Source organism: Ambystoma mexicanum, chromosome 11 (assembly GCF_040938575.1).
Source record: "Ambystoma mexicanum isolate Mex_15411 chromosome 11, UKY_AmexF1_1, whole genome shotgun sequence".
Taxonomy (NCBI): Eukaryota; Metazoa; Chordata; class Amphibia; order Caudata; family Ambystomatidae; genus Ambystoma; species Ambystoma mexicanum.
In genome coordinates, this window is record NC_090934.1 from 721,782,447 (window position 1) to 721,854,535 (window position 72,089).

The window sequence follows — 72,089 nt, forward strand, 5'->3', positions numbered from 1 at the left end:
TGCTTGCCTTCCATTTGCCAGAAATTCGTTTAACCTGCTAATCATCCCTGAATCATTGCTAGTGTGAACCTGGACTACTATTAACTAGATACCACTCACCCTGAACTTCTAGAGGGAATTAAAAGCAAATTTAGCATATTTTTCACTCCATTTCCAGCACATTTAAAAGCATTTTGCCTGTGTTTTCAACTTCTGTAGTCTAAGTTGCTGGGTGAACTGAATTACATTTGAATTGCATTTCTGAGAACTGTGTGCTTCCTTCCATTTCCTTGCATTGCATAAAAGGGGGGGTGAATTGCCAGAGAAAAGTGATTACATTGTTTTGTTGAAATCATATTGAGTATTTTCTATACTGCATTTCATTCATTCAACCTTGCATGTCCTTGAACCCTATAAAACATTCTCTTCCACATTATTCTTCTGTCCCTATTTACCAGTGTGCTATCTTATCCATTTCATGTCAACTCCTTAGTGATTATAAAGAAGTGTGCTAGTGCCAGATTCTCTGTTGTTAATCTTTATCATATCAGATTAAGTGTGATATTCAATTATTAATTTATTATAAAGTGTGATAGATATATATTGCTTTACTTCTCAAATAAACCTTTTAATTTGCAAAACAGAACTACTTCTTAGCTCAGTGGGGTCAGGAGGATTCCAAGAGAGGGGTGTTATATAGGGGTAGTCATCCAGAACGCATGAACTGGACATAAAGATATATCAATAAGGGTTTTCATTCAGTATTCTAGACTAGGCGTTGACTTGGCTGTAGTGCTGAATTGAATCCTCTTACAATGGATACCTTCTTGAAGACATAGTTTGACCTCAATAGGCTTTAATTCTCTTCTTTATCACCTGGGGCACTGCATCATTAATTGAAGTGGTCAAGTGGCTCCAAGTACCATTTACATGTCCAGCTAGTTTCCATCAGAATCTAATAAACTCCTATTCTCTCATTGACGGGAAGTACATTAAAGAGTGTTATTATCTCCTGGGATGTTCTTCTGTCAGTAGGGAGCATTTGTAAAAATCTGGGTTCCCAATGATGACTCTGATATCTCTTGATGTTCCAGTTGTTCCATTAATGAAGTCCTGGTACATCTTTTATGTTTCATATGTCATGTTCATTCAATGTCACTCACTCAGCATGCTACTCATTCTGCAAAGACAACATGGAAACCTAAATCACTATAGCATGTCTCTCCTGCAAAGTCATTTCTTATCTCGTGGGACCATTTGCAGCTTTATATCACCCAGAGGAACTGTGTTACATTGCAGAGCAGTTTTAAGCAATGAACCTTACAATCGCTACAGCGGCATTGCTTCATGCCAAAGTTCCTAAAGAGAAGTGTTTCATAGCACTCACTGTGACCTTTCTAGCTTATTTGTAGCTACTCTGGTACCCATTTTTCTAAATCAATATTACGGTAAACTTCAACATTCCTTTTTATCAGGGGGTGACTGTTATTACAGTTCGGAAACACTTTAATTGACTGGGGATGTGCATTCAAACTTTTTCAATTGGCTGTGGGCTGTCTGTCATCTGGCCTGATTTCATAAAGTTGTACTTTTGGAAGATATCATTAGTTTAACATTGCTGATTTTACGTTACCTAAGTTACCATCATCTTTCATCACCCAAACCATACTTGTAAATTATAGGACGTGCTGCCTTTCAGATGCGCAAGCCAATTATGTGATTTGCAAGGCCCTACTTCCAGGTATATGGGGAGTGGCATTAGAGACACAACAGCTTCTTTTCCACTATTTTGGAGGTGAGGGGGTATTGATGCAAGGCGCCCAGGAGAGCAAAGCCCTGACCCATGCCGACACCTGCAAATCTGAGGTCATCAGGAAGGTTAAATCCCTGTTACTGTATACAGTAGCAGACCTCGGTAAAGTCTTGAACGCAGATGAAAGGCTTTCTTTGCATCTGAAATTATCCTTATTTTAGTAATAACACTTTTGCTCCCCAAATGATCAAAGTCTTAGGGCCTCATTATGAATGTGGCGGTAAGGCAACAACGGTGCCGGTAGTTCTACTGGCACTGTTGTTACCATACCGCCACATTACGAGTTCTGCTTGCCGGTGCCGCTCTGCACGCCTCGTCAGACTATAGGGCAGAATGGGGATCGGGAGCCCGCCCACACCGGCACACGCGAATGGGGAATTACCGACCCATTCAACCACCAAACTGGTAATGAGGCCCTCAGTCTCAATTACTTTCCCATATCTCTCTGAGCTCTTTAAACTCTCTCTCTCCACTGGAATCTTCTCTGCCTCCTCCAAATTTGCAACAGTCTTAGTGCTATTGCAGAAACCCTCTTCTGACCCATACTTCCAGGCAAACTATATCCCAGTTTCTCTCCTTCCCGATTCTTCAAAAGTCGTTGAGCAGTGGTTCTTCGAAGCAGATCACTAAGTAGCTTAGGGATAATGGCATTGGAGATCCACTTCAGTCTTGCTTCCTGTAGTAAACACTCCACTGAGACTGCACTCATACATGTCTTTGCCTTTCTCGCTAATGCTCATCACTCCAAACTCTCTTCTATATTTCTCATATTGGCCACTTTTGACTCTGTCAAGCACTCCTCCCTCCTCGTCACTCTCCAAGACCTTGGGTTTTGCAAATATGCTCTTGCCTGGATCACCTCCTACCTTAAAGGTTGATCCTTTCAAATCTCTTGGAACTCAAAAAGCCCTGATCTCATTTCTCTCCCTGTCGACCTCTACTCTTCACCCTCTAAATCTCATTCTTTGGCTTTCACTGTGACCTTTTTTCTGGTGACAACCAAATATTGTTCTCATTTCCCTCCTTCAACCCAGCCATTTCGGAACCGATTATGAACTATCTCTCTGCAATTCCTCACTGGATGGCTCTCAGCTTCCTTATGCTACAATCTTCAAAAATGGAGGTCATCTTTCTCTCAGCGACCAATGACTTTCCCTCCCCCTCCTCTGTCCTTCCTGCCTGACCTTCTTTCTTCCTCGCACAAGGATCACAATCTTGCAATTCTCTCAGAGACCAACAACTGCAACAATTCATCACTACCACTGCCTCTGCTGCTCGTATAAAGTTCCTCAACATTCAGAAAATGTGTCCTTTTCCTACTAACCACTATACAAAACTCTAATATCCACTTTCATGCTCAACAAACTACACTACTGTTCAAGCTTACTGCTTGGCATTCTTAGCTATACTTTCCCCCTCTAGACAAAGTCCTCAAGTGTTCTACCTGCACTCTCTGCAACCTACCCAGATCCTGCCCTGCTTCTTCCTACCAGCAACATGATGGTTGACTCTGCATGCACAACCACTATCTTTTCAAGTTCTTTCTCCTTGTCTACAAAGTACTCAATAGTCTTGCTCCTCAGCATCTGTCTGATTGTATCTCAGTTTAAGCACCCTGTCGCTCCCTTCAATCCTCCTCTGCACTCAATCCTCCCTGTGCCTCCTCTCGCTTCTGCTGTTTCTCCTTAGACGCCCCGCTCCACTGGAACCCATTGGCCACAACAACCAAAGCCAGCCCAACTATGTGTCTCTTCAAAGCTTGTTTAAATGTCACTTACTTGCAAAAGAGGGAGCTGCCCCTGCCCTCTACCTCATCCTTCCTGGCTGACCCCACCATTACTTCCAGTGATGCTTAATAATGTGATTTTAGTTTTAAGCACCTGCTGCCTTAGGTTAATGTTACATTTGTAAGTCACCTGTTTTCATATATATGTATATGTATTTCTTTATGTTTATTTTGTTCAATCCCATGTATATATCCACTTTATTTATACCCTCAAATACAGACTCACCACTTGTTCTCATCTTTGTGTTATTGTATAGGCACAGTTCGCGGGAATGGCTCTGCCATCTCTAAATGTGCTATTGTAAGTAACAGCTGTTGGAAATTGACATCCCTGTTCTTTAAATGTATACAAATACAAATACCTGGTTTCTCAGTCTGCCCTCCTTGTGGGTTTTGTGACACCATTGCGGCCTCGAGACTTAGGTGTTTTATTGCAGGCCAAACACGCGATTTACTGATCAGTTGGCAACTAGGTGCATGCAAGGTGGGAAACCATGAAAACAAAAGCACCAGTGGGTGTGACACAACAGTGTTACATCTTGATTGCACTCAACAGTCAAATTAGAGTGTTTCAACAGTTGCAGATTTCTGAATGTGTTAACACACATGCATTTGCATTCATTATTTTACAACACACTAGATTGCTTACTGCATACTTGCATGGCATGCCCTTCGCTAACATATTACGCTACATTGACTTGGCAGACCCATTGCTGCTACAACATGGGGACACTTACTTTTCGTTTGTTGAAATGCGGGGTCTATTGTTTACTCAAACTGAAGAAATGATGGTGGTCAGCCTGAATAATGTGTGTTGTAAAACACTTCTGTGCTGCACCTTCAATAGCAATGGGGCAATGGCAAACCACTGACAGCGTTGTGCACGAGCATGCCATGGGCACACATACAGACAAGCATTGGCAAAGCCAACAATTGTTTCTTTTATGTGGGCATGAGACGTGCCTTTTCGAGGCACTGCCATAATGGTACTATCTGGTCATAAGATGCCAACAGCTTGTAAATGGTGTTAGCACCTCGGAATATTATGACAAATCCAAACAACTGCCTATCTAATGCCTACACATGAGCAAAAATGATTGGCGTTGCCAGTGCTTGTTAGTAACAGGAATTCAATGCAGGGAACATTTGCAATGACATACATATTGATTAAAAACCAAGTGCCAAAGGCATACCGGAGCTGGTTTAATTAAACCATAACCTTATATTACAGAAGACCTCTTAGAAGTAGCATAGGCTTCCCCTCAAAAGCAAACAGCTGGCATGAAGAGAGCATGGGGAAGTTTTAATTGGAATGCAGAAAACGGCCATCTACACCTTAGAAGCGCTTTTAAAAGTGTCTCTTGCCTTATAAGGTTGGTCACGCTAAGGCCGAGCAGATTGTGTAAATTAGCTAGCATTTTAGGTCTGCTTCAGCTGTGACTCCGCACACTATAAAACCCGAACATAATATTCTATATCCAAAGTCAATTTATGAAGAACGAAGTCGAAAAACAATTCAATAAGGCCACAGACAGCACATTAAGAATGGTGCTGGCAGTCTAAGAATGGCCCAATGTAATTTAATATTAAAGGGGAGCAGATTTTTAGCAACTGTGCACTAAACAGGGAGCGTATTTACTCCACGTGTTGTTACCTCACGAGTCTGGAGTGGGTATTGGGCATCTGCTCCGAGGCTTTGCTGCAGGGCGGGGGGTGGGGGGCTGAAGGGGCTATTGTCCTGGGTCTTTTGGTTGTAGCCCCAGATAGAAGCTGAGGGCTTACAACCAAAAAGGCTAGATAGCCCCTGTCCCGACAGTCCCAAAATGAGCGTAGCACAGGATATTTTCCAGACCTAGCAACACCCCTGTATGATCTGCTATTCGCTGAACCATCAAAACCTATGCTGTAGATGAGCACCCCGTTTGCATGGGGTGACGGGTATGGTAGCGAATGAGTCGGCGTCCACTAGAAAACATAACAACAAGGCTTAGGTACTTTTTGGCCCTAGTTCTAACCACTTTGCCTTTCAGTCTGCACAACCACAATATATTTATTGTTTTGCCAATGCTTAGTTATTTTTTCACTTTACAGTTGCACCAGTCCATTTTTAGTTCATTAAAGGTTTCCCCCCACCACCACTTCTGCAGCCTACAACATAGTAACAGTTCACACAATGGAAGGTTATTGCTACCGTTTTTCCAAGGCTCTTAACCAGATTTATATATAATGCCTATCTTTTGAGTCCCCTGCCAGATATCTGTTCCTTCCTTGCCAACCACAATAGACTTCCCATTGAGGCCCTCATTTGCCAAACCCACCGAACCCTCCTCTCCAATTGCTCCCACCCTGCATACTTTGTGGTGGTTCATTTCGAGGTTAGATGAGAAAATGTGGTATGACCTGAATTAAGTCCCTGCATGGGGTTTTCTTGGTGGTCAGGAGACAAGTGACCCTGACATTCAACCCAACCACGTAGAGAGTGCACCAGAATGCCATATGTATGGGTGGAATAGCCTGGGCTTTTTTGATATGTATTTTTTACATGATGCAGGTAGCTCCGTTTCTGAAAGTGGGGTCTGCTAGTTACAACCCCATTCATGATGGTCCATGCCAGAAAATCACGTGGCACACATGTTTATGTTATTTAAACCATTCGTGTAGCACCTAAACCGTGGGGTATCAGGGTGCTTGATCCACGACGGGTAGAAAAGACAGTAACGGCTCATGATTAGCAGTGCAAACAATGGGATGAATCAGCCATATTTGTTAATTGGCCATGTTTTGAGATTTTTTCTGAATGATGAATAGGAAGGTTTGACTTTGATTGCTGAAAAGAGGGAGTTCGAGAGGGTGGGGGTGTTGACCATGAAGCTTGAGCCTCCTGCTTGTTTGTATTTGAACTTTGGAGCGAGCAGCGAGAAGGTGGAGGTGGAACGTAATGAGCGAGTAAAAGACTTTTTGGAGAGACAATTGTTCAGGTAGGAAGGGGCATCACTGTGGATACATCTGTAAGCAAGTGCCAGGGTTTTGAATTAGATGCAGGCTTTGATTGGAAGCCAATGGGCGCATGGCCGTAATTTTAGGGGGGTCAGGGGCTTTTGCCCCCCCAACTTTCATGGCACACCATTTTATCCCCATTCATTTGGCAGGGCCACCTTTTCTTCAGATGTCATGCCCCCCCCCCCAACATTTTCAGAAAAGATACTCCACTTAATGGGCGTTGTGTCTGGCTTGGGTAATGTGGTCTGTGCTTTGCATGCCCCAAGAAGCTCTGAGAGTGTTGTTTTGTAACAGCTGCATTTTCGCCTATGTTAGCTCTGGCAAGAGTTAGGCAGTTATCCGGGGTTAGGAATTGCCTACTGAGATTAATACATCTAGTTGTGTAGGCAGTTGAGGAGATGGGGGCATTCACGTGTTTGGAGATATTAAGTTCACCATCCAGGTAAACGCCAAGAGTTTTGACTTTTTTGAAATGGGGACAGTGTTGCCGTCCATGGTGAAGACTGTGAAGGCAGGATCAAGATTCTTCAGGTTGTTGGATTATTTCACGATGAGTAACATTTTTTTGTTGTTAAGGCAAGGGTGGTGTGTGGATGACATCGTAGATTTGACTGATGGAAGTAGAGTCATGGGAGTGGTTTCCCATGATGGGGAGAAGTGATGGGGATAAGTACTTGGGTGTCATCGGCATAGTTGATTTAAAACATACCAAGAATGTCTAGATGATCAAATAGAGGTTTGGTGTAAATGTTGTGAAGCTTGGGAGAGACACAAGAGCCTTGGGGAACTCTGTAGTGAACAAGCGTAGGGTCTCCAGCAAGGATTTTTGGGGTAAGGCCAGACAGAAAAGATTTTATCCAGGAGGTAGCCTAATGGGAGAGGTGGACGTTCGGTATGAGGTGCTGGCATAGGATGTCATGGACAACGAGGTTGAAGGCCGCAGGGAGGTCAAGAAAGAGCAGTAATGCTGGGCTAGTCACGTCTCTGATGTTGTCCAGTTTTATTTTGAGGTCGAAGAGGTTTCTGTGCTGTGTTTGTGTCTGAAGCCGGACTGGCGGGAGCCAAGTAGTTGGTGGTGTTCAAGGAAGGACTGGATTTGGGAAAGACTGTGTGGTCCAGGATTTTGAGGAGGAAAGGCGCTGTGGTGATGGGTCAGTAATTGGTAGGGAGTATAGGGTCTAGGATGGGTTTCCTTAGTAGCGGCATGACCCCAGCTTGTTTAATGCACGTAAGGATGGTCCCTGTGCTGAAGGAGGTGTTTATAAAGTCAGTGATGATGGGGCGAGGGTCACAGCGTAAAGTTTGATAATATGTGCCTGGTAGACATCGCGTTTTCAGTTAGATGGTTTTGATTACATCAGTCGGGGTGACTGCTGAGAAGTGGAAGGCGGGTGGTGGGCAGAGTGTAGGGGGAACAGGTGTTTTATAGGTCTAAGGGGGTTTTGGTGGAGGGGGGGTTTGGTGATCGTTTTTTCTCTCAGTTTATTAGTTTTGTCCATAAGGGCTTCTTGAATGGTTGTGTGCCATTCTTATTTTTCAGGAATTGGAAGGGGTGGACTGGATTCTGTAGTTCTCTGAGGATTTAGAAATGTTCTTTAGTGTTGCCCTCAGTGATTCTATTATTGTATATGTTAGCTTTGGTAAGTATGAGTGCTGATTCGTAGTCTTTGGCAGCAATGGTGAAGGAAGCATTATTTGTAAGAGTATGGTGCATTTTCCAGAGATGTTCGAGAGTGTGTTTGAGTCTGCAACAGGACTGAAGATCTTCAGAGATCCAATTGTTATTGCCCCGTTTGTGTTTAAGGACCATGGATTTCAGGGATGCGTGTAGGTCCAGTGCTTTTAAGAGCGTGGTTTGTAATGACTGACAAGTGTTTATGGGTCATGATGGTAGGTGTGTATTGTGAGTAATTGGGATACTGTGGGCAGCGGTGAGTCTGTGGTGAGCTTGTTGGTGTTACGGGCAAGGATAGTCAAGGGGATGGCAGTCTGAGTGTTGTGAGCATGCGTATGTGTAAAGCAGAATTCCATCAGGGAGTGATCAGTCCACGGGAGAGAGATGTTGGCAGTTATGGTGAGGTTAGTGATGTGGTTGACAAGCCAGTCGAGAAAGTGGCCTCTGTGATGGGTGGATGTACTGACCATTTGGGTGAGGTTCATCTCAGAGAGAATGGTGGATAGGGTTGTAGTTTTTTTTTTAATCTCAGGTGTCATTGTATCCCAGGTAAAGTGTCAGAGAATGATGAGTTTGGTATTCGGGTTGAGGATGGGTGACATACGAAGGGGTAAGTCAGATTCTGGAGTGTTAGTGTTATTGGGGTGCGTGTGGGCTGTCTACTGACACATCTCAGCAGCTGCCCTGGGTTTGCAACATGGCATTCACAAAGTGACATTTGAATTCCTGCCACCAACTATTGGAACTAAAGGTCCAGCATTTAAGGTTCTGCCGTTAACAGAAGGCCATACTGAGCCGAAATGCAATTATATAATTGTAGGCTGCAAGATCTGGTGGCAGATGGCACATTTATATATATTTCATGCATCATCATGACATGTCATCTCTCGGATGCCACAACTATATTGGTCAAAACCTATTGATGTACTTTTATTAACAACTTGCTTTAAAGTGACTCTTCTGGTCAGGGCCTCCTGTGCATTCACTGTCTGGGACTCAGTTACACCAAAAACAAACCTTTTGGGCTTTCTCCCAGCAAAAACCTTTGTATCCCATGGGGAAGAGTTGATAGAAACTGCCTTCACGGGGAAGGAAGAGGCGCAGAGCTTCCAAGAGCATGCTCTGCCAGGTCAAAGAAAGATTCACCGGGGTGTTAAGTAACATAGACCCTTTGATGTTGGCAGAAAGAGGAAGGGGCGAATTATAGTTGCCCAGGAGATGACATTACAGTTAGAGAGATGTTCCGCCATCTTGGATTTTACTAGGGCTCCCATCCCAATCTCCTGCAAAAAGGACACTCTGTGTACAACCTCACCAGTGAAGAATATTTTGAAATAGCAGTCATGATTGGACCCTTTGCAGAAGTCTAGAAGTGAACCAATCCACTGTGGGTCCTCCCCTTAGTTGATTCATCTCTGGACACTAGAAGACAAAGAAGAATCAATCCGGAAACTGGTTGGGAGTATAGTCTGCTCCAAAGTCCTCTGTCATAGAGGTGAACCCCCAGCTCCACGAGGAAGAGGCAATCTCTTCCCCCTAACCATTGCTATGGAATAGTTTGGGTGATCAGCTCACTGGACAAGGCCTACTACAGCTGAGACCACTGGTACCCAGGACATGCTGACTGGAGATGTCAGAACCCTGCCAGCATTCTGTAAAAACATTCCTTTTTGGGAAGTACAGAAGAAAGGACTTACCTTACTCTGGAGACCCTGGTTGTGGTCCCACCAGGACCCAGAAGTCAAGCATAAACCCTGAACCCCATTTTCCAGATTCAATCAATTTTTAAGATGACTCGACCACTTTGAACCAGTTTCTGAACCACTGCAAGCACTCTTGAGCGATTTTTGACAATCAGTGCTTTTTTGATCCAGTGTTCATCCATCAAGCCATTGACTCGAGCCATTGCCTGCCGCTGCTCCAGCAACATCAAGATGATCAGCAATTGCGAACAACATTGTGCTGTTGGAACTCTTTGAGCTGACTTGACCGATTCGAGCCATCGATACTTGGTTGTACCTGATTTAAGCTGATCACCACTCCAGGAATGTGCCGATTTGTTGGGCTGTCTCGATGCCCATGATCCAGTGAAAATCAATGAGTCAAAACATCTAAATGTCCACTCCACCCACTTAGAGTACATAGATGTCTGGCTTGACACTATTGAGCCCCAATGACAAGCATCTAAAGGTATTTGAAGTGGTCTTGATCCCCTGATCCACCTTAAGGGGCCGTATTGTTTTTATAAGACCCCACTCTCTACCTTTTCAACAACAACTTCAGTAACTTTGACAGTTGCTGCTGAAATCACTGCCTGCACAACCCTGTCTTCAAAGTAGACTCTGTGTTTTCCCTTACAAGGCTGGGTCAGTAGTGTTTTTATTAGCTGTGTGTATTTTTAGTTTAATCTTTGTTTGGACTTTCTATTATTTTGCTACCCCAATACTATTGTTGTACCTAGAGACCCAAGCTACTCCTCACTGATGAGGCCCAACAAGACCGAAACATGTTTGGGGATGCTTGTGGTCTCGTGCAGAAGGTATGTGACCTAGCAGTTCGGGCTGGACTGCCCCTTTTGGGGTGGGACCAAGCCTGATTTGCATATGGTCTTTCCCCTTCTGCAATGGCTTGGCAGACGAAGAACGATGGTATGGAGTGTTGCCCAGAGCAATGCCCGTGGTTAAGATTCATTCTAAACCTTCCAGCCATCACCTCTTTGTTTTTCTTTTGATTCTGTGTCTTCTCCCATCCTCTCTAAAGTGCAAAGTAAACTTGCCCTCAGTCTGTGCTGCCCTAAACAGGTAAAGACAGTATACATGTTGGGCTGTCTCTGTGCACCCTCATGATTGGGATAACTGCTGGTTTAAAGGAGGTGTGGGCTGAGAGGAGTTTATTTCTATTCATGCCTGTACTCTTGCAGAGGAGAAGTCATTTAATCAGAGGAGAGATACTGTGCAATAATAAGGACTAGTCTCATAGACTAGGTCAGCACAGCACCAACGAATGGAGGCAACGAGCCTGTTCATCTCATGGCTGCAAATGTCGAAATGAGAGGTTGATGTGAGCGGAAAATAATGGGAATTGAGTTACACTGCATTTATTATGTCTGTAGTTTCTATACCATGTTCACAATTCAGCACTGTTTTTGGTGTTTAATGCATGACTATTAATTTCCTAAAAAGGCTGTTAGAAACTAATCACTTCCATTGGGTTCTTCTTGAGCTGGGAACCAGAAATGGTGCTTTCTAGCTCTGGTCTGGATGGGCAGTGAAGTGCACAAAGTGTGCGCAGTGATTATCGCGAATCCCAAAATAACTAATAGATTAATAACAAATCCAAAATCACGAATTCCAGAATACCGAATTTGGAGAAAAAAAAGCAAAAAAGGGGTTGGGAGTGGAAATAGTGGTTTTGGGGGTGGGTTAAAAGTATTAGCAACAAAAAAAGTGGGGGGACTTTGAAACAACGAAAAGGGAATGTGTTATTTTGGAATTCGTTATTTTGATATTAATTATAATGGGATTAGTTATTTTGGATTCGTGAAAATCACATGTAGCTGCACGAAGTCCTTGCTCTACTTAAATAAATAAACCTTTGGAAGCATGCTATGCAAATGTAGACATTCATATTCATCACATCATGAATATATGTTTCTTCTAAAAGTCTTGGCAGAATCTTACTGACAAAAGCAAATGGCTTATCTTTTGGATCTGTTCTTGACTCCAACGCTACATTTCACATTCTACTCCTGTCCCTGCAAAGCTGTTCTTTGTGACCATATCCATGTGCACTCTCTTCCTCCAGCCTGGCTGAGTATTCTGTAACATGCTCCTTTCCATTCAGCAAGGTCTCTGTGTGTGTGGTTTCTCACTTCTGTCTGCCAATGGCAATGAACAGCATCAGGACAGAAGCTACAGGTCAGCATTAGCTATTGCAAGAAGTGAAAAAAGGGGCGGGGGGGCAAAAGTAAAAAGGGCTGATTTGCCATAGGCACACATGAGGGGTGATTACGAGGTCGAAGGTAACCATGCCACTATTTGCGTCATGGCTATCCCATTACCGGGTACTGGGTCCGGGTTCCTTGAATGGGGAATAACCGGGCCATTCCGACCTTGGAGAGCCCGTTAATCCTCATTCAAGGAACCCATCCCCATTCGAGCCCCCTAGGGCTCAATGGGAATGGGCAGGGTGCTAACAACAGGCCCTTGATAACAGGCCCGTTGTTAGCACCCTTGTCTGCTCGAGGGACCCGCTAAGGACGGCTGGTTTTACCAGGCGGCCTTAGCAGGTCCCACGAGCAGAACTCGTAATGAGGCAGTAAGGGGTTGATGGCTCCGGCACCTTTACCGGCGCCATTAACTCCTTACTGCCTACCTCGTAATGACCCCAATGGTGGATTTACCTCCTCCAATCATAAGGTTATGCTGAAATTATCCAATTGAGCACAAAACCAAGAAGCAGTGTACCAACTACATTGATTCTGTGACGGCACTCAGCGCTAAAGAGGAGGAGGACACCACAGGTGAGATGGCCAAGTTGGAAAAAGAGGAAAATTGATCAAGTCAAAGGCTAGATGCAATAAACCAATTAGAATTACTTTGTGCATTACAGAGCAGCTGGTAGACCCCAGAGTCCTTCTATAAATTCGTATACAGTATGCTTGGGAGGGAGTCTAAACTATATTTAGTCAAATCTAAACATGAGATAAAAATGTTTGATTAACAGAATTTCCTGCAAACAGTAAAATTAGTGTATTTCACTTTTTTTCTGCAAGAATTCAGATATGCACTTTGTAGTTATACTCTGAAACAACAGTAAAAATAAAGCCTGAATTTCTTAAAATATCTAGCTCAGTGGTTCATTTAAAAAAAAAAAAATGTTTATTGATATAGGTGAATAAATCACCTTTTCAATGTTGGTTCATTTACAATTTCTACTGGGGTGCAGAGAAAGGGTTGTCAAGGAGCAATGAAGCAATGGAGTGCCTCGAGAAACAGCATTAATGGGCCTCATTGCAAGTACGGTGGTGTGGGTAACAACAGCTGTGATGCAGTAGCAATACCATTACCACCTCATTACCGTAAATTTGGTGGTAAGGTGGAGGATTTACCGCCAGCAAAAAGCTACAGGTAAATCCTCCACCTTACTGCCAAAAATCAGTAAAATCTGCGGAATTACCGTTGACTCAATTACCGATCGTGGTAATTCCACTGAAATCCTCATGGATTCCTCTGGACTCTGAAAATGGGGTTAAACACCACTGCTTCTAATATGCTGTAAATCCACTGGACCAAATTGCAGTAACGGTAATCGTGTTTGGCAGTAAATTGGTAGATTTGCCACCAAATTACCCCCAAATTCATAATGAGGCCCATTCTCCACTATACAGAGTAGTTAAGACCAGAATATGGAAAACCAGAAACAGCGTTCTTTCTTATAGAGGGTATTTCAAGACCAAAACATCCAAGTTGCGTTGCGATGATGTAATGGGTGTGATGGCTGTGTGTGTGTCTGTGTGTGTGTGGTAGTGTGTCTGGGTGTGGGCGCGTGCATGTGTCTACACCCCTTTACAAGAATTCCAAAACTATAAATGAATTTTTTTCCATGTTTTCAAATTCCCTTCGGAAATGCTTAATCACAGTTTTCAGAGGTCTCCTTGACCACGTGAAGGTCGTAGTTCAAACCTAAAGAACGGGCTTTGTCTCCTAGCGGCAGTGGTTTCCTTTGTTATTCTGTAAAAGATATCCATTTCTGGGACATTAGTGCACGACAGATCGAATGAAAGAACTGCCTCACACAGGGCGGGATTTGTGCAAGATTGCTTTGCACATCTGGCGGGGAGCCCGTTAACACGCAGCCCGACATCTGGAAGCCATCGCGCCTGCACCCGGGAGCGAGCCTTTCTGCCTCGAGAAAGAACGAATCCTTCCGAGTTCCAGGGGGTTCATGGCCTGATTAAAACTACAGCGAGGAAAGACATTCCAGGGCTGGCCATTGAAAGCACAGGGGTGCAGGGCGATGCTGACGTGTGTAATGTGTGTGTGCGCGGCGGTCTTGTTCTAGATGTTCGCAGCCCGGGTCCAGTGCGATTTGCCTGAAAGCATCAAGATACGATGGAGCTTTTCCGTTCAGCTTTTTTCGTGGTCTTCGCCTTTGGCCTCGTAGGACCAACCCCAGCCTTATCCCAAGATGAAGACATGATCCACTACATCGAAAGACGCTTTCTATCTCTAGAGGTAGGTGCTGCCATGATACTGGTGCTCTAGCTGCACAATGCACTGGCTTCCACTTGCCCAACGCAAGGCATGCACTGCTATGCGTTGCACTGTTGAACTTGAGCTGTATAAACCATAAGAACGTGTGTCTAATAAGTGTACAATCCGTGCACTTAGCTGAGTAGTTTCTTCAAAAGGAGTACGTTAAGTTAAACTCTTAAAATTGCGAACAACCACCTGATATTTTATGTTAACACGTAAAGTAATGTCTAATAATTTTCATAGTATCACATACCATAAATAGTCTACTTCAATTTGCTTGGGTTCGGCTCTTTGCCATGCTGTGTGCAGGAAGTGTAAGTATGCAACACGGCAACACGGCGTGCAAAGGAATGGGAGTGGCAGTGCGTGCTGACTGAACCAAAGGCCAGTATGTGGCAAGAGAGGAAAGGTCTTTCAGCAGGAGCCGCCATCCGTGTTTCCACAGTGCGCTTCAGTTGATAACGCCACAAGAAGGCCTGTCCGAGGATGCACGCAGCAGATACTGTCATGTCCTAGCCACAGCGCAGAGCCAGGTTTTTGTTCCCGGGGGAGGTGGGTGTTGTGTGTTGGTCTAGTTGTTTGGGTTGTGTGGTGCATGAGGGTCATGACTATGTCATCACGCTCCTTTAATAAAAGGGGCTCTGCTGGCACACGGAGGGCAGTGCAGCAGAGACCCAGGAAGCGGCAACTCTTTGTCTGTGTCCGTTATTGAGAACTGGTGATCGCCACGTGATCATGGCCTACTCCGGGTGGCCCGGCCTGAGTGTCCCCGAGGCCGAGCCCCTCCAGCGCTGGGTGCACCCAGGTGGGACCAGTGGCCCAGTGATCCGGGACACACGTGGTGCTCCCCGCGTGCAATACACCTTGTGATTGCGGCATCCAGAGGCCGTGTTGGGTCGCCCTGACACAATTCGTGGCCCGCCCGGTGATCCGGGGCGGGCCCATCACAGTGGGTAGATCCGGGGGGGACTGGCATTCCAAACAATTCAATGTCAGTAGATGCTTGTGAACATTTTCAGTGGAGGGGCTTTCATATCTTCACCATATCAGTGTGAGGGATTGAACGTAGCAGGGGACCCCTACATAACGCAGGGAATCCACCTGCGATTTTTTTTTTTTTAAATAATGGGTTCATACAGTGCATTTCCCGGCACCGTTTTGAAGAACAATTGAGTCAAAAGCCATACAATGTACAATTGATTCAGTTGGGTCACAAATGAAAAAAATCCAATAGATATCAGGTTGCCAACAATACACATGAGCATTTTACAACATGTTTGTGATGCCTTTACACACAATATATTTTAGCATTGCTACTGTAAAACACAATTCTGTTGTTGCACCCACAATATATGCTTCTATGCAGAATACACAACATTCATAATGCTGCACCCACAACAAATGCCAACATTTCCATTATAGAACTTTCATGATGCACCCGCAATATATGCATTATGTTGTCCATCTGAAACCAGAAAAGTTGTTACAAATATATGGATTTATTCATGATACTTACAGAAGTTGATGTAAAATACATTGTTTTACACATAACAAATAACTGATACCAAACCGGAACTGCACTGGCTACCTGGACACCCTCTGATCTCGGGCCCAGGTCCCCCCCCCCAGCGTCACACACCTGCACTGCCCACCTGGCAACCCCCGCACTTGGGGACTGTTTCTGTATCCCATTAGTCCTCCACCAGCTCTTGACACCTGAAGTCTTCACTTACCCCTGCACTTGCCACATGTTGGCCGTTACTTACTTACTGTTATTATCTATTCCCATGTACTGCACTGTCCCAGCCCCCTTACCACGCACGTGCTCGATCTGAATGACACCTGGCCTAGCAGGATCGTTGTCCGTCCCCCCTTTGTTTCCCCTCCCTTGCCTGGTCGCTCCTTGAAACACTTGTGCATAGGTGTGTTATAAATGCCATATCATATCAAATGTCATTAATACCGACATAACACTTCATATAAAAAACGTTTTGTGTCTTAGGGTTAGTAAAACGATGTGGACCGATTGCTTATTACACATCCACTTTTTCAATACAGTGCTTCTTTTCAAGCTGTCTACCCGCTCCACCTGGGTGTCCTGTGTAAAAAACGCAGATACACTGTCCCTTTATATGTATTTAGTTAAATAAAATATGCAAAAACAGAAACAAAAGAAAGGGTGTCTAAAAGCAATCGGTGCACATCGTTTTACTAAACCTAAGACACAAAACGTTTTTTATATGAAGTGTTAATGTCGGTGTGAATGAAATTTAGGATCAATGATTTGTTATGGGTAAAACAATGCATTTTACATGAACTTCTGCAAGTATCATGAATACATTCATATATTTGTAACAACTTTTCTGGTTTCAGATGGACAAAATAATGCTAAAACTGAACATAGCATAAACAGTGTTACCACTAATAGGTGTGTAGGTAAGGGAGGGGTAACCAGTTGCCTTGTATTTTAAAAAAGAAAAAGAAAAAAGAATGTACAATGCCTTAGATACACATAAATGAAAGTGACAGTGAAACACGTTTGATTGCAATGTATGTTTATATAATTAACTTTGAAAAAGAATTATTGAATTGAATGGAAAACTGTTGTACTGAGAAACTGTTGATGAAACAGAAACGAGTCAAATACATGGACGCCAAACATCTCTAGATGGCCCCATGAATCTATTGCCTAATATTTTGATAGGAAATGTAGAGTGCGAGTAGATTCTAGTACTTAACAATCACCAAGGTTTTGTGTCATTGAATACGGCGTGCTTTTATTTAGTTATGGAGTTGTTCAGGAGTAGTAGAGTTTTAAATAAAAGTGTAAATAAGTAGACTCAATTAAACCAAAGTATTCAAATAAGACAATGCTACCACTTTGTCGAGATATAGTAATAAACTATAAACCATGTGGGTACAGGAAACCCTGTAAAAAAGTAATAGAAATAAAATGCACAGTAAATGTATCCATATTGAAGTCAAAGAAAGGATTTAATTTGCTTTAACTTGAAGTGGACACATAACATTTGAATTTAAGTTAGTGCAACAATGTTCTCTCATCACTCACGTCAATAACTTTCTCATATTTAGGGGAAATAGAAGCCAGAGCAGTGGACTGTCCTCGTAAAAATGCCGTTTTCAAATCAGTCTTTATATTGCCAAAAATGTCTTCAAACTTTGAAATCTTACTATTTGCTCACTGATGACATGATGAAATTGTAGAACCTCGTAAGAAACAATCAAGTGCTTTACATGTTGGGTTTATTTGTACTGTTTGGGCTTCTACAGGCAAAACAGGCCGTTCTCCTTAACGAAATCAGTTTGATATGTTCTTTTTATTCTGAACCAAGGGCCGCCTTGATAAATGTGACCAAGACTTACGACAGTTTGTGCAAGAGTTCAGAGTTCTTTCAAGAAGGATTTCGTCTCGCCTGATGGACCTGAGCATCATCTCCACAACTCATAAAACTGAGCTGGAGGACTTAGCTGCAAGGGTTGACCGAGCCGAATGGGACATCGACTACGTGGAATCTGTTACGTCTTCCAAACCATGCATAGAAATGGATCAGAAATTAGTAGAGCAGCGTCTGGAGGAGGAAGCAGAGGAAAGAAGGGACCTTGAACGCAAGCTGAATTCAAGTGAGTTTTCAGTATTCTCAAAACATTCTATAGATGTCATGTAATCGAGGCATGCAGCACAATTAGTTATAAGCAATACAGTTGATACAAATACTGGAAAAAGCAATTTCCACACTACTGCACACACTAACATCCACATTACATTTAAGGAGACCTAAATCATGAAGAAGGTCAGAAGTTAAAATGCAATCACCATAAAAAAGCTGGTTTGTGTCACACTGCTAAAAATCAAAAATAACAATTGATGGAAATGGTTGAGCACGAGTGAGAGTGATTGCTTCTTAACAACTCATAGTTCCTCTGTCTACAAAGCGCATATCTGCCGTTACACTTGAGTAAAAACCATATCCAAATAAGACCTGCCCCCAGAAAGAGCAGTCCAGTCTGAACTGTTATGTCATGACTCTTCTATTTTCAAATTCTCCCTGAAAAGCAGATTGGTGTGGAAAGAGGCCATATGGATCAAAACACAGGAAACTCACATGATAGAATGCCACTGTGTTCCTAAACTTAATGCTTAGCCTGGAACCCCTACTGACACACTCAAAGGCAAGGGTCATAAAGGGTTGCATGACAATTACAAACAAATAAATCTAAACAGGGCTGGTGTAAGCACTAGGCAAAGGGGGTGGTTGTCTAAGGCACTGGCCAACAAGGGCACACACTGCAGGATTTCCTTCTATTATCATGAATTGAAAAAGCGATATAAACTAATATAGCAGGAGCTACATAAAGCCCTCCTGCTATCAGGGGGTGTAATGTTGAAAGCCAGTGCCGACTGGTATTTTAAGTGGAGGGATGTCAATATTTCCCCCAAATATGCCCTAGCGACCGAGCATAGTGAGGGATCCCAAACCTATGAAGAGTAGTTTGGGGGGTTATCCCCCAAGAAATTCTTTAAAATTATGGGTAAAAATGGTGCATTTTACAGAACACCTGCTTGAACAATTAGGCAAAATGACAGTTTGCAATTCGTTTTGTAGGATAACTCAGGAAAGAAATCCAATAGATGAAACTCACCGTCAGTTTGCAGGAACATTTCTCCAACACATTTTCATGATGCCTTTGCCCACAGTATGTGCCAGTACACAAACATGTGCATTCTGGCTGTGCCCTTATGTTTTCATGCGGGCTGCACCAATATATGCCAGTATTCCCATATAAGAACGTACTCATGTTTGCTTTGTGCATAATGCCAGTAATGATACTATAAGAAACCATGTCCATGCTTACTCTGCCAATATATGGTAGTATCCCCAAATAAGGTCATACTCCAGTTGGCTTTACCATTAAAAATGCATGCCACAGTAGGAAAACCTGTCCAAACTGGATGCACCAAAATACCAGTAGAACTACATAATAACTTATCATGCTTGCTTTATCAAAGATGCCCAATCCAAAATGTCATACAACAAGAAATGGCTAGAATGGCTGCACCAAAATTCCAGTCCAGCCATGTAATAACAGTTATCATGCAAGCTTTATCAAAGGATGCCCAATACAAAAGTAAGAAAGGGCTAGACTAGCTGCACCAAAATGCCAGTCTATACAGGCAATAACACTTATCATGCTTGCTTTATGATAGATGTCCAATACAAAATGTCATGCCGCAATAAGAAATGGCTAGACTAGCTGCACCAAAAGGGCAGCCTAGTGATGCAATACCACTTATCATGCTTGCTTTATCATAGAGGGCCAGTAAAAAAAATGACATGCCAACCCTCTGGTCCCACCAGCGCTACACACACACACACACAATTATTTGTATTTTTTCATTTTATTGTTCATGTATAACGCACTTAATACCAGTGAGTGGTTTCTAAGTGCGGAATCCGGATCAGAACCTGTGTTGCACCGCATTGTCTTGCTTCCAAGACAAACACACTGCACCTGAGCTAGCCTTCCTCCCTCACAATCAATGTATTTATGTGTGTATGCATGGCACTGGTGGGCCCAGCGGGTAAGCATGGTATTTTTTACTGGGCATCTATAGTAGATGCCTAGTAGAGATGCCTCTCCTCCCACATAGAAACATGCAGTTCCCCAGCCTGCATTCCCAATGGGCTATGCAAGGCTGGGGAAGCAAAATGCTCGACCTTGCACGGCTCATTAGGCATGTGCGGCTGGGGAACAGAACTGTCAAAGGGAAACCCCATTTCCCTTTCACAGTTCAAGCCAGCCCAGGAGCACTCCCAAGCTTCAAACAGCACTGGCCTGGCTTCTGGCTCCTCTATAATGGTTGGGAGTGCCAGCACCCCCTAGCCCATGATGGAGGAGCCGCTGCTGCTCATCCACCACAAGTAGTTTCTTAGCGCTAACCCTTATGAAAACAAATCACAACTAGTGACACAGAGCATGACGGTAAGGAGAGGTAAGGGCGGGGTGGGGAGAAGGGAGAGGGTAAGGAAGGAAAGACAAGGAAAATTAAAGTGAGGATAAGCGACAAGGCCACATATCACAACCATCCCCTCACCCACCATTGTCTTTAGCAGAGTCTGGAAAAAAGAAGTTGTGCTACACAAGACCAGATTACATAACATTATGTTGCAAATACCCAGAATGTCAATCTTGGGCCTCCCAGCTAAGTGCAAACCAAGCCTGGGGTAGTGCCTAGTGGTGACACAGGTTTGGTTCAGAAAGGGCATAGACCCACAACTCTTGTTCTGCAGCTCACATTTTAACCAAAATCTGCCTTGCTTTATTAGAACTATATTTTCATTATGGGACCCACACACACGCTACTCCTGACACTGTAACAACACACATTTCATTAAAACCCTCCAATCAATATGCCTTCTTCACGCCCATGAAAACCCATGATACTGTCCCACCATAGGCACACAATCATGTGCACTTGCGCACACACACATGCATGCAGGCACACATGCACACTTTCATGTCTATGCTTATGAACATACACTGTACTGCAGGCAATGTAGCTGATATTGCAGAACTCAACCTTTCCTTATCACTGACCACCGAATCTACAATCATATACTGTCAGGCGCAATACCCCCTCCAAGACAAATACTGAAGAATGTTAATTAGCAGGCCTCAGGGAAGGCCTGGGTACAGGAAGTGGCAATGGAGACCAGACGCCAACACCTCTTTGTAATGCAATGTGTCAACTTGGCACTAACACCCCTCCTTGGTATGAAAGGGCAGTGAATGTCCTGTCTGGAACCACTCCTTTCAGAGCAGGGAAGTATGTGACTTGTTGGAGACAAAAGTCTGCCTGCAACCCCCTACTTCAAAGGAGGCACATTTTGTTATCAAGCGCTGCATAGGGCTCAGTTAATTAGGGAATCACTTTGATCTAAAGCAGACAGGAAGATGGGTGGGACTTAAATGTATATGTTGTCATCCTTCCCCTGTCTGTTGCCAAGCACTCTGATTCTTACCTGAAGCATCACTGAAGATTATTGGTGGAGATACAGGATTGGCTCATTTAATTTAGGCTTGGCCTACACCAATCCCTGGGCCTTGTTTGGCTTTAAAAGAGGGCTGAGCCCCTCACTGATCAGAGCATCTGAAGACTTTACTAGGAGTAAGCAGAAGGACTCATTTGGACCTGAGCTGAAGGTACAGTCTACCTTAGATATTCTGCCAGTGAAGGAAGGCCAGGAGTTCCAAGAGGGAAGCAAGATCCCTCCCCTAAACATCTCCCAGGGAACAGAGGGAGATACCAGACTCAGAGGACCCATCCAGAAGCTCCAGAATAGGTATACAGCCAGCGCACAGCATGCTCTGCTAGGTTCTGACAGCATGCTTCCTAGGTGGGAAGTGCTGGAGAGTTTCTGGACAAAGGATATGGCCATTGCCTGCTAACACCTTCCTGAGCTTTGGACCATCCGCCTTGAGCGGACACAAGCCCTGCGAAAAAAAGCTAGGAGGAGTGCCACAGAAGCATCAGCCAGCGTCCATCTTTTAAAGACATTTTCAAGACAGTCGAGTACTCAAACCACATCCGGCTGCACCGCGGACTGTTGTCCTGACGCAGTCACAACAGCCGTGCAAGCTGCCTTGACCAGCATTCCAGATCCAACAACAAGCAGAGACAAAGATTCTTGGCCCTGAGCCGTCACGCTGGACAGCCTGCAGACATCTCTCCAGCCTTGCTTGCCGAACTGCCTGCTGTTTGGTATCCAAAGCTGTCTCCCACCACTAACTCTGTCTCAAGGGCTGCGAAGAGCCCTGGAACCACCTCAACGCTTTTGAGCACCAAGAACGTCTTCAGCACCAGGTACATTGTGGTTCTGTCCCCCTGTGTAAGTGATTTCAATCCGGCACACACCCAAGTCAAGCCCAGCATGTAGTGCACAATTGGAATCCTTATTTATATTTGTCTATAAATTCAATATTCTGAACAATATACCATTCATTTCACACCCTTCTCCTGAGACCCCCCCGGTCACATTGAACCAGGAATCAGGCTAGTTTGCAAAGGTAAATATTTATTTATGTATTTAAAATGTAATCACAATATGTTTTAACAGTTAACAACAATCACCAATGGGGTGACAGAACACAGAATAATATCTTTAATACACTATGGATCAAGTGATGAGCACCAAAAACATTTGCAGCACAGAAAAGAATACTTTAGTGTTGGTTTGGACAGATGGCACTATGGTTAGAGGTTCCCCCCTGCCACACCCCTCAAGCCCCCCAATAGGCAATTAAATAGATGTGAGGAGAGAGCAGGTATTCAGGAATAGCACAAATCAAACAGAACATCAGTCCCACCTTCCCCCTTCAAACACAAGAGGAAAACGGAATTGACTTTTCAGCTGTCAGGATGGCTTTTGAACTGTCTTTAGAATTGACTGAGCAAAAACACCAAATGTGATCAAAAACACTTCAATTGTTATAAATTCCTACGGGAGCCGCTTTGAACAGTTGCACATAATCACAAATAATGATTTAGTCCAAAGAAAACATTTGAAATTTCAAAGTCCGAGTAAGAAACAATTTAAAGCTATTTCACACGTGTAGAATTCTTTGAGAATTGTGATTCATGGCAAACCTTTCCTTGCGAGATATTCGCGATAACGGGAGAATCGCACTGTTTTGCAATGCGGTTTTGGGTTCTATGGATAGCTACGGATGTTAGGTACAAGTAGGAGTTGAAATTTCATTTCTATCATAAAAACCTGAGGGAGTTATAGAGGTTTTAATAAAGGTAATTTTTGTAAATTAGGCGCGAGAATGGAAAACAGAAATGCACTTTGAAAATGAAAGATGGGTTTGCTTACACTATATTATGACTATGAAAAAGAGAATGTCACACGTGAATTTCCACAGTTACGTGGCCAGCGTAACCCTTCACGTGTAATACTCTAGTTTCCATTCTGGGATTTACTTTTCTTACTCAAAATCACTAATGACATATGATTTTATAAAGCAAATGAGAAAAATCAGCGCAGGAAAGGTTCTGACAAGACTATGATTCTGAATTAAAAGATAGGATGGGTTGAGATTGGTACAAGGCAATGCAAAGATACTAGAGGTCACCTTTTTTCCTATTAATACTCACAAAATAAGTTATTAAAATGGACTGTCAGTTCTGGTCATGGATTGGATCTGGTCTAGGAAGAACAGCACTTCCGGGACGGGATTGGATCAGCTAGGCTGGTCACTGGTTTTGCACAGGATCTGTCCTTCTTGTTTGTGGATATTTCAATCAGCATGATAGCAAGTTCCTCAGGCAAGCCTAGTGGTGGCAAGCCAGAGAATTTCAGGATACTGGTTCAAAAGGCCTCCTCACACCACACAGTGTTTCACTGTGTGAAGAGAATAAATTGGAGAATGTGGCCCTTGCAGGAATCAATAGCTCTCTATTGCTGGCAAGAGTCTTGGAATTTGGATCTGGAAGGATGTTAAAGCTGTATGTAGAATGCTGGATCAGAGTGCTTCGCCGGAATCAGGAAAGTGAGTGGATCTGTGTGTCCCTATGTGTTGTCAGATGTCTCTATTTATGCTTTAAAATGACATCACAAAGTGGGTGTATGGGCCGGCTTAGCTGAGCTTGCCCCTGTGAGTTGGGATTGGGTCAAAACTTCATCTCCACCTTGCATTTAAGTGATTGGATCAATGCCAGATGATGTCACATTTTATGGTTTGCTTTACAGTTCTCAGAGACCTCCTTTTAGCCACTGGTCTCAAAATCGGGTTTTATACTAAATACCCATTTCTACATAGGTCATCTTTATACAAATCACACACAAAGATGCCCTATTTTATGTAACATTTGTTCCTCCAAATCCCGCAGCGGTGGGATCTTGTTTCAACCTTTTACAGAATGTGTTCCTTTTCGCTATGAACACAATTTTCAAACTGTATGCAAATTTCCACAAATGTGTGGGTTTAACATAGGGATGTGCGTGTACATTTTCACAATTCTAACATTAATACATTTCACATAAAACCACATATATTGCCATTCCTGTCCAGAACCTGTTACACAGTTCTGCTGCCTCTTCAAATGTGTAGCCAAGAATTAAACTAACAGATATGCCCTTGCTATATTTTTCACCACTTTGAATCACCAGTTATGAGTCTTTAAAAATTGTTCATTGTTCATGTTTAGCAACAGATGGTCTGCCCCTTTTTGTCTCCCTGCAGTCCAGGAGCATCTCCTTCCTTGTTTGTTCCTTCCAGGAGCCATTTACGACCACCTTCACACCTCTGTTTCCTGGGCTGAAGCTCTGTCATTGTTCCTTCTCTTTCTATAGACAAAAGTCTGGGCTAACCCGCAATTAACATCTCCCAGCGAGTTTCTGCTGAGAGGAAGACCCTCCCCCTGGGATAAACCTGCTTTTCCAGTTCTTGCAGCTCAGCCAGGCTAATTAACTTCTTAAATCGAGCAAAACCCAAACTTGTTGCATCAAGCATAAATACATGACTTTCTGGCCTTTGCAGCTGGGGGATCGAAACACAGCTAATATCTGTATTCCTTTTAACATAAATCCTTTTCATTTTTGCTAATCCAGCAGACTTTTTAGTTTTGGATCACTTTAAAGATTCATCAGTAACTCATCTGACAGCTGTCATTTGGGTAGCCCAGGGTACTGCACCCAGATTTTGACAGAGGCTGTCAGTTTACAGACAATCCAGTTTGTGTGACGAATGTGTTGCTCTTCACATTAGGACTTATTAGTATGTTCACAATGCTTCATTAGATACATGAATTTTAGCACCAGGCAAGATTTTGAATGTTGAGAAGTGTTGTGTTATAGGCATTTAGGAGTTTTTTTCAACAAAGAAAATGTCATTTGTAGGCACATTTGGGGTTTCACTTGCAAAGTGCTGCTTCTCTCTTTGCTGGTCATGGAGCCCACTGGCACATTTTCTGCACTGTGCTCTATCCCACCACATATGTGCCATGGGTGGCAGGTTGTGCATCCCTCTTTTTGTGTGCTGAAGCACATGGTTTTTGTAGGTTTTTGGCGCGCACAAGGGTTTTGCTGACATTGTTGCAGTTTCTTTCGCCATAACTGGCATGGTGATGCCGCATAGCATAGCGGAGTGGGTCAATACATACCACACCTGGTTCTTCTCCGAAGGCCCCTAGAGACAGTTACGACCCTTTGCACTCTTGGTGCTGTAACCTAATAACCTTGAACAGCAAGATTACTTTACCAACTGCCTTCCTGTCAGTATCCAGAGTGCATCCCTTTCCTTCGTGAAACTGTCTGCAATCTGTGTTCCTTTACAGGGTGGTCGTATTTGTAGTTTTCTAGAACTGTCAGTTGTAGTAATAATAAGTTAGATATTTTATACAACCTTGACTAGACAGTCCCTTTTATCATTGGGTAATGATTGTAATTTTGCTGTGTTGCAACTAACCAACGATCCACAACCTTGCGGAGATAAGACTGCAGTTCCGTCCACGTTACTAAAATTGGATAAGGAGGTCTTATAATTCACTTGTATTCCAATATGTTTGTATCCCTTCTGGTGTACTGGAGGTGTGGGGCTGATTGATGGTTTAGAAAGTTGATCTGTCACACTACACTGTTCTTATTTTACACAGAGCTCTCAATCAGGCCTTCTTAGACACATACACAGCATCCACATGAGCAGCCATGCACTCATACAGCCTCTCATCATCAATCATACACACACCACTCACCAGAGCACTTAATTCACGCAAATATAGTAATTCACGCACTCATTCAGACAGATACCATTTATTTTTTAACACTTAACTTTGCATGCTGCAGCTGCAATGATCTTCTCTGTAGGTACAGGCTTTTCCCCTCTTCCTCCAACATCATCATCAGCCACTCAAGATTCCCCCAGGGCTGTTTCTGACTGCACCCTTGAAGAATCTTGAATGGCTGATGTCACCCATGGTCTTCCGATGCCTTTCACTTTATTTGCGGCCCTTCACCCATGTAAATTGCTCCATGGGGCATAAGGGACACCACCAGTCTTTGCTTTTGTAAAGAATTTTAATGTTTACGATTATTTGCAAATTCAAATACACTAAATATGCATTGTTGTGGAGCGAGTTAAAATCACTCACTCCAAAAAAACAATTTTGTTTTCTCAAAAAAACATGTTTTTGCTTTTTTTATTTACAGGACCTGGAGGGTCCTGAAAATGTGGGGGTGGTGGCAGGGGTGGACGCCACCTAGTGTCCCCTATGGCTGAGCTTCCACTGCTAAAGCCACAATGCTCACATGTGTAAGGTCACTAACTTGGTAGTGAAAGCAGGGATGCTGCATATTGACACCTATTTTTGGGCTGGCCGGGACATGGGCTGGCTCAAATAAAAACAAGCAGACCTAGAAGCAAAACGTGTTGATGAAATTATGTGGTGTGGCCAAGTCACTCACCTCAGGAAGGTCAGAGTCATGGCAGATCCCCCCTGGAATTTCTGGAGGCAGAGAAATGGCCAGACAATTTAGACAACTTCCATGTAGGAGCACAGTGGAGATAGGGTGGCAACCCGTGCCGCATGCAGGTTCAGTACGAAGGAGTGTAATGCCCTTTCCATACAATTACAGAACAGGTCAAAGTGCACTTTGTTTGGAGCAAATATTTTCTATACATACTATTTGGCATCAACAATCTATTAGATATGGGCTGCATCTGAGAACTGACTCCATAATTGATTGATGCAGATTTTGCTCTCAAGAGTTAGTATGTGTATTCATGCAACTTTAAATCTATTGCATGATAAAAATGTGAGCACACACACTACCTAAGAGATGTCATTCTTTGTACCTGGTTGAATTCAAAGCTGCAAGCATTATCTTGATCTTATAATTTCTTGGAAAGTTAACAAAAAACGATTTGCAATTTTCCCTTTTTCAAAACAATGCTGAATCGCACTGGTCAGGATCCTGTGTTCTAGTGTATGTTTACCCAAGGCCAGGTTGTAAGACTAGGTAATCACGTTGACTGAGAATATGTGCATGTTGAGGGTAAATGCATAGCACTCAACCTATCAACATTTCATGTGGGTCGTCCGATTTTAAAATACTGCTCAAACATGAAACGTACAGTGAAAGGCGTTAAACTAATTCAACATTTTGGAAGGTGATTGCAGAATACTGGAAATTTGATGATGGAAAGGTTCTGTCCAACTAAATTGATATCACCCAAAAGTAGGAACATAAGAGCTAAATGGCCACAGGAAGTGGCACTGATCATAGTGATGGTGTTTACTCTGTAGTGCATTTGCACTTCAAAGGAGCACATAGCCTCCAGACAAGCTGCACTGCCTGTAGTCTTAAGCTCCCCCTTCTAGGACAGGCTGATATTTGCTGTCAGGCACACTGGGTGGACGGTGGAGTGGAGCCTTTTTTTTCCTTTTGGCAATGGCCAAGGGTCCCCCTTTAGCAGGTGAACATGTTAGCAAGACACCCCCTCACCAGGCCAACACATGGTCTCTGGTAAGAGCTGCTGTTTGGGAGAGAGAATTAGGTGAAAACAGAACTTTATATATGGATGGGAAGTAGCAAGCTGCATAGTCAACACTCATGCCGAATCGGTTTTATTCAAACAAAAGTTGTGCTGCCACTGTAAATGGTGTGCCAGTTGTGCTATACCAGTACCTGTTTTGGGGGATTTGCACTGACCCTACCCATGTTGTACCTGTTTGTGAGTGAAGCCTCAACTGTTCCTGCTTGCGCTGTGCATGAAAACATTTCTTATGGAAACGTGTATTAGCCTTGTGCAAACTGAACTTTCACCCACTTGTGAGGGAAATATGTATTTGGCAGGTCCTGTCTACACATGTACCTGCGCCTGTGTGTGTGGGAAGCATGCATTAACATTTTCTTGTGAGGGTACGTACACTTGTCCATGCTGAACTATTTGTGTTAGAAGCTGTCTCTTGTCTTGTGCATGTTGCATCTGTTTGAGAGGAAAACCTGGACTAGCCTTCTCCATGCTGTATGTGTGCATGTTTGTTAGAGAAACTTCAATGTACCCTGCACATTTTGCACTTGCTCGTGAGTTAAGCTTCCACTGGCACTACCCATAAGGTGCATGGTAGACATTTAGGAAAGTTTGCACTAGCCGAGTCCAGGTTTCACCTGTTTAAGGAAAACTTGCACAGGCCCCGTCTATGCTGTGAAATAAGTTGGCATTGCTGCTACCCATGTTGTTCCTGCTTGCAGTGTGATAGTATATACAGGAGGGTCCCTACTGCTGTCAAGTATAATTACAATGATTCTAGTCAAAAATAATTTGGAAATTGTACCGGAAACGGTATCACACAATTTGTTGGGATTCTCTGAAAACAAAAAGGGCAAGTTTCTCAAGAAAAAATGGGTGTTTATTTTACACAAAGAAATTAAAGTGGTTTACATGTGGAAATTGTGTCGATAGTGAAAAGCATAAGAAGCATAAAAAGCATGAAAAACGTTAGAAAACGTGGTGCAATAAGCAAATAGCTGCATACATAAATAGTTTCAAAGTTCGGAGTTATTCATCAAGAAAACACAAAGGGAACAAAAACACACAACAATTCAATTATGCAGTTTGGTTAACTAAAAACAGAAAGAAATCAGTTATCACATTTGATTGCAAAAAGATGGAATACTCATAGAAACTAGATTCATGGACTGAGATTAAAGGGGGAATAGCCTAATTGTCGATCAACAAATTGGGTCTTTGGAATTTCCTTTTCCTCTAATTGGGCAAGTCCAAGAATACTCTGTTTCCTGTATTTCAATGACAGGTCTGCCTACGTGTACGTGTCACAAAAAATAATAGGATAATAAGGTTCAGATTGACATCATCAAAACAACGTTTCGGCAAGAGTGCCACCTGTCTGGCCATAAGTTCATAACATAGTAGAGAAAATGCCTTCCTCAGGGCGAGATACCTCACAGCAACTTGACCCTCTGGGGAAGCAGACATAAAAAGATGAATTAGAACATGATAGGGGCAATCCCCAATTCATCAAGTAAAATTGCCCTTGCTGTTTTAAAAGAGAAAAAACAGCAAAAGAAACTACCTAGTTAGTGGGCTGTGGGTAAGATGAAGTAGAACAGGCGTAATGAGGGCTCGGGAGCCCAATGATGAACGCTTGAAGGGTGGATCCGGCGAAAATCCACGGGGGAAGCTGCTTCGAGTTTAGGGTCACATTGGAACAAACACTCACTGGGAATGGAAAAGGGATAATGTCAAAAGTGGGTTTTAGTGAGAGAGCAGCATATGGGAAAGGAACGCTATCTTAGGTATAGGAATACTCACAATCGAGTATCCAAGGCAGTTGGGCCTTCACAGTGGCATAAAGAGTGGTTGGTAGGGTCCGTGAACTATCATCAAACCATCAAACAGAGTGGCTGGTCTCAGGCACGATGACCGGAAGGGTGCCAGCCAAAAAAAAACCTTTAATCTTGAATACCGGTGAAGACCTCTGTGAAGATCACCTCAGCATTAGCATTGTGAAAAATAGAAAAAATGCTGGGTACTGCCGCTGAGAAAAGAAAAGAAAAATGGAGGCGTAAGGAAATCTGTGAATGCATTGGGCCGCAGAAATGCAGCTAACTTGTCAGCAGTTGTAGTTTGCTGTAAAACACATTGTCGTGGCTCACGGAATCTTACCTGATTAGCACTTGAAAAGCGAATGTGCGAAACCCTGCAGCTCCTGTTGCTCTGCCTGCTGCAGGGACTCTTAAGAGGTTGCTATGAAAGTGCGCGGGCGCGCTATCTGTGGCGGCAGGGGGCGTGTGGCTGTGTGGCCTCATCTGATTGGAGTGTTGTGTGGAGAGCGCACGGATTGGCTGAAGGAGATTGTGCCTTCATGTCATTCACTAGAGTGAAAGTAAAAACCTTTCGTAACGCCTGCTCCTGTAACTTCTGAGTTAACGGGCAGGATGCGGAAGGAGCAGAGTACCATGCCTGTGCTGGAATCAAGTTAGTATAAAGCGGCATGCTGACTCATTTACGATCCGCCAGAGAGAAGGAAACATATGCAGGCTTAAATCGTGCTTAAGCCGGTTGCTGCAGAAACGCTGAATCAAATAGCAGACGGCCGAAATTGAAAACAACGTGAGAAAGTTTAACATGCGTTGAAGGACAGCTCAAACGCATGTCAGGAAACACTGATTCACGTCTGGAAAGTGAATGGTATGCGAAAGAGTTGAAAGTAAAACAATTAAAAGATGCTTAGTTGGTAAGCATGTTGTGTAGATCAACCCAAGTGGATTGGGAGGAAAAGAAATAGATGCGAATGGCCCTAAGTAAGGGCCAGTCATGCCCTTTGACTAAAGAAGGGACAATGGGAAGGGGCAAAATTGCGAGAGTAGGGGGGACAGAAACTGCGGACGAAATAGATACCAAGGCTGGAATGATGTTAAACGAAATAGTTAACTAGAGGTATGTTAAGCGAAAGAACAGGGGGCGAAAAACAAAAGAAAGAATGAAAAGGAAGTGACAATGTTTTACATAGGACTGAAATCTTCATTGAGTCCATTTATATGGGTGGATAGACGATAAATCCAACGAGCCTCCATCTGAAGGAGACATTGGGAGACATTCGGGATATTTTTTACCACGTCCAGAATCCACCAGAAAATATCATTGGCGGAATGTTGTAATTCAAGGTAATGACTGACAAGAGGTGCAGATGCTTTTCTGCACCTGATTCTCGAGCGATGCTCCGATATTCTAATGTGAACAGGTCGAGAAGTTTGACCGACATAACGGAGTCCGCAGGGGCATTGAATGCAATATACTGCCTGCTTTGTTTTGCAGTTTGTCATGGTAGAGAGAGTCCACGTTTTTTGCCCAATTTTAAACTCCTTTAGTTTCTTAGTAAATTGGCAGACAGAGCAGGATCCACACGGAAAATGGCCTACAGTGGTCCTCAGGTCCCAGAGACCCATTCTGGGTGAGTCTTTTTTAAGGGAGGAGTGGACAAGTTTGTCACGGATATTACTAGCCCTCTTGAAGGCAAAACGTGGAAGGGGCGCTTCAGGCAGACTGATTTTTACAATTGGCCAATATTTAGAGATAAGTTTTTTAATCTCAAAGGTCTGGGGCCCATGGGTTAGTACACATGTCATTTGTGAGTTGTTAATAACAGGTTGTGAGTTGGAGTCTTGTTTGGGCTTAAGCAAAATGCCCCGATCGGTAAATCGGGCCCTTTTGAACGCCTGGGTAATCAGTCTTTTGGGGTAGCCTCTCTCTTTAAGACGACTACTCAATTTGTCTGATTGTTCATAGAAGTCATGTAGGTCAGAGCAGTTTCTCCGGATACGGAGAAACTGACCATAGGGTAAATTGTCCCGGAGATGCCGGGGATGGTTACTTGAATAATGTAAAAGAGTATTCCGGGCTGTTGTTTTTCGATATAAAGAACAATTTAACTTACCTGATTGGTCTTTTATTATCAGGTCTAAAAATGGAATTTGAATGTTGCTGGATTCCATAGTGAACTTGATGTTAGGGTCCACATTATTCAACCAGTTGTGGAATAGAGTTAGGTCAGTTTGAGAACCGGTCCAAATGAAGATAATGTCGTCAATGTACCTTTTCCATTTCGTTATGAAATAACGAAAGGGATTGGTTTGGGATAGGATGTGAAGAGTTTCAAATTTAAACATGAAAAGTATCGCTAAACTGGGTTCAAAGGCAGCCCCCATTGCCGTGCCCTTTGTTTGCAAAAAGAATTGGCCATTGAATTCAAAATAGTTTTTGTTTAGGGCTATAGTGTGATAGTAGCCTGCAGTGTTGCTGCCAATGGTGTACCCCTCCATTGTGTGATAGAAACTTTCTGTGATTATCCCTCTGCTGTACCTGTTTCTTGCATGGGGGTCCCTTGCTCTGATTTTACCCATTTTGTACCTTCTCTGTATGTCAGGGAAGTTTTAAATTCTTCTGCATGTGTTGCATTTTCTGTGCTTGAAAAAAGTGTGCACTGGTTCTGCCAGTGCTGTACCTGTTAAGTAAGTTAAGGGAGCACTGTGGCCCACATTCGCATAATACAATTAATGATTTTACAGAGCAAATCTGAGTTGTACCAGGTGGAGGGATGGGGATTTTTTGGGGGGAGTTTGTGGGAAATGGTAAATTTTAAAGAACATTGGCCCTGTAAAATCATTTAAAATTCGTAGCTGCACAGTGCACTAAAACTAAAGTGAAGGAAGTGTGGATAAGTGTTCTTGCAGTTGGGCAGTGAACAGTCATTCTTGGCTTGCATGTTGGAAAAGTTACTGTGGTCTGGGAGCTCTGTGCTCGGCCAATTTAGTCTAAAGGAGTTAAAATCTCTTTCACAGCATGAAGTGTGCACAAAGGAAGTGTGTATAAGTGTTGTTGCAGTTGGGCAGTTGGACGGGCTGGTGGCCAGGTCAGGGTGAAGCTTATGGTTCAGACATTTTTCAGGTAATCGACCCCCTGCCCTTTGGACTTCCGTGACTAACCGACTGCCGTACCTCATGTGTTTTGTGTCCTCCTCCTACTCCATTGGATCCTGACCCTGCATGTATTTTTGTACTGGTGAAACTCAACAGGCATTTAAGTGACTAGGTCAGCGTGCTTCCTTTGGAAAGTATTAAGCTGACTACTATCTTCTTTGCTGTGTGAAAACTACCTATGGCCGGAATAAGTAACTATTTGCTTCGTAGCCACTCAATGCCGTTAGTGGGTAACAAAGACATGCCAGTAGAGCCAATTTACTCAGAGGTTCCCACAGATGAAGTAGCAGGTGCTTGTCCCCCCGCTCGCAATCAAGGGGTGTGCTTCTCTGAAGAGGACTTGGTTTCTGAATTATCAACCAATTTAGGTTACCCTGTATCTATACCCTCCATGAATCCACTGGAAGGGAAAAAATCCTGGGAGAAACATAAATACCTGGAACAATTGGAACCTGCAAAAATGACTCCAATTGCAGGTGAAACAATCACAGATGTTTTCCTGCGTTCGGGAACAAGTGCTGAAATTAGACCTGTGGTCATGCGTTGTGCTCTAGCAATGGTGTACTGCTCTAGTATCAATGACCAGAGCATGATGGAGGCAGTGGAAGTAATCGGTTGCCCGGCTATGGTCTCAGAAGATGCTGATATTCAAGCGAGGCATGGTCATTTCAGGGAGGTTTTTGTTTCCAATATACAGGGAGATTTTTGATCTGGGAGCCCCACCATGTTAACGGAGTTGATTTCCCCAAGACGTGTTAATTTGTTTCAGCTAAGCAACAGTAAGAGAGAAGGTGTGTCTTTACATAATACACTTAGAGATGTAGATGAACGGATTAAGCTTACATCTCCCACCATTACTGCACTCTATTCAGTTCTGAGCATGTTTGTAGAACTTTACGATAATATATGAGATGAAGTTAAAGCACATACCTTGGTCTGGAGCAACATTAATCTAATATTGGAATGATTGGGCAATGTATCTCAAACACTGCACCCTATATTGAAACCAGCGGCTGCCTTAGGTCATGCTCCTAAAGCCACCTCGATGGGAACTAATCCCAATAATCATGACTGTGAGGCAGATAACCCATGGAATAGTATCCAAATTGGCAAAGTACTAGCTAATCCATCTATGGGAAAAATCATAGATCTTACTGTTTCTTCTAAAATCAATAAGAAGTCTGGAAAAGTAATGGAGAAATGCAAGTCCAATAAAAGGAGCTCCTGTAAATTATTGAGCTCTAATCATACCACAGAGGATGCAGCTACTCAAGCATTAAAGGAAGTAACAAGCTCAGAATCACAATCCAGCCAAGGGGCTTTCTTAAGGACACCTATGACCAATGTGAAGGGGCCGAGTGTCCCCAGTGCTTGTCCTCATCGGGATACCCCTACTTCCACAGTCTCACCTCACGGTCAAATTACAAAATGCGATATTGGGATTCCGGCAAACCGATTGGGTGTCAAGAAGGGACAAGTTCATGTATCTTCAGCACTCACTCTGGCCAGACACCACAGTATTTCAATTCAGTGTCCAAAGCTACCACTGGTCTGTGTGGTGAATCCTGCAGAGTCATCACTGACCTCAAGCCTAAAACCTCCTCGCATGTGGCCTGACCATGGGGGTGATATTATGAGGGAGGATCACATGGGCAGAGATACTTGTCAGGGAGATGTGATGAACTCTGGCGGAGATGCAAAGTGTTTCTCTCTAGATAAAGAGGAGGACCCCATGATCCCTAAATACCTGATGGCATGTTGTCATTTTGCAAATCCTTCCCCTGTTAAACCCCAAACCACTGTGTATGAAAAACCTCTCCAGCAGAATAAACTTTACAACTCAGGTATGCAGGTTTTAGCTTCCACATCCCTTGATTATACAGATTTTGATCTGGCTAGGATCTTTGAGCACAACATCATCCACATAATGTTCACATAATCTCTCCAGATTCTGACAAACTCTAATCCAACAAGTGTTTAAAACAATCTCACCTTTAGAAGTCTAAAATGTATATAAATTACAAGTCCAATAATACCTGGGGTACTGAGATGAAAAAGATGACCAAGGAGTTAATGGGGAGGAAATGTGACTTCAAGCGTGAGGTGCAGTCTAGTTGTTTAAAACCTAATCAGCTGTGCAGGACATTTAAACCCAAAGGTTTTCTACAGCAAGAGGTTCGAGAAAGAGGCAAGGAGAGAGGCTGCATAGTACGCAGACCGGGAAGCGAGACAGACAGCAGAGGCTGTGCAGAAGAGAAGAACTGCAGGAAAGTGGAGAACGTCTGCCTGCAGCGTGTCGCCAGTATTTCAGACCAGCGAATGGTATGGTATGGAAATGCTTATTTGTAAAGTTCCTATATACAAGGCAAGTGTTTCTAAGCGCTCAAGTAGGGAGTGAACAAGGGGAGAAAAACAACAGTCATTCAGAGCCCTTGAGTTTCTGAATGATACCAGTCTGCCCAGGCAGAGGTAGTTCATATAATACAATTAAAAGTGTAGATAACAGCAAATAGGTCTGATGACGATTCTGCAGTTTTTCCAAGAGCATAGAGGCGCCACCATGCAAGAGGGGAGACAGAGAGGAGACAGGGAGAAAAAGATAGACAATCTTCAAGGCATGATACATTCAGATTGTGCAAGTGCAGAAGAGAAACTCCGGCAGCGAGTAAGTAACTGATGCGTCCCAGTACTCATGGGATTATGGGAAAACAGCAGGTGTCCACAACCTTTGTGGAGCACTCCCATCCCTTGCACACCCTGGAGTTGAAAAAACAACCAAATTCTCTTGCGTAATTTCAAAATAAAACTTTATAAAGGGATGATCTTGTGATCCGTGAGTTCTATACCCCAGTTAGGGTTAATTTAGACAAACAATAATTCAACATTCAATTTGTATCAATTCATAACCAGCATATATAACATAAAGTAAACTGTTTTTTACAGTACATGGTACAAATGGTAACTATTTTTTACAGTCCAGACAACCAAAATCTTCCATTTACAATTCATGTGGCTTATAGTAGACAGTTTGTACTTATAGCCCCTTTTTTATTATTTTTTAGGATTGACAAGAACATACTAATCAGGATGGAACTTGAATTTCAAATTGAGAGTATACTAAGACACTAACAGGTGATTATATATAAGGAAAAATCCAGTCATGACAGACAGGTATTACTATACATCATGATGATTAATATAACAATATACTTTTTACTGTTGATACAGATAAACTGAAGAAAAAACAAGTCTAGTAGACATCTTCTGAAGAAGGGGTTCTATTCGCCCCGAAACGCGTAAAGCATACTGTACTTTGAAGACTTTGGCTCTGTCTGCTAAGACGTATTTAACACATCACATATTACTGTGAATGTTGGACTATGAGTTAAAATCAAGTACAAACTGTCTACTATAAGCCACATGAATTGTAAATGGAAGATTTTGGTTGTCTGGACTATAAAAAATAGTTACCATTTGTACCATATACTGTAAAAAACAGTTTACTTTATGTTATATGTGTTGGTTATGATTTGATACAAATTGAATGTTGAATTATTGTTTGTCTAAATTAACCCTAACTGGGGTATAGAACTCACGGATGACAAGATCATCCCTTTATAAAGTTTTATTTTGAAATTACGCAAGAGAATTTGGTTGTTTTTTCAACTACAGGGTGTGCAAGGGACGGGAGTGCTCCACAAAGGTTGTGGACACCTGCTGTTTTCACATAGTTTGGTACAACCCAGTGTCAGGGTTGATATTTCCCCTGCACACCGCTAAGTATCTTAACACTTTTACTCAATTTAAATAAAAGGTGTGCGCTAGGCAAAATTGTTTTAGCTCATGGGATTATGGGACATGTAGTACCCTTTAACAAAGTTGTTTCTTTTAACATTTTGTTTAATTTTATGAGTATATTTCTTTCCCTTAAAATTATTAAAAGATGGACTGTTAGAATTAGTTGTTGTAGAAGAAGGTATTAGGTTTAAGGCATTTTCTCTAGGTCCTTTTACATTATACCTTTGGGAGTAAGGAGGGTTTTTGTCTTGAGATACTTTGAAAGATCTGTTTGTTAATAAGGCCTGCTCAGCCTGCTCAGATTTAACAAAACTTGATGCTCAGGTCATAGGTCTTATATGTGGGCCAGGGACTGTGCAGGCAACATGGAGCAAGACACAGATAACAGATTAAATGTTTTAAATAAAATGATTTATTTTCCTAAATGTCAGGATGCAGTAAGGCCTAACTTGCCCTATGCTAAGGTGGGATTTCCCTGCATAAAAAAACTAAGGAGAGTATGTATCTGTAAGTTCAACCTAAAAGTCTGTCTGTCTCTAAAACCTACACTAGCCCTCACAACTAAAGGTAAACAATGTGTAGGGATGTCAGCAACAAAAGAAATAATGTTCCAAATAAAGTTTTGAGCTGATTCCAGCTCCGGTTTACTTTCCAGCTTCCCCTTCCCCAAGTACAAAATAGTTCCAACAGACCTTGGGGTTCCTTTCCCCAAGAGGACAAAACTCTTCACAAAGTCTCAAGGTTCCCTTCCCCATGACGTCAGCTCTTTCAGCTTCAAATCAGCTTCAAAACCTACAGTCAGTTGAAATCTCTTGGCTTTCAAAACAGTTCAAGTTCAACGTTGTATTCCTTTACACTTTTCAACAGATCGTATCAATTGCTCTCTCTGGGCCTCATTACGACCCTGGCGTTAAGGGTTTAACGGCGCCGTAAAAGGTGTCGCGCCGTTAAACCCTTAACGCCTGATTACGAGGTCCCTTTGCGGGACCCGGCCTTAACGGCTGGTTTTACCAGCCGTTAAAGTAGGGTGCCGCAAAGGGACCTTGGTGCTAAGTACGGTGCCGCAATTTGCGGCACCGTACTTAGCGCCTTCGCCATTACCATTGAGCCCTATGGGGCAAAAATGGGAATGGGGAAGGGCCCATGGTGAATGGGGAATTACCGCCGCCGCCAACCTTGGAATGGGGCGGTAATTCCGCCATTCACCATGGCGGACCCCGGCATGGACCATGGTGCTAATAGCACCATGGTTTAGCGCCGGGAACGTAATGAGGCCCTCTGTCAGTCTCTTCAGCAATCCTGTTCCAAAATGCAGTTTCCTTATCTTTGCAACCGATAACCCATGGCACACTGTTCTCCTTCTGTGTTCGTTAGCTTCTCTTGCTAACACAGGTTTTTCGCTCTGTACCTGTGCCAGGAGTTTTCATTCACGTCGGAATCTCCTTGGCAATCTCTTGACTTTGCGACACAATTTGTCCCACACAACTCACTATGTGGTGTTCACTCTCTTCCACCACCTTGTTTCCACAGTACTCATAAGTGCTTGTCACTTGCTTTTCACTTTGTTCATCAATATTCATCATTTGCTTTTAATTTCTCATCACTTGCTTTTTCATGTGGTTCAAACATACTCAGTTCATAAATTCTCATTACTGATTTTTCATACTTGGTTTTCACTTTGTTCGCAAGTTTATCATAACTTTTCTTTAGTTCGGTATTCAATATCCCTTGCTTAACACTTACATTCATTCATAACAATTTGCAGCTTGCTCAGTATTCAAAACTTGTCACTCTGGGTTCCACAACAAATTGTCACTTGTTTCAGTTTGCTTGGCATTATTATATGCTCATTTACAGACCCAGGAGCGCCCCGATATGAGTGTTCCCTTTTCCCACTCATTGGTATGCGACCGCTCCTCCGGGCTTTCTCTCTCTTCTCTCCGGTTTACTTTCGCTCTGTGTACACTTCTCGGGAGCCCGGTGAGCAGCGCTCACCTTCTTTGAACCTTGCTGCTTTCTGTTGGCAGCTCTGCTTTTCCCGTGCGTATGCTACCAGCGGCTTATACTGCTTCGGAGCCTTCAGTTCCCCACAGCTCCCACTATGGGCAAAAGGGAAATGGGGCTGCAGGTCTCTCGACCCTCTCACGGCCTGCTTGGGGCCCAGAGCCACTTTCTCCCTTCTGCAGAACCTGGCGTCCTTCCTGCCGGCCCCTCTCCAGCCTGCTCCACCATCAACCACGTCCTGTCCTCCAGCAGCATTCTCCCAGGCAGCTTCCTCCCAGCCAGGTTTCTCTTCCTCTGCTGGCAGCTACACCTTTTATTCACCTGTGACCTGTCAACTGGTTGCAGGTGCAAGTCCTTGGTTTCAATAGCCTGACCATAATTACTTCTATTCGCTGGCCATGCCTGACTGTTGTACTGATACTCCTCTGCAGTCCACTTCTTCGTCTCAGTACCAGAGTGGTGTGAATGAATGAGAGTGTGCACAACTCCTAGTTGCCTCTTCCTCAGCTCAGTACCAAAGTGGTGTGAATGAGTGGAAGTTGTTTTGTCTTTGTTTTGGTATTGACTTGATATTTCTCTGAATCCACAATAGGGGGCTGATGAATGTGTATGTTCACTGTATCCAAATAAGGAGGTGTCCTCCCAGTTGGCCTCTTCCTTGTCCCAATATAATGATGGCATTTCCAAGGGTCATCTTGAAAGGAAGGAAAGCGGAAAGTATGACATAACCTATAAACGCTGCTTGGACTGAGGGTTCTTTGTGGAAAGGGAATGGGGGATGCCATCACCCAAGGATATCCTCTCCCCACTCACCAAGTCTCCACCACCCAGGTGATCCTCGCATGTCCAGTCCCATGGTCGGAATCCAAAAGCGATGGCCTTTCCCTGGCCACCGGAGAAGAGGATGTTGGCTAAAGGAAAGTGAGGACAACCTCATGTTCCTCACAGGACATTATAATGGCACTATGCCATTACCTGTTTTGGCAATCCAGAAAGGCAATTCTTTTCAAAGTACAAATACTGTGTCTCATCCCAAAGGATCAAGGATCTCCTCACCACCCTGGGCCCTGTCTCCTCCCAGGTGATCCTCCCGCAGAACACCACCCCCAAGGTCAGGACCAGGAAGCGTCATCCTTTCCATGGTGACCTGGGAGGAGACTCTAGGCAGAGTTTGAGTTAGGAAATCCGTAGGATTCTTCACAATTGCCATAAGCCAAAATACATTGGGAGAGAAGTAAAGAGGCAAACCTGGTACAATTCTCCAGACATGAGATGTCAGTTGGGGGAAACCTGGAACCAGCATTGCTATAAGTCAAGAGACATTGGGAGAGAGATAAGGAGGCAAAGGTTTGACAGCTCTACTGACGTGATATGTCAGTTGGGGGAAATCTCGAGCAAGCATTGTTAAGATCCAAGAGAAACTGGAAGAATGGTTGTCAGACAAAGCTTGAACAAACCCTCATATAAAAGCTTTGGGTTCTCTCCTTACAAGGCCATTAACCATCACAGAGGCCTGTGGTCTGGCTGGATCGTAAATTGAGACCAAAAGATGTAGGGTTTCAGCTTTTTTACTGCCTACACAACCTCATATGCCTCTTTTTCTATGACGGCCCAGTTTCTTTCCCTTTTTGTCAACTGCCTGCTAGATTTTGCTCTTCTCCTTCAGAGTTCAGATGTGTTACCAGTGCTCCAATCCCAAAAGCACAGGCGTCTGTCTGGATAATGAATTCCTGACCATTGTCTGGCACTTTCATAACTGGGGCCCTGCACAATCCATCTTTTAAATCCTGAAAGGAGGTTTGACATGCGGGGGTCCAAGTTACCTTCTTTGGCATCTTTTTGGACGTTACATCATTCAGAGGCATGGCAATGGTCCTGTACTCTCTGACGAACAAACGGTAGTACCCGGTGAGACATAAAAAGGCTGTCACCTCCGTCTGCGTGGTGGGGATGTCCCACTCCTTCAGAGCCTGTACCTTTGCTTCGAGAGGTTGTTTCTTACCTCCACCGACCAGGTGACCTAGGTAAGTCACAGTACCCTGCACTGTCTGGCACTTTGGGGCCTTGATGGTCAGGCCTGCATTCTGTAGCGCCTGAAGCACTTGTTTCAGGTGCGATACAGGATCCTCCCAGGTGTGGCTGAACACAGCAATGTCATCTAAAGAGGCGACACTGAAGTTTTCCAGTCCAGACAAAACCTGGTTAACCATCCTCGGAAAAGTGGCAGGGGCATTTTTCAATCTGAAGGGCATCACAGTGAACTGATAATGTCCTTCGGGGGTTGAGAATGCCGACCTCTCTTTTGCTCCATCTGTCAAGCCGACCTGCCAATACCCTGCTGTGAGGTCAAAAGTACTCATGTACTTTGCAGCGCCAAGTTTGTCAATGAGCTCATCTGCCGGAGGAATGGGGTGGGCATCTGTCTTCATGACAGAATTGAGCCCCATGTGATCCTCACAAAACAAACTTCAGTTTTCCCACCAGACCAGTACCACTGGGCTAGCCCAGGAGTTGTGGCATGGCTCTATCACTCCTAGGGACAACATCTTGACAACATCCTCCTTGATAGTGTCCCTGACCTTATCGGATATCCGGTGAATTCTGCTCTTCACTGGCATACTGTCTCCAGTATCCACATCATGGGTGCACCAATCTGTGCGACCAGGTGTCAGAGAAAACAGGCCGGCAAACTGTCCCAGTAAACAGTGACAGTCTGTCAGTTGCTGTTCTGACAGGTCTGTTGCAAGGTTGACACCTTCAATTGACCCATCTGTGGCTTCAGTGTGCAGGAGGTCTGGGTGGGGATTGGTCTCCTCCTAAGTCTCTCCGTCAGTCACTAACACCATGATCTAGGCATCCCGGCTATAATGGGGTTTTAGCCGGTTGACGTGAAAGACCCTGAACATCTGTTTCGGTCCTTTCACCTCAATGAGATAATTTACCTCACAGCACACAGTAAGGCCCAGTCCACATGTCCTGAAGGGCACTGGGTTTGGCAGGCTCCATAATCCACACCCTCTGGCCTGGAGAATAGACTGTCATGGTGGCCATTTGGTCGTGCCAGTGCTTCATCAGCTCCGGACTGGCCTTTAGATTCTTTGTTGACTGTTCCATGTACTATGCCATTCTAGACGGAAGGCCGAGTACATAGTCCACCACATCTCGTGACGGTGATGAGGGTTTGCTTTCCCAGCCCTCCTTCACTAGACTGATGGGACCTCGTACAGGGTGTCCAAACAGAAGCTCCGTTCTGTGGCACCTCCCTGTAGGCGAAGAGAAGGCCTGGCAGGAAAATATCCCATTTTCTCCTCGGGTGCTCTTCCAAGCCACCTATCATCCCTTTTAGAGTCTTGTTGAACCGCCCAACAAACCCATTGGTTTGTGGATGGAAGGAGGTAGAGAACTGGTAGGTGACTCCACACTCTTCACACATAGCCTTCATATGTGCTGATATGAAGTTTGATCCCCTGTCAGAAACGACTTCCTTGGGGAATCCAACAAGGGAGAATATCCCAATCAGGGCCTTCACAACCACAGGGGCTTTGATGCTCCTCAGAGGGACAGCCTCAGGGTATCTTGTGGCCTGGTCCATCACCACCAAGATATATCTGTTCCCTGAGCTCGTTTGAGGGTCCAACAGACCCACAATATCCATGCCTATTCTCTCCAAAGGCCGCCCAAACATGCCTAGTGGAATTAAGGATGCCTTTGTGGCACCACCTAACTTGCCAGAAGGTTGAGAAGTCGGGCAGGACCAGACAAATTCCTTAACTTTTACTCCGCACTGCGGCTAGTAAAAGTGTGCAGACAACCGGTCTGATGTCTTAGTCACCGAATTGGATGTTAAGGCCATTAGCACCCCGGGTTACCATAGCAGCAACCCGGAATGCAAAAAAAAAAAAAGTTCCTTCGTTTAACGGTACAATGCGTGTTGTTGAAGGAAGAAAAATCGTTTACCAAGTTGGCCGCCATGGAAAGCGAAGGTGGGGCTCCCTGCAGAGACCCCCTTCCCTTTCCATGGCGCCAACCGGAGGGCTCAGGAAGGTGGGGAGCAGCTGCGGGCGGCGGCCAGAGCCGCCGTTGCCAAAAGGTAAGTGGAGGGAGGGAGGAGGGTTTAGAGGAATATTTTTTTTTTAAATGGAATCCCATGATGGGTAGGCAGCCTGCGGGTTCCGTAGAACGCAGGCTGAGATCAGAGATTTCAGCTTGTGTTCTGTGTAATCTGATTGGCTCCTCCACCCGCTCCAGGTGCTAATGATGTCTTTGCTACAGTATATGCCAGTAATCTGCCCATGTACAAATAAATGTTACTGCTGGCTTTTCCATACTGCCACTGTAAGAAAACATGTCCTTGCTTACTGGCCCAATATATGCCAGCATTACCATGAAAGAACACCTTCATGTTGGCTTTGCTCAAAAGATAAACTTGAGAGACTGGAGGAATGTCAGAGTTCTGACACTTCGGACACTTCCACCTCTTGACCCTGTGCACAAATATCACAACAACACTGCCCATGGCTGAGGACACACTTGGGCTACTCTGGTTACATGGCAAAATTGCTAAATATTGGCAAAGCCACCACCTGCCTGCTCACAGTGGAATTGCTGGCATTGAAGGCAAACCCAGCATCAGTGTGTACTTGCATGACAATAATGGCTTATCTTGGCACAGCCAACATGGACATTTATCAGAGGCAATACAAGCAAAGTCTACACAAATAGAAAGAAGCAGGAAGACTCTGTACTCTGGACCAGAGTATTATTATAAATGGCAAATCTGAAGGAGTGTCCAGAGAGCAAAACTGTATTCATCAAAAAAGTGTATCAAATTTTATTCACCATGATACAAAATATTTGTAAAAAAACAGTCAGTCAATGATATATTACTTTAAGTAAGTGATATGTCATTGACTGACTTTTTTTACAAATAATTTGCCTCCAAGATCATTTCTATGCAGTCAACCATTTTGGATTCAAAATATTGATTGTAGAAACCAAAGCCGCTCTGCAGATTCCTGAACTTCTCTTATTTGATGGTGAGTAAAATGAGTACTTCTTGTCTGATGATGGCTCCACAACACTTGCAGTCAATGTTTGCATGAGTGTTCCTGACCAGAAGCCACTGCCAAGTGTCTCCTGTGATGCCAATCTCCCACAACAGTGCCCTGGGATCCTCAGACACAAGTAGCATTGGGTCAGATCTCTTCTGGTTGTCAGTCATGGTTAATTCCTTTCAGTTTTAGGACCAAATGCTCTCAAAACTGAACGGTTTCTTCCAAAAACACCACATTTAATTGACCTACCCAACCAAATGTTCTAAAAAGGTACCACCAAAAGTTCTACCCTCCAAAAGTTTGACTTACTTCTTTTTTAAAAAAAGAAAAAAGGGCTGCAGGTGTGTCTCCAAACCAACTGAACCAGTACCATTTTATCCAGGGAACCCAGCAATGTTCTCTCTAACCATCACAGGAGGTATCCTTATTAATCAGAGTAGTAAATCCTTTATGACAACCATAAAGGGGCTTTTTTATCAGTGGGAACGGGACTCACCAGGACTTGAGCAGTGCTCACAAGGGTCGACTCCCTCCCTAAACATTTGATTCTCACTCCTGCTGGGTTACCAAAGCCAGGATATGCTCATGAGAGTACCATATTGCAATACATTTGTAGGTTTCTCTATTCCCTGTAAATTGTCCCCACTAGATCCCTTCCCTTTGTCGTCTGACAAATATCTATTTGGGAACCTTTCTCCTGGTTTATCACCTCTCCTTGGCCCAGCTTTGTTAAGGTTCTTCGAGGGAATTATAGATATATGACTGGTTATAGACTACATAACTAGGGGGCTTGTCAGTTGCTGCCTCCTAGGCCTGCATGAAGGTGTGGGCAGTGGCCCCTGGCCCCCAAGGACACCATAGTCCAATCATCCAGCCCCCATGACTGCATCACATGGGTCCTCTAATACATTTTGGTATGGATGTGGGAAACATAGTATGATAGTTTAAATTGGGTAACACTATCCACAACACCACTATTTTGAGAAGACATACTTAATGGCATTCAGGATGTTATGGTTGTGTTGCCGCCATGAGACCCAGAAGGAGCGCTGTTTAGAGCAGCAGAGGCAAAAAAGGGATATCTACTGCCAACATGCATTACAAAAAGGAATCTCCCACTTCCCTGCTTCCTTGTGACATTCCTAATGTCAATAGGACAGTACAGAGGACTTCTCTCTAGTTATTTGATGGACCCTAAGGCAGCTTGCAAAGATGAACTTCAAAAATACATGTGGGTATGGTCCCCATTTTGGTAATCTGCACAAGCGGGAGGGTAAATTCTGAGCCAGAACCTAAGCACTTCTTCTCTTTATGCTAAAACCTTGATATTAGATATCAAAAGACATGTGCTATAGGAATGCTGAACAAAGATGGGCTTGATCCTTTGGAAGTATGGTAGGATGGGTGTTGGTTCAGGAGGAGAGGATGGATCCAATATCTCCATCGTCTTTTAAAAAATGCCTGTTGCAGAAATGTTGCTATTATTGGCATTTTTCTCTAGTGCATGCTTTATTTTATTCACTAGGCACTGGGTTCTTTGTCATTAAACAAATCAATGAACTGTACTGCATGTAGGTCCCAGTCATAGATTGTACTGTAAAACTATATCACCACCACTTGTTCACATCATATTGGCCATGTAGTGAATGATGGTTCTGCAGCAGAAGGTTAATACACTCATGGTACACATGTTTATTCAAATTAATCAGGTATCTAGTTCAGCTGCATTGGGACATTACCAGTCAATTTGTATGTAGAATGTTATTGCACATGCCCATCACATAGAATCGATGGGGCTAATAATAGAGGAGACATTGGGCCTCATTACGGGTCCGGCGGGTTGCCGCCAGACCGGTAATATTTTACCAGCGTCTGATTTCCCAGTGCCACCAGAAGATTACAACTCTGGCGGCACGCGAAGTCAGGCGCTGGCAAAATGTAAGTCCCTATTGCCATAGAGTCCCTATGGCAGTGGGGACACGGAAGCACCGGCACCATTGCTAACGGTGCCATCGCTTCTGTGAAGTGTTTGCCGACCGTGGCCACTGCGCCTGGCAGGGTCAGACCTGTTGGGCGCCACACCCACGGCAGGCAAACATGGAGTTTGCCGATCCAGAATCAACAGTGCCGGTGAGCTTATCGTCACCCTGGTTTCCAGACTGGCAAATTTATAATGAGGTCAATTGAGTATAAGTATATTATAAATAATGATAAGAGATATTAAGTATTCATCTTAACAATGACTGATTTCAATATCGATGGGTCACTGGCAGAATGTTAATGTGTGTCCATTTCATGTTTCCGCTGCAGGTTGTAATAGCATGCTTGCAGGGATAAAGTCAGTTAAGATCATCAAAAAAGCCGGAGACATGCACGGCTCATGGATGAAAGACTCGGGTAATGGTTTGCAAGAGATTTATTTTCTCAATGGATCCAGCAACAATATGATCCTGGAATTTTCAAATATTGAAAGTTTTACTGAAAATGACTATATGCAAAAAGCTCAGAATGTAACACTTCCATTCTCCTGGCAAGGTTCAGGCCAAATATTACGCAACGGATTCCTGTTTCTTCACTTGGCGGGAACGGAACACGAGATAATTAAATTTGACATGCAGAAGATGAATGTAACAGATCGGATGCAGCTGCTCGGTGCTGGGCGCATGCCCGTCTACCAGTTATCTCCTTTCAATAAAATTGATCTGGCGGTGGACGAACAAGGACTTTGGGCAATCCACGCTGTTCCAAATACAGATGAAAATATTGTAATTACTAAGATTGATGATGAACAGATGTCAATCCAACAAGTTTGGAACACATCGTGTGGTAGCAAAAATGCAGAGGCAGCCTTCATAATATGCGGAACGTTATATGTCGTATACAACTCCGCGAGTGGAGGTAGATCCCACATTGAGTGCATTTATGACACATTAGGCATCATTCATAAATTGGAAACACCTACCTTATATTTCCCAAAACGCTATAGCAGCCATTCTATCATTCACTACAATCCTAAAGAATTGCAACTGTATTCATGGGATGATGGCTACCAAATCATTTACAATGTTGACCTAAAGCAAAAAATTGAAAAGCCATAGATAGAACATAAGCTCCATGTTTTACACATGTGCAGTAAATATTATTCTGTCTTGAATCTCTGAATGTTGACATTTAGACTAATTCCTGAATAAAATGTATTGGGAAATGTAGAATTTACAATTATGCCTGTGTGTCACTGAGATTCTGTCTTCTGTTGCATAAAGTGAACCTGGACTTTCCCAATGTGCACCCCAGATTGAGGACACATTTGGTTCAGCAGTGCAAGCATGCTCCTTTACCTTACTTGGTTTTACGCTTTGTCCTTGGCATTATATAATACATGGATAAAACTCATATCTTCAAGTGTGTTGTTCCTCAAGCATTTTTGATGTGTCAATTAAGAGTGCACAATTCGGGGGTGTAAGGAATTAGGGTTAAGGGCCCAGGAGTTAGTGGCCATCTGCTTCTTAAAAGTGTACGTTTTAAAGGGTCGGTGGTATAGGGTGAGAGGTTAGGGAATGGAGAATGACGCAAATAGACGTAAATATTTAGGTCTTGTCGTTAGCAGTATAGGGGCAGGTTAAGGGTACGTGGTTAAACGGTAAGTAGCAATGGGTAGGAGTTAGGCATGAAGATTTAAGGGCAAGGGGTTATGTATTCAGAGGAAAGGGAACAGGATCAGGAGATAAATGGTTAGAGGTAAATCCCTCAAACTTTGTTAAAAACAACTCAGCATAAATACTAATGTAAAACTGAGCACCTTGACAAATATACACTCAAGGAAAAGCACAAAAAGGCTACTCGGGATGAAACACTCAATGTCAGCCCCCTCACACTTGAAGTTTGAGATATGCTCAAAAGTAATTTACAAAGCACTGGGAGAATTCCTCCTTGCCCCAACGCCATCGGCTTGAACATTATGTGTGTTTATCTGAGTTACAAGTACCAGTGAATTACCAGAACAACCCAGAACATTGAAAATACCACTACCACCCAATGTTGTACTGCTGTTAAGGTCTAATTCAGAATTATAATGTGAGTTGTTTTGTTTACAAAAACAGCTGAACTGATGCAAGAAACAAGCATAGATCAACAACATTTCACTAATAAGGTAGGATTACTGTCATACCATTTCTATTTTGTTATTTGCACATTATGTAACAGATACACTTCTAGTTTTCCAGGTTTCAACAATACCATGTTATCAGGTTGTTATTCCTTGAATTATTGCTAAGCTCTGTCTCTGACACCCTCAAATAACAACTTGCCTTTCCAATCGCTTTACTACTGATGCTTAACTTGTTCCTGCAACTAAGCAGATTATAATAGCGGTAATAGCGCTGATACTGCCCCATAGAGTCGTATGGACTCTTAACAAAATGGGGACTAACAGCCTTACCACAACTCGGGATCCGGCACTATTAGTGCCGGACCGAGTTGCAGTAACGCTATTTGCGTTGGCGGTATACCGGATGATTTACCACTGGGATACCACCAAACCTCGGATGAGGCCCTTAGCTACATTTATCTTTAGACCTGAGCATGCCTAGTAGATGTGATCACAACAGATGTCCCCCCATTTCTTTTTTCCCTCAGTTTCCATTCCCCCGATGATTACCGCAGTAATCTTGTAATAATTACTGCGATAACATTAGAAAATTGAAAAGGCCTCACAGGCGCTCCCCATATGCCGCCTTCCTTTTCACTAGTTCCTCCCACCCACCTCAGTTGCTTTTTACATATCTGACCCCTCACCCGTTACTCCCTTTCTCTTTTTGCTTTGTGTGGCGCAATTTTGTTTCCAACTGCGTCTTGTGTTATTACCGCAGTAATCCCGCGAGATACATTTGTAATTCCCCCAATAATGCAAAAACATCTGAACTGTAACTGTCTCTCCAGAGTATCCCCAGCTCCCCAACTTCACATGATGTCCTCTTCCCCCTCCCCACCTCAAGCCTGATGCAAGTTCAGCCTTCTTCCTCCAAAGAGTTTTTTGTGCACTTTTCGTTTTTGCATTGCCCCAATATTATTGCTGAAATCGCTTGCATTGAGCAAAATAAAAATGCTGGCTTTTCCTTTCCAAAATGCCTCTCTACTGAAAAGCACCATGGGAGATGTAGCTATATTTTTGGGAGCGGGCGGCACCCCGTTCCCCCTGTCAAAAATGTAAAGACTACTGAATGGAATAACCCCAAACCTATCTCGGGAAATAAGTCAACGCTTCGTGCTGAAGTTGTTTCTTATTTGGTCAATTTCGCTCAAGCGGTTTTTGCACTTCGGCTTGATAAAATGTGAACTTTTTCTCTATTGGAAAATGAATGGGAGTAGGCTGAAAACAGCGTTATTTTGCTTTCTTAATAACTTTTTAATGTTTTATTTTTTAACCCACATTTTTTGTTGGTTTTTTCATCAAAATGCAAGCACAATAACACACAATAGAAAACAACATTATGACGATTTCCCTTTCCCTCCCGCATCAGTAAATAGTTGTAGAAATGTTATGTTTCATAAGTATGGGGGGCAAGATGATCACCCCCCGACCTCCTTTCTATTCATCCTCCAATTATATGTTATTCCGCTCGACCACCCTCATTTTCATAAGATATACCACGTGAGGCTCCCCCGGAATCCCCCTCTCTTTCTCATTTCCTGTCAGTTCTGTAAATGTGTTAGCTATTATTAATTCCAGCTCTATCCCTGTGTTGCTTCCCCCCTTGTTTAGGGTCTACTTGAACTCCATTTGGTTATGAATGGTCCTAATTCTTCCTGGAAAGTGCCCATTTGACCATTAACTGAGGCCGTTAGTTTTTCCCTTATAAATATATCCCAGACATTGTGTCAGTGGGCTTTTCCACTTTTGAGCCACTGCTATCCTCCCCACTCTAAACATTGCTTCCCAATTCCTCTGGAACTAGTATCCTTTTCTATCCCTTGGCGGGATACGTAATAAGAGTATAAAGGGTCTAACGTGAGTGGAACTCATCACTTCCGTCATCCAACTCAGAAGTTTGGCCCAAAAATGTGTATCTTGGTCAGAATTACCAAATGTGAGATAGCGATCCATCTTGCCCACAAGCTGAATGACATTTCCGGGATACCCCTCTGTACATCTTGGATAATCTTAAAGGATCTTGGTGCCAACCTTGTAGTATTTTTAAGTTGTGATGAATGGCTGCTGTGAATAGGTTCCCATGGAACGTGACTTTGTAGATCTTGTCCCAAACCTCCTCTGAGATTTCTTACCCATCTAATGTCTCAGAGTGTGTTTTAAAATGTTGCCTTCCCAATGTATCTGCGGTAATGAGTGCCTTATATAGCCTAGTGATTATCCCTTTTCTTGAATCTGCTGTGTCTATAACTTTTTCAAATATTTTAAACTCCCTTACTAGGTCCTCACTCAATTTTGGGTCTGTAGGTTTCCCTTTCAATCTCAAGTATTCACAGATGCTTATGGCAGGTTGGCCTAACATGTCCTTCACTACTTAATATCCTTTGAATTCTCTCTCTGTAAATAGTTGTCCCATTCTTTCAAGGCCTCTATTGAACAATTTTTGTGTGTGTCGCAAAACACTTGTCGGACTAAATCAATAGTTGCTCCCCAAAGAGAGCTCATTGGTGAGGGCCAGGAGGAACATTTCTTATTTAATCCACATTTTTCCACATTGACCACAGAACTTTAAGGTGATGAGTGAGTTTGAATTCTGACAGATAATTATTTTATTGGTCCCACACTTTTTTAGGGCACGTTACGGTAACCTTAAAATATGTCCAACATGTGCCGAGGCCATCTCTCAGGTGTTCCAAGAGCACTCTTAGTTGGGCCGATTCATAGTACTGTTGAAAGACTGGGAGGCTGAATCCTCCATATTCCTTTGTGAGGGTTAGTGTTGATTTCTTAATCCTTGGCCCTTTGCCCTGCCAGATGAATTTACTTACCATATAGCTCAGGTCCGTGAAGAAGGTTTTTGGGAGTATTGCTGGGATTGCTGAAAACATGTACAAACAAATCAGGGAATGAGATTTATTTTAACTGAGGTCACCCTCCATATCATGAGAGTACGAGTGTATCCCACCTCTCTAGGTCATTTCTTAGTGTCGCAAGGAGGCGATCAATGTTTAAATCCCATAATCTTGCCAGGTCCCTGGGGACTTGAATCCATGGGTATGTAATCGCCTTTCTCTCCACCCTCAATCCGCACCTCGCTATCATGCTCAAGAATGCATCGCAGTCGCTGTATTGGCATGACACTAAATTTAGGGCCTCAGCAGGGGTTGGGCAGAGTGGTAAAAATGCAGTGGTAACGCTATTACTGCTGCATTGCTGCTCCGCCCAATCCCGGGTTTGGGCGGGAATTAGCAGATTTAACCACAGCTTTAAGCTGGAGGTAAATCTTTGACACTTTTTGCTCATTTATGGTGCTATTACCGTGGCACTATTAGTGCTGGCAGTAATAGCGCTGATACTGCCTCATAGAGTCTTATGGACGCTTAACAAAATGGGGAGTAACAGCCTTACCACAACTCAAGATTCAGCGCTAATAGTGCCTGACTGAATTGCGATAACGCTATTTGCATTGGCGGTATCCCGGAGGATTTACCACTGGGATACTACCAACCTTCTGATGAGGCCCTTATCTACATTGATCTTTAGACCTGAGAATTTCCCAAATGTGTTGATCTGGGAAAGCAATTCCAGGAAGGAATCTTGAATTTCTCCCAGGTATCCTAGGATGTCATTGGTGAAGAGGGATAGTTTAAACTCCACTTCTCCTCATTCTATACCTCTAATTCCAGGTTCCCCCTGATGGCTATTGCCAATGGTTCTATAGTTAGAGCGTACAGTAAAGGGTGATAGGGGACAGCCCTATCTTGCCCCTTTAGATAATTGGAATGGATCCGTCAATCTCCCGTGCACCTGTTCCCTAGCTTTTGAGACACTATAAAGTGCTGCTATCCATTTATGGATATTCCATCCCAGACCAATTCTGTCCAATGCATTTTCTCAGTCTAATGAGATTAGGTAAGCATCCAGATCCTGCTCCTGTGTGCAATGCATAAGATATTTTGTTTTTCTGATGTTATCCATGTCTTGCCGTCCTTGAATGAACCCCACCCAGTCTTAGTGAATTAAGGTGGGGAGGACCCCAATATTTTAGCCAGGATTTTAACATTGGTGTTCAGAAGAGAATGGGTCTGTATGAGGCACAGGACTCAGGGAGCTTTTCCTTCTATATGTATTACCACATTTATTGCTTGCAGCAGGGATTCCGGTAGCATTCCACCTTGTAGGACTGATTTAAACACTCTAGCCAAGAACAGGGCCAAAGTAGAGCCAACCATTTTGTAAAACTGGACTGAGAATCTGTCATCACCTGGGTGGTAGCCCCTTACATTTTCTTTATGGACTGAATCACTCCTTCATCAAAAATAGGGTCTTCTATTGTGTCAGAGGTCTCTGATGTCAAGCTTGGAACTGTCAAACCATCAAGCAACTGGGTTATATGGGTTCCATCACCATCATACTCTGCTTTAAATAATGATCCATACTATTGTCTAAATTCCTCCCCTATGTGTTCAGTGTTCCCTGGTGTTTGCTGGACGGATGCGCTGCTACCGCTTTTGATTTTCTTTTTTCCTTCAGCTTCCAGGCCAAGATCCTGTCTACCTTTTCCCCTTTTTCATGATATTTCTGTGTTAGGACGTGTAGTTTCTGCTCTGTGTCCTGTATCATTAGTCTTTCAGTTGTGATTTGTACAGATTGAGTTTTTGAGAAATCGTGAGAGAAATATAGTTTTTGCCTTTTCACTGTGGTTGGCGAGCCTCTATTTTCCCCTTCAAGGTTGTTTCTTTGCTCTATTGTTCTCGATTTGTTTGGGCCCCTATCCTTATAAATTCACCCCTTATCGTTGCTTTGAATCCCTCCCATAACGTGGGTATCTCTACCTCTCCATTGTCATTAAATTCAAAACATTCCTTCATATTAGCCAACAGCCCCTGCACAACCTCTTTATATTTGAGAAGGGAGTCATTGCACATCCATATACCCCACCTCATGTCTCTCACCCAATTCCCTAACTTAACTATGACGAGATTGTGGTTTGACCATGGAACCAGAGTTAGCCCTGTTTCTTTGCTCTTTGCTCTGCCCCTTATCTCTGGGAAAGATCGTCCCACTGTGGTAGGCACTCTTACAAACTCGAAACTGGATTATTGTAATGCAGGCATCCCAAAATATCAATTCCAATGCCTACAGGTGACTAAGAATTCAGCTGTACATATGATATTTTCTTTACCATGGAATGTCTATATTTCAGAGTGCCGAAGAAGTTTGCACTGGCTGACGGTATAACGGCAGATAGAGTTGAAGATCTTGTGTCTTGTTTTGAAGTGTGTTCATGGGTTGGCCCCTTTGTGCTCGAGCTCTAAGATCTTACCCTATTGTCTGACTCCTACTCTACGATCAAATGGACAGGGACTATTGATCATTCCTCCCTCCCAAACATCTACGTGGGTTGATAGATGTTTTTCTTTTCTGGGCCCTCGTATTTGGAATTCCTTTCTGCAATTCTATTGTGAGATTCAATCTTTATCCAGCTTTTAAAAATTTCTAAAAACTCATCTGTTCAAATAAGAATTCCTAGTTATATTGAAGAAAGCTGTTTTGTTATCTTCTGCTGAATATAAAGAAGAATAATACATTTCATATCTGTGACCAGATGCAGTTTTGCTGGGATCCCTTTATGCGCTTTACAAGTACACAAATCAAATATTTTACATGTTCTTTCAATCCCATCTCTACTAGGACAATATCTATTCTGGAGAAAGAATCATGCACCGTTGAGTAATAAGTGAAGGGTGGATTACCTCTGTCTGGTGGTATTTGTGCGTCAATCATGCCCAGGTCTTGGATTATCGCCCTAAAATGTTGGGACTCCCATTCCATTGCCTGTGGGATAGCCTGTGAGGGTTATGAAACCAAATTAAAATCTCCCCTATAATTAAAGGCCCTTCCACAAACTATTTCATTTCTTTCTGCCACTTTCTCCCAGAAGTGAATTTTGTCAGTATTTGGGCAATACACAGATCCCAAGGTTATTTTGCTACCTTGGGGGGTCCCTTAAGGAAATATATAGCTACCCTCTGGGTCTTTGAGTTCCTTCTCGATCACAATACCGAGTCTGCTCACCACTATTATTGCCATCCCTCTCTTTTTTGCGAATCCTAATGCATGGAATATGTTATCTATGGACCTTACCTGAAGGGATGGATCCTTACCGCTCAGGCAGTGGGTTTCTTAGAGGACGAAGAGGTCTAATCTTGCTTGATTAAATTCTCAAACAGTCAGAGATCTCTTAGCAGGGGAATGTAAGACTCTCGTATTGAGCAAGCCTATAGTGAACTCTACATTGGAACTAAATCCTTTCCCCATACTAGTGAGTTCAGCTGAGAACCTCTTGGTCTCACTATGCTCATGACTACATAACCCTGGTGACCTTCTTCCAGAAACATTTTAATATCTGCTGTTTCCCTTCACCAAACAACAAACCCCAACATCCCTCTCCCCCCCTCTCTCCCACCCTTCGGCGTCCAGTCCGGTACAGTTGCTATCTCCACTCTACGACCGGACCACCAGTAATGCCACAACATCAGGTACACAACTATTCAAAGTCTGTTCCCTCTGCGCCACCATCTTATAGCTCCACTATAGAATCTCTAGTATATTCCCCTTCTTTACGTAGTCCCTCCAGATGAGGGGGCGCACATCAATTAGGGCAATTTTCCACCCTCATACCTCCCCACATTTGTCCCTTTTTGCTCTATAAACAAGTACTATTACCAGCCTGCATCCCTCTAGGTTAGGAGCGTCAAAAAGAAGCCAAGCAAGTTCATCCAGTTAAATACAATTTCTGTGGCTGCAGTCCCTCTGTCCCCCGCCTCATTATTTTACAGCTGACGCAGTGTTCATTTTCACCTGCGACAGGATTTTTTTAACTTTCTGGATTCCAGGATTCTCCTTCCATCCTGGGGTATTACCCTTCTCCCTTCTCTCTTTGCTGCACTTCATCATCTTGAGTTTGAATCGCGCTTTCTCCCATCAGTTTACCTGTGACTCTTTGGATATCATCTTGAGTCACTAGTTTGTACTTCTGACCTGTTCAAATGATATTGAGAAGGTTAAGCCCCATCAATACCTCACCCTCTTCCCGTTCAGCCAGTGGGTTAGGGTGAACTAAGACGTCGCCTGGCAAGCGTTAAACTGGAGAAGTCTTGATATATTGCTTTATTGCCAGATCCGTAGTTTGTGGGGCTTTCTCTTCTGGCCTTTTCCAATGCCTTCTTTTTCTCTGTGTAGAAATGTAATCTTGCTAGTAGCGAGCTTGGTCCTCCTCCTCCTGCACTGTGGGCTCTATCATTGTTTCCCTTACTCCTTCCTTGCCATTTAATTTCTGTATGACTTCTTTTATAACCTTCACTATGTCAGTCTCTGTTTTCCTGTCTTTCTTCCCGGAAGCCAAAAAAGCGAAGGTTACTGCACCTTTCTCGGTTTAAAAAACTTTCACTTTCAGGCACATTGCTTCTTTTTGTCTCTCTAACTCCAATATTTGCATGTCCAATTGTGTCTCTAATATGTCCACAGAGGACTGGTTGGCTTCTAGGCCTTGGAATCTATCATCCAACGCTTCAATTTGTTTATCCAAATTGTAGAGTCTATGACCAACGTCAGTTCTTATTTCTCGTGGCCACCTGGTCATCCATTTCTGCTGGCTCCTGAATTTGGACAGTATCTTTTTTGCAGACATAGCTGATGGACTTTTATACTTCTGTATAGACTCCTTCCAGCTCCTTGTGGAACTGTGCCCCTGCCAGGGGTGCGCCCTGTGTGTTCTCACCCTTCTTCTTTTTTACTCGTCCCTGCCTCTTGGGCCTGGACCAATTCAAGATTTTCTGGCAGTGGCCGAAGTGTCCGTCTGGTACTCCGCTGGCCTTGATCTGTTGTGACAAGGTGCCCTCTTCGTGCTCAGTTAGCATGTTTTTGGCAGCTTCTGGGGCCCTCACTCTGTTCCAGGGGGATTACACTCATAAGCACCTTCCCAGGTGTCTTTTCGAGGCTTAGAGCGGTTGGCTGCCCAATGTGGTATATTCTGGGTATGCTGTGCGTATCAAAGCTTTTACCCAGTGTTGTGTTAGTATAGGCTTGTACTTTATCCTTGGGGTATAATGGGTATGTGTTCCTGAATCTCACTACCTTCACTGGCCACATCCGGAGTCGGGCCTAGTTTTGGGGGACTCTGCCCCTGCTGTTACTCTGGAAAAAGCAAGGTCATGTTATGCCTCCCCCTGGAGTCTTGAAATGTTTGGTGGGGATGGCGCCTCTCAGGCACCCCCAGCTCTCGAGTGGTCAGGAGCTGCAACCCTCCTTGAGAGTCGTGCGACGGAGGGCTACCTGGGGCCTGGCAGTCCCAGATGAGGCCTTTACCTTCGGTCACTGTATAGGTATCGGGGAAATGTGAATTAGCCCTCGGCCCTGTATTGACAGTGACGATTATCCCAGCGGGACGGGCTCCCCTCTTCTGATGTGACATCGGGCCTACCAGGCCTATTGATCCCTTATGCCAGCTTGCTGTGCGGCCACAGGATGGACCGTCAGGGCCCAGAGAGCGAGACCTGGTGCCCTTCAGTGTTCTCCCGCTGTCATAGTGACTTCGGTTGACTTTGACCTGGGCTCTGTCCGACCTAGGCAATAGCGTGCACATAACACAGTGCCCTGCTGAGTCTCTGGGTTTGTGTGTCCCCACCACTGCACTATTGACAGAGCCTCTTGGTGTCGTCTTCTCAGCTAATGTTTGGACGGCAATCTCTACGGATACTGGGCTCGACTGACTTCAAACTTGATCCTTGGGTTTGTCAGGTGCTGGGGAGGTCATGGCCAAGATCAATTATCACTTTTGTGGGTCAGAAACAGGGGCTCAGATCCCTTGTTTTCCCAGTGGATGATGAGCGCAGTAATTATGTGTCCTGCATTTCAGTGCCCCCTGGTGCCCTCCTCACCTTTTCATTTTTTTAATGATTTTTCATTGTTGTGCCTAATTCTACCCAGGTGTTCATCCTTCTGGGGGGGGGGAGTCCCTTCCCATGAGATCCTCCCAATTTGCACCACCCCCAAGGGGACTATCGGGTAGTGGGCTCACCTCCCAGGACTCATGGAAAGGGGCTCGCCCTAGGGGAGAATGTACGACACCTGATGAATTGACACATATCATTCACCTAATGCTGCTGGCTTACCCATCTCCCTCCATAGGAAAAGAGAACAGGAAATCCATGTTTCCAGGCTCTTTTCCCTTTCTATGTTCGACACAGAAACAGAAGGGGTGTAGGTCCAAGGATCAAAGCATGATCCTAGGGTTGATATCCTTCCGGAGACTAAGCCATGTAAGGGGGGAATGATCAGTAATAAGTCTGAATTTTCTTCTTGTGAGATAATACTTGATGTATCCGAAGGCCCACTTTATTGCCAGTGCCTCTAATTCGATGGTGGCATCATTTCTTTCTCTAGGAATAACTTCTGGCTGATGTATAGCACTGGATGTTCCCCATCATCATATTACTGAGATAACACAACACCTATCCCCACATTAAAATTGGGGACTTTTAAGACTGCTTCACTACATAGGATTGACTTTAAGGTATCGAAACTGGCTTGGTCTTCCTTCCGCCAATGCAGTTTTTGGATCTCTGCATTCTTTAAATTATCGGTTAGACAGGAGGTGATGGTGGAGTAATTGGGGATAAACCTCCTGTGATATCCGGTAAGTCCTAAGAAGGCCTTTTAGGTCTCTTTTGGTTTCGGGAGCCAGTTGTTCCTGGACAGCAAGGACCTTTTTTCTAATTGGGGTTGAACCAACCCATTCCCCACAAAAAAATCCCAAATAGCTTACTGCCTACTGTGCTAAATAACATTTCCTAGGGTTGGCTGTGAGGCCAACGTGTCTCAGGGCTCTAGTAATTTTTATAATGATGGAACATATGCTCTTACCAGGACTGAGTATGAATGACTATATCGTCCAGATATGTGCTGCAAAAGCTGGAATATGGTCACAGAATCTGGTCTCTTAGTCGTTTGAAAGTAGCAGGAGCGCCATGGAGTCAAAAGGGGAGGACCTTAAAAGGAAATATTCCTATCGGGTGGAAAATCCAGTTTTTTCTTTGTCAGTGGGATTCAAGGGCACCTGCCAATAGGCCTTGGTAGGATCAATCTTGGAGAGGTAGACAGCTTATCCCAGCCGATCAATAAGGTTGTCAATCTGCACCATTGGATAATTATCAAACTGGGATATGGTGTTATGTTTTCTAAAGTCTAGGCAAAATCTCCACGATTGATCAGGTTTTTCCACCAGGACCATTGGTGATGACCACAGACTTTGCGAGGGCTCGATAATATTTTCAGCTATATTTTTTCTACCTCTTGGAGGACTATTTCCTTCCTCGTATCTGAGATCCGGTAGGGCTTTAAGTTAATGACTTTTCCAGAGGGAGTGCAGATATGATGTTGGATTCCTTTCAATCTCCCAGGTCTCCCAGGTCCACAACTAAAGACATCTGGAAACTGGTCTAAAAGATCCTGGATGTCTTGCTGCTGTTGTAGTGGAAGAACAGGTATAGTAAAGTAGTCCTGTCTGCCTCTTCTGACAATAAACTGTCCATGACCATGGAGGAAGATTCGACTGGGTCATCTTTCCACTTCTTTAAAAGGTGTATGTGGTATATGTGGGTCTCATTTCATCTATCGGGTTGGGCAACTCGATCATTACAGTGACCTGTTCTCTCTAAAATCTCATATGGGCCATGCAAGCAGGATAGCATTTTGTGTTCTCAAGTGGGCAATAGCGCCAACACTTTTTGTCCAATAGTTAAATATTCAGGTATTCACTTTTTATCATATTGGCCTTTCTGGCCTTCCTGGAATTTTGCTAGATGGGACTGTACTATAGCTCTTACCAGAGCCATATATTCTTTACTCTGATGTGCGGTTTGAGATAGAGGTAAAATAGTGTCTACCCTCTCTTCCCATGTCTCTCTTAACATGTCTAGGACATCTGTTGGATCACACCCATATAGGAGCTCAAATGGGAGAACCCCATGGAAGCTTGGGGAACATTCCTGATGGCTAATAAATGTCCAGGGAATCATCATGTCCCAGTTACAGCCATGAGCCTCCACCAATTTCTTCAAAACACTCTTCAAGGTCTTATTGAAGCGTTCAACAAACAATCCATTTGGGGGTGATAGACAGAGGTTCTTAATGTTTTAATCTGTAAGATCTGTTTCACTTCCTCCGTGATCTTACTCATAAAGGTGGTCCTCTGGTCTGTTAAAATTTCTTTTGGAAAACCCACCCATGATAGAAAAGGAATTAAATATTTTAATATTTGTGGTGATGTATTATTCCTCAATGAGTAGGCATCAGGGTAATGTGTGGTAAAGTCGAGTATGACCAATATGGTCTTGTTCCCAAGTTTAGATGGTTCCAATGGGCCTATTATATCCATTCCTGTTTGGGAAAGGGGATCTCTATAATAGGTAAAGGTTGTAATGGGGCCGAAGGAGGTTGGTGTGGGGTGGTCCTTTGACATAAAGAGCATATAGCGACAACGTTCTTAATGTCAGCATACACGCATGGCCAGTACAACCTACTCACAAACTGTACCTGCGTTATTGCCATCCACAAATGTCCTGAAGTTAGGTGTGCATGTGCGTTCTCAAGGACTACCCTTCGATAGCTTTTCAGAAACACTATTTGGTTTTGAGGAGTCCCCTCATTGGTGGTATCTCCCCGATATAACAACTGTTGTTTAATTTAAAACAGAGTGGATCATCTTTAGTTTGCCTTCATCCTCAGGAACTACTTTGAGGAAGTCTTCTTCCACCACAGGGTCATTGCGTTGTACAAACGCTATATCGGCAATTATCTCTGGCTCACTCTCTTCCGCACAGGGCTTTGGTATTTCTAATCTGGGGGGCCGATCTTGATCGGCTTCTCCAAAGCCCTTGGACCCTCTTTCAGTCAGGTCTTGGTCTTGTATTTATGTAGGCTTGGCAAATAGGGCATTTTCTGAAATCCTCTGGGCAATGTCCTCCCCCCCATCTTTACCTGGTAGGAGGATTTACTGTTGTTCTGGAGGAGAACGTTATCATCACCCTGGTATTCTGGATCTACTACCCCAGCCGACACATCCAGACCGTGTTTCAAAGCGAGAACTGATGCAGGTCTCCCATAGTGTCTGCACTGGCCTTGTTTTGGTCTTCGGTGGCTTCCGACGGCTTCTGGGTCGCAGCGGCAGCCCCGCAGCCTTTGGCTCCTTGCAGTATCATCACCTGCTACGGGCCATGCTACTGCTTCACCAGCTTTTTGCAGGGACTTGTGCAAGACCTGCTAGAGACACGTCTCCTCCACCGATGGCGTCCCAGTTTCCAGCCCTTTGCATCTGCTGTTGAATCTCTCGCTGTTGTTCCAGGGCTGGTTTGTGTCAAGTCCCTCTTTGTTTTTTAAAATCCGTACAGGCAACTTTCTTCCCTGAAAGCTAGAACGCTCCTTTGAGTTCACAGAAGTGTTCTTCCTGCAGCCGTGTATCCTCTTCATGTCAGTACCTGCCTCCCAGGTATTCTTCTTTGTCTCCGTACTGGAGTCAGTAAATGGTATAATGCCACAATAGCAAATGGAAGTGCTAGCAAGTGGAGGTCGGTTAAAGATGTTAAAGGGTTTGGGAAGGTTAAGTTGGGGATGTTGTGCCTAATTCTACCCAGATATGTTCATCCTTCTCCTTGGGGGGGGGGGGGGGTCCCTCCTTCTCCTCAGGGGGGGGGGCGTAGTCCCTCCCACAAGATCCTCCCACATTGTCCCAACACCAAGAGGACTATCGGATAGTGGCCTCACCTCCCTAGCCTCATGGAAAGGGGCTGCCCCTTGGGAGTACTGACGACACCTAATGAATCGTCACATCTCCCACCCTCAAAGTCTGTGCTTGTTTAGAATGCGTCCCATACCCGTACCTATGAAATGCTTTAAAAGAATGCCAAAAATACTTCTCACCTATTTGTGAGAGGGTGGGAAAGCAAAAATCAGGTTAAACACTATAGAAAAAAATATAGCTATTGCCCCATGTAAGTGGACTACATGGCTGGTAGTGGACCATGGCATGAGCCTAGGCAGGCCTGAGTTAAGCCTGCCTGCTACGCTCGGGCCTGTAACTATGGGCCCCTGTGGCATTAACTTATGCGGTAATGGCCTGCAGTCTCGGGGCTTATTGCCTTAGTAATCGCCGCTTATTTTCTCAATAATTCATGGGATCGACCCATAAAATGACCCAATTTTCATTGTGATGAACTTTAAGTCCTTGTAAAGAAAAACTTTTGTGGAATGCTGTTTTTACTGATGTCACTGAAACCATGCGTTTTACAATGCACTATTGCCAAACAAATCACCCATTTACAGTTGTGCTTAGTTCCCATTCCTTTGTGGCCATATTCACTGGTCTACATTATGATGAAAGGTGCTTTAAAAAGAAGCATGTACCTATGATGGCTCCAAGCATTATTAAGGGTGCAATAATATTTATTAAAGACATAAACAAATATATTGTGTGTTTTACAATCCTGCCATTAAAAAGCATTTCTGGTACTGCCCCGCCCCCCTTCCAAACTCAACCTACATCCCCAGTGTATTTCTTGTTTTTTTGGCAGCAATGGCCCGCAAAACACAGCCACATATTTGCAGCCTTTTTCATGGCCAGTCTCGAGTCGCCAGTTGCCCAGGACTAACCCTGGTCGGGGTAAGAGCAGAGGAGCCAGTGTTCTATGACTAAGGGGTGTGTATTAGGGACTCCTAGGGCGCCACCAGACATTGCCATTTTTAGATGTGGCTATTTCATTGGAGTACAGCTTGGAGACAGATTACATGTTAGGAGGGACACACAGCCTGTGAGTTTTGTTTGGTTATTTACCCACCCATTGATTGTCGATGGCCTTGTTAATCCCTATGGTCATTACTACCCACAACCTGTTCCTTGCCAACCCAGGTATCATCTTCCTGGGAACTCTTGAGTTAGCTCTTTCAAACAGTAATAACACACTTTGGCCTGCCAGTGTTATTTCTAAGCAGTCTGTTAGGAGTTAATGGCTTAATTGCAGTAGTAAATGTGCAAAGGGTGTAACAAAAAGGTTTTCTACAAGTGCGTCTTTAGGGGCTTAATTTATATCTGTTCCTTGTATTGAAGTCCTGTTAAAAACAAGCATTGTCCAAGCCAACAGTGTTGCTTCATGTATCTAGCTATTAAATAGGTATGTTCCATGTAATGCTACCATATGTCCAGGTACTCACACCTTGTTGTAGCTGTTGCTATCTTGTGTCAAGGTGGCAGTGCTTGACAAATGCAAATCCCATACCTACAAAAAGCAGAAACGATTGGCTTTGCCAGTCATTGTTTAGGCTTGACTCTGCATTACCATGGCATTAAGCTTGCGTGCGTCAATAAGGCCCTATGCCGCAGCCCACCGATCCATGCTAGGATGCCCTTGGGGGCCCTAGCCCCTTAACTTTGTAGCACAAGCCAGAAGGGCTGCCCCTCTCCGATCCAGATTCTCCACAGAAAGGGTGGGAGCCAGAAAGAGAAGATTGGCGCCCTTGCAATGCTGTCTCTGGGTTTTATGGACCCTGGAACAATGCCTACCTGAAAATATGAAAAGGCGTTCCTATAAATCAGGGCTCAAGTCGAGAGGAGACCCCCACATTTTGCAGAGGGCACCTGGATATGCTAATTTCTGATGACACGACGTTCAATTGGTATGTTAATGAGTCCCCGCCTAACTTTTATTTTTATGACCTGACCCCTGCTATATATGCTTCATTGCAGCGGATGTAGGTGTCCACTGCCGATGTAATGGCGGACCTGCACCGTTGCTGGAGTTGCGGCTGCAGTTAAGCGGGTAAATTGTCCTTGGAAAGATACGGTAAAGTCGGATCACATGTGAGCCTAGTTAACTAGCTACCCAGAGTCAGGTGTTTTTCATTACACTAACACCTAAATCCAGAGAAGGCTTATCACCTGCTCCATCAATCCCTTTGATGCTTGCCACTTGCTAACCAAACTTTACAACCCCCTTAGATCTGTCACTCTACAAGTTAAATTAGCACGACCCAGCCCTAGAAAACGCTTTGTACGCACTCCTGTCTAAAACCCGAGGCTCAGACCAAGCCAGTGAGCCGACAATCAAAAATCGACCGAAGATGGATGAAATACCATTTCTGGACACAAGATGGAGGCATTTCCTCATAAATGGCTCCATTCAATTGCCGTGCGATTTTGTAATCGCGCCTAAAGTAGAGCATGACATGTTAACGCTAGGTTAGCCACTCACACTCATAGCCGAAAATGACCTACCATAATCTGCCTCCCCAAACATGTAGCCATGCTTTCTCCAGTATTATGCTAGCATGCTACATAGAGCATACCAGTCTATGAAGCAGTCGGTGTTAATGTCACATCTTTCATATGTACCATCTAGGGCTGTACCGAATAGCATATTTAGTATTCGGACGAATACCAAATAGTTTGTCAACTATTCGGCCGAAGCCGAATATGAAGCCGAATGGTTGCTTTATTTAATAAATCATGTTCCAAACTTCAAGAAACACACTTATTAAAAAACCAAATAAAGCACCATTTTAAATATATTCTATACTTTTATTTCTCTTCATTGTTATTAATGTAGCATCTTTATTTAAAGCATAAAAGCCAGAAATAAAGCAGATTTAACCAAAATGAAGGGACCAAATGTACAGAGGATTGTTGCATATTCAGTGCCAGTTAAAGTAGGAGGCTTCACAAATGCAAAAGGACTGCCTTTGTGAATCAGATGCATTGCATTCTCTATCCAGTTGAAAAGTCGAACCGGTCGAGTTTCGAAACTTCTTTCCAGATCACATAGAAATGTATAAAATGGTTCATGTCGGCTCATGCAGGACACACGTCAAGAGGAAATCTGAAATGTGTGAACTTCATCTCACAACTATTCACCCCACCCAAACAAAAGCTTTGCCCTTATCTTAGCCACTCCTTCTCGCCAATACACACACATATGCAACTTATCATTCCTGATAAAACATCAGATAATATTAAACTCAGGACTCAAGCCATTTGAGAATAGGGCGGACTATGATGTACGCAATGGGAAGTGAAATGACAGGAACTCAAAGTATCTATGCACATTTCTTTCAGTTTGTCTTTTCCAACTGAAAAAAGTGCACATTGCATATAAACATTCGCCAAAAGAAAAGATTTTCAAGTATTGGTGCAGGCTAGGTATTTAGGAAGAGCACCTTTTATGTCTAAGAATCTGTAACAAAACATGCCCTAAAGAGCAGATTACAATATAAGATATTTTGCAGCTGTGTGATAGCAATTTGTCTGGTCTAATTCTTTTCAGTTTTGCAAACTGAAGTCTATATTTGCCTTTCTGAGTTCATGTTGCGTTGTATTCAAATGAGAATGTCAAAGTATTCGGCAAGAGCCGAATAGCAAGAAACTATTCGGCCGGAGCCTAATAGCTTTATTTCAGCCGGAATTCGGCCGAATACTTACTCGAAGCCGAAGTTCGGTACACCCCTAGTACCATCTCTCCATGAGGCTTGTAGTCATCATATGCGCGCGAACCCAGAAGGATGTATAGCTTTTCCCACATGCCTTCCATACTGTGTGCAAATACGACCGGCGTGCGCGTGCTCATTGGCCACACCTGGCCACCCTTGGGAGGCTTGGCAGTCACAGTGGGGCATGGAAGGCTTCCTGGCGTGGGTGCAGTGTACAATGACCATCCAAATGCAGCAAGTAGCTGAACTAACCACTGGCTACCTTAGAGTCAAGCATCCACTTGTCTATAGGCGTGTTACAAATGCCATATCATATAATTCAATTCGCCATTAGAGAAAGGGGGTGGGGGAGTCCTAAATGGATAGCAACCATAGCCACCACCTTTGAGGAAATGGGAAACTCTGGATGCATGCTCAGGTATCGAGGTAAGAGCAACAGAAAAGTCACTGGGTTCAATTGAGGAACCATTTTAAAGAGGTCTATATCGGTCCGTCTATTGCAGATTCTTTTAAACAAATGCTCTTAGTAGAAACACAGACCTTCCACGTAGTAAATCTGTGTTAGAACGCTGGACACACCGGATGACAGCACACTACCGATGCCGAAACACCATGCAGCATTCTCGCCATCTGGAAGAGAGGGGGGCGGCTGTTGGAGGGGCGTTGTGCCTCCCAAACAGGTACTATGGGGTTGGGGATGGGATTAGGAGGAGGGGGAACCTCAGAGGTGGGCTGGAAGAAGGGACGTGTGTTTGGGGGACGATATAAACAGAAGATTACGACCGGGGTGACCACAAAAAAAGAAAGAGGGATAGAAGAAGCCAGAGACATACAGGCCCACTCAAGTTCAGGACATTAGGTTATTGTTCCAATTTACATTTTCCAATCCATCAGTTTGGTGTATGTAACACAGGCCTCAACCTACGTAAAAATTGGCGTTTATTCAATCCAGCTGCTGCAGAACTCTGCAACCAACTGTGAACCACCTTTTCAAATTGAAGCAAGATCGCTTAATGTGCCTGCAACATGGATTACTCAACCTACAGGGCAAAGGTCAGTATCCCACCATGGCTGTCATGAACTATCACTTTAAAATGGATGTTATTTAGCAAATGATTGTCTAAAAAAACTGATGAGGATTCCCAAGAGACTGGACATTTCCTCAAAATTTGTTCTATTGGGTAGATTGCAAATTAAAATATTGTGTTCAAATCATTATCTTCCAGCTTTCCCACTTAAGCAAACTGTATTTCCCAGGCATTGCAATGCACATAGGAAGTGTGCTTCAAAACCAGAAAAAAATACTGGTCAACAACGATAAACCAGGACGCTTAAACCAGGACGCTTTGCTGGACAGACCAAATGCACAACCTCTCCTCACCAGGTACATGCCACACTTTTAACAAAAGTACTAACTATTTTTTTCACACATCTTCATGCTCAGCAGACACACTTATCAGTAGAAAGAAGCCCGGCCTTTTGACCTTGCCAATGCTTGCTAGTGATAGTAGTCCCCTTATCTTTATTGACGGCAGCAAGAATGTCTGGCAGGGGCGAGTAGGTTAATTTTCTGATTCTGAAAGAATAGTGCATATTTTGTTTTCGAACTCAACAATCCGTCCCATTTTGATAATAACAAGTTTTATGCAAAAGCGTACTTACGTGCCCAATATCTGATGATACATTCTCAGCCCCACCTGATTCATTATAAGAAGATGTGTGGAAATGGCAATTTCTATGTCCCTTTTAATTTGCAATGTAGTACATGACTTTTCATTTCCCCACTGTATTTAATATATTGCACAACTTCATTTTCCAAAGCATTGGGTGACTTTTATTTTTCCCAAATGCATTTTCCTCTGTGTCCCCTGCACTGTGTGGGTGGGGTTTGTGGACCCAAGCCATGATCCCTCCTAAGAACCAGTTCTATCTGTTGCTCAGCTGCAGCCTGGAACCCCTTTCAACTCTTCCTCCCACTAACCCCACCCTATAATGAATCTCCCCTTTGTCTTGGCATGAAGCCTCTCTGAACCCTGCAAAGCCAGGCCCACTTGTGTCCGTCATGGGTGGGGGCTCTGGAACGCAACTTGTCCACACAATCTAATTATCCTGAGTCACCAAGCTAGCCCCTGTTCTGCGGACCTCCTCCATTCCCATGTCCAACAAGTAACCTCTCCTTTGGGCCCAACTGCCCTGCACTGTATCCTACAATTAATGCCCACCCCTTTGGGCTCCAACTGCAAACTCCCCTGACCTGGAAATCAGACATAATTCCTGAAAGTGTGTCCCCCGCTCTGCATCTCCCCTACCCTGGAAAAAAAAAAGTGCATCAGACAAACAAACCTATTTCCTGGTCTCCCCTCCCCTGGAGACGACACAAAACCCTACAACACTTGCCCAAACAAACACTTGCCTGCGGGAGGTGGCTAACCCTGGAGGGGGGGAGGGGCACTATATGTCCTGGCAACAGCCAAACAAAGACTCCTACATGGGGAGGTGGCTAATCCTGGAGGGGGTGGAGCGACACTAAGTGTCCTGGCAACAGCCAAACAAATCAGTTGCCTTGTCTCCCCTCCCCTGGCAACCACATGTTGTGGCTCTAGAATGGGTGGAGCAAGAACCTTACATAGGCCTGTAGAGAAAGGACTGGGGTGGCTCTTTTTCTTGGCGGCTGGCGGTGTTGTGTGCTGATGTGGGTTGGGGCAGAGGTAGCAGAGGCCTTTCAGGGAAATAACCTTCCCCTGTCTGGCATTATCCTTCTCCCCTGATTCCCTTCCTCCCAAACCCTGCTCTATTTTTTTCACCAGTGGGTCACCTGGCCTCTCTGTCTCTTCTTCCCCTGCTACGCTCTCCTGGCCTTTCAGCCTCTGCCCGCTCCTGCCTGCCTCTCTGTGCGCCCGTCCCTCTCTGCTTCTCTATCCCCCTTGTGTCTCTGTGTCTGTCCCCAATGTGGCTCTGTGTCTGTCTCCTTGTGTCTCTGTGCCTGCCACTGTGTCTCTGTGTCTGTGCCCCTGTGTTTCTGTGTCTGTGCCCCTGTATCTCTGTTTCTGTCTCCCTATGTCTCTGTGGAGAGAAACGAGGATCCAAAAACGGAACCCTCCCGTCCCTTGCACACCTTATGTTAACGTCAGTATGACGCCTTGAAATTGACTTTTATCAAAATAAATTAGATATATATTCCAATGAACTTCAAATGATAATAACATTTTAGAAAGAATGCAGTAATGACATCCAATGTAAAGGAGGATTCTTTATTCCAAACGCGAGAAACAGGGAGGATTCAATTCATTTGATTGTGGCTGACGCGTTTCGAGAAGTTCATTCTCTTCATCAAGAGCCCAGAATAATGAATTAAACACTCAAGTTCTTTTGCTACTACCCGAACTAGTGAATAGCCGTCAGAAGGTGAAGGACCGGCTGAAGAGATCCAGGTTATGCTCTGCTGGGTCTTGTGTATTCGACGTGCACACACATTATATAACCGGCACACACAAGCTGCCCTGAGCAGAGTCTTGGTTGGCACCCCGCTCAACACACGTTCCACAACCTCGGCTAGGTTGCTCCTGTGCACGTCGAATACTCAAGACCCAGCAGAGCATAACCTGGATCTCTTCAGCCGGTCCTTCGCCTTCTGATGGCTATTCACTAGTTCGGGTAGTAGCACAAGAACTTGAGTGTTTAATTCATTATTCTGGGCTCTTGATGAAGAGAATGAACTTCTCGAAACGCGTCAGCCACAATCAAATGAATTGAATCCTCCCTGTTTCTCGTGTTTGGAATAAAGAATCCTCCTTGACATTGGATGTCATTACTGCATTCTTTCTAAAATTTTATTATCATTTGAAGTTCATTGGAATATATATCTAATTTATTTTGATGAAAGTCAATTTCAAGGCGTCATACTGACGTTAACATAAGGTGTGCAAGGGACGGGAGGGTTCCGTTTTTGGATCCTCGTTTCTCTCTTTTTTGTACCTTTAGTAACCCTGTGCCGGGGCTACATTTCCTCCCCTGCACCCTAAAATACTCTCAACTACTGACAAACTGTTATATGAATCAATGTTTCTAGAAATTTAGTGTGTGCACCTTCCACTCTCCCCCTTCCCTATGTCTCTGTGCCTGTCTCCCCGTGTCTCTATGCTTGCCCCTCTCTCTCTTTTCCCCCTCACCATCTCTACCGGCCCCCTTATGAACATTTCCCTTTCTCCCTTGGTGCCCCGCCTCCTTACATCCAAGGGTACTCCCCATGCCGCATGTTCCATATCACTGTGTGTGCCTAGCTAGTTCAGTGTGCCAAATGTATTCTGTTGGAAATTAGTTTAGTCCTATTCCTGTAATATATCTGTTCCTGGTTTCTACAAACATTTTGGTGCCTTCATTGTGTTCCCACTTTTCCATGTAACCTGTCTGTTATTACTAGGTGGGGGCCCAGTCGGTCTGCGTACACAACACACTCCCACCGGGTCTGTTGACTCCCTGGTCCAAAACTGTGACCCTGACTGTGGTCTCGCAAACAGCCTCCCCCATTTTGGCATGTCTCCCACTTCCACAGATGGAGTGGCTAAGATACAGATGATAATAGTGCAAGTAGCAGCAGTTTCTTTAAAACTAAGATTCTACTGCTTTATTGCTGTTTTAAAAATTTTGACACTTAAAGTTAAGAAATTGCCCTTTAATTTTGCCCACTTGCCACTAGCATTTTTCTCCCAATTCGAGGGATGTTAGACATGTTTATAACAGTAGCTTCCATGCCAGGTGGATGTGGTCACGCTTGTCCATACAAATGTTAGTCTCATTAAAATGAAAAGGTGCACTAGTCACGTTATTTGATAAAGATTACATTTCTAATGTTATGCTACAGATTTGATTTCATCAATTACATGTCATAGAGATATTTCTGAAAGAAAGCTTGATCCTCATGGTACACAATGGTGCTGGGCCTTCCTTGATGGGAGAGGGTCTATCTTTTATCTTTTTGATGCTGGCCTCTCTGCTGTCTTTAGACTGAAGGGGGTCCCCTAGTGAGAAACTTTAGCTGGTATAATGGCCAGCCGTTGTGCCATTGTGCCATGATTGCCAAGTACTGTTGGATGCAGCCATAGAACAGTGATCCAGGACACTGCACAGTTACTGATGGGAGGGATTCAGAGGCTCAAGATCACCTTGCTCTCTCTCTGCGGATAGAGAGAGATGTGTTGACTTGTGTGCACTGCACAGAGCCTGTTTACCAGATCATGGCGATTGTGATCCCTAGGCGGGTTGGAGGGAATTAGAGTTTGCCGTTGTACCATTCCCCATCACTTAGAGTGAGGCCTCCCCCTGCTGGTTGCTTATACTCGTTGTCCTCCAGGTCTGCCTAAACTTTAAACCAGGAAGTCAGGGAGCCAGGTAGCCTACATAAACTCCCCACCCTGACACTCCAATCCCCTCCTTCCACCTGCCTCTCTCCTCCCTTACACCCTCTCTTCCTGCTCCGTTCCTCTTAAGTCCCCTCTCCTCCTCTCTCATCCTCAGTCTATTCCTCTTGCTGTTTCCGACTTCCTTCCCCGTCTCCACCCCCTCCCCTCTCATTTATCTTCACTGGCATATTGTTCTACTTACTATTTTACTGGTTTGGTTTATATTTTGTAATTGCTTCCACTGTTTCTATTGTATTCTTGTTGTTGTTATAATGTAAAGCGCTTTGGCGTAAAGCACTATATAAACACAATAAACATAAACATAAACTCGGCTCCTGGGCAGAGGATCTTTCTATGAGTGGGATTTGGAGACAGGTTGTTAATGAGGAGATGTTCCTGAGGATATATGGGTGAGGTTGCTGTATTGTGTATGCTGCCGTCAAACAGTATTCCGTAACAAAGTTAGGGCTAAATAGTTGGTGTACCATGCACCCTAAATGTCTGATCAGGCATACCTTCAATTAACAGATATGCAATGTTTAAGTAATGCCTGTCCACATTAAGGATCACTGGGATGCACCCCACTGATGTCGGACTCAATGACCTCCTCGTTAAGTGATCTGCTTTCAGAATCAAGATGGAAAAGGCAGGTTCTCGGGTACCGGGGAAACCCACATATTGAGTTAAGAAACAGGCCTCCTGTTAAAGATCGGTGTACTGTGGATCTGGCATAAAAGACGTGCTGCAACAACACTCACATGGTGCACTCATTGGCAGGACTGGGTCACTGGTCCTGGGAAAGTACCAGAGTGTACTGTATCAACTTTCCTGGGCCTAGTCACATGATCAGATGGGTGCTGCAGCTGCCAAAGCACGCAGCGTGGCATGACGCTACTTTGGGGAGTGGGGTAGATATACGCAAATGTATACGCAGGGAGGGTACATGGTCTCTTTCATGCCCTCAGTGTAAGCAGGGATGTTGCAATCTTATGAGAACTCTAAATATGTGTCCTACCTTGTGCAATGAGCTGTGCGCCTACTTTTGATGGAAATATGGTTGGTGAAATTCTCAAAATATTTAAACCCCTGTTATTGCTCACACTCCCCATACAAGTGACCTGTGAATTTAGTTATGCACAAAGTACTTGTATAAGATTGTGAGCCAAATTAGAGGTATACATATTTCAAGAACACAATGGTGCAAATAGCAGTCACACAATGCTCTATGAACCGTGTTAGTAACACCTAATTCCTGAACATGAATCCCTTTCCTAATGTCATTTTACCACCTTTTTTCCTGCATTGGTCGATTTTTCCAACATAAGGGTCTGTAATAGCAGGGGCCTTTATTGGCTAAAAAGTGGCCATTACTGGTACAGAAAGGTTGGGGCAGCAGCTTCATGCATGTGATTTAACGTGACCATTACCGACGTAGATAGGTTGTGACCCACAACCTATCTTTGCCATTAATGGTCACTTTAAATCACATGCATGGCTCTGCAGACACACAACATATCTATACCAGATTTTCAGTGACCTTTGTCAACCATACAGACACATTAACACACACTCATGCCCAGGCACACGCACAGACACATTCTTATCCTAATGTACACATACATACATGCACCGCTACAGACTCACTCAACTAATCTTGCGCGCACACACCCATACACACAGACACACACACACGTCTCTGGCATATTTCTGATGCATGCCCATTATTGCAAATTTCTCCTGATGCACCATTCATTTAGTTTCCATATAGATGTCGATCCCCCACATCCAGTTTCCCAATGAAGGGGATATCATGGCTGCCCATTTCAGGGCGCTATCTCGGTTTGCCAACACAATGACAAACAGAATGCTGTTTTGTATATTGTCTAACTACTTACTCAGTGATCTATCTATCTATGCCACTAATGGCCACTTTAAATGGTTCAAAGTGGCCATTACTGGCATAGATAGTTTGGGGCAGCAGCTTCATGCATGTGATTTAAGTGACCATTACTGGCATAGATTGCTTGTGGCAGCAGACTCATATATGTGATTTACACTGACCACAATTGGCATAGATAGATTGTGTCAGTAGCCTCTTGCATGACGCAGACCATTAC

At 43.9% G+C, this 72,089-nt stretch overlaps 1 protein-coding gene across 1 annotated transcript; it reads left to right on the forward strand.

The window, feature by feature from the left end:
• The first annotated feature begins 14,071 nt into the window (after positions 1–14,071).
• On the forward strand, positions 14,072–47,112 carry OLFML1 (olfactomedin like 1). Its single transcript, XM_069623588.1, has 3 exons — positions 14,072–14,489; positions 17,864–18,152; positions 46,201–47,112. Exons 1-3 carry the CDS (start codon positions 14,367–14,369, stop codon positions 46,986–46,988), a joined length of 1,200 nt encoding a protein of 399 aa, XP_069479689.1. The 5' UTR covers positions 14,072–14,366; the 3' UTR covers positions 46,989–47,112.
• The last annotated feature ends 24,977 nt before the right edge of the window (positions 47,113–72,089 follow it).

What these genes read in the sequence shown, in the direction of transcription:
- OLFML1 (XM_069623588.1), top strand. Translation starts at nt 14,367, where the DNA reads ATGGAGCTTTTCCGTTCAGCTTTTTTCGTGGTCTTCGCCTTTGGCCTC. An exon ending in GACGCTTTCTATCTCTAGAG is followed by an intron (nt 14,490 to 17,863) that starts GTAGGTGCTGCC and finishes TTCTGAACCAAG; the next exon opens with GGCCGCCTTGATAAATGTGA. An exon ending in TGAACGCAAGCTGAATTCAA is followed by an intron (nt 18,153 to 46,200) that starts GTGAGTTTTCAG and finishes TTTCCGCTGCAG; the next exon opens with GTTGTAATAGCATGCTTGCA.